At 53.5% G+C, this 68,532-nt stretch overlaps 4 protein-coding genes across 7 annotated transcripts; 1 reads left to right on the top strand and 3 right to left on the bottom strand.

Moving 5' to 3' along the window:
* Positions 1-14,683: 14,683 nt before the first annotated feature.
* Positions 14,684-18,213, bottom strand: SOST (sclerostin). The gene is made up of 2 exons (XM_036451266.2): positions 17,891-18,213; positions 14,684-15,211 (listed from the first exon to the last, which is right to left on the bottom strand). The coding sequence occupies exons 1-2, from the start codon at positions 18,108-18,110 to the stop codon at positions 14,790-14,792; spliced, it is 642 nt and encodes a 213-aa protein (XP_036307159.1). The 5' UTR covers positions 18,111-18,213; the 3' UTR covers positions 14,684-14,789.
* Positions 18,214-22,299: 4,086 nt separating this feature from the next.
* On the bottom strand, positions 22,300-34,423 carry DUSP3 (dual specificity phosphatase 3). Of its 3 annotated transcripts, XM_045586212.1 has the most exons (5): positions 34,081-34,423; positions 30,979-31,205; positions 25,048-26,199; positions 24,970-24,994; positions 22,300-24,807 (listed from the first exon to the last, which is right to left on the bottom strand). In XM_045586212.1, the coding sequence occupies exons 1-3, from the start codon at positions 34,203-34,205 to the stop codon at positions 25,994-25,996; spliced, it is 558 nt and encodes a 185-aa protein (XP_045442168.1). In that variant the 5' UTR covers positions 34,206-34,423; the 3' UTR covers positions 22,300-24,807; positions 24,970-24,994; positions 25,048-25,993. The 3 variants fall into 3 exon arrangements, with proteins under 3 accessions (XP_045442168.1, XP_036307162.1, XP_036307161.1); XM_036451269.2 differs by lacking the exon at positions 24,970-24,994 and having other exon boundaries at positions 25,031-26,199; XM_036451268.2 differs by lacking the exon at positions 24,970-24,994 and having other exon boundaries at positions 25,035-26,199.
* Positions 34,424-35,525: 1,102 nt separating this feature from the next.
* Positions 35,526-40,210, top strand: CFAP97D1 (CFAP97 domain containing 1). The gene is made up of 6 exons (XM_036451271.2): positions 35,526-35,899; positions 36,635-36,705; positions 37,387-37,505; positions 38,694-38,817; positions 39,522-39,578; positions 40,084-40,210. The coding sequence occupies exons 1-5, from the start codon at positions 35,776-35,778 to the stop codon at positions 39,576-39,578; spliced, it is 495 nt and encodes a 164-aa protein (XP_036307164.1). The 5' UTR covers positions 35,526-35,775; the 3' UTR covers positions 40,084-40,210.
* Positions 40,211-46,754: 6,544 nt separating this feature from the next.
* MPP3 (MAGUK p55 scaffold protein 3) lies at positions 46,755-68,040 on the bottom strand. Of its 2 annotated transcripts, none has more exons than XM_045586211.1 (19): positions 67,916-68,040; positions 66,757-66,814; positions 66,413-66,531; positions 66,091-66,168; positions 63,970-64,050; positions 63,602-63,739; positions 61,345-61,426; positions 60,186-60,271; positions 58,321-58,395; positions 55,153-55,451; positions 54,556-54,620; positions 52,897-52,917; positions 52,351-52,392; positions 51,127-51,291; positions 50,944-51,024; positions 50,026-50,119; positions 49,730-49,838; positions 48,223-48,345; positions 46,755-47,192 (listed from the first exon to the last, which is right to left on the bottom strand). In XM_045586211.1, the coding sequence occupies exons 2-19, from the start codon at positions 66,779-66,781 to the stop codon at positions 47,016-47,018; spliced, it is 1,860 nt and encodes a 619-aa protein (XP_045442167.1). In that variant the 5' UTR covers positions 66,782-66,814; positions 67,916-68,040; the 3' UTR covers positions 46,755-47,015. The 2 variants fall into 2 exon arrangements, with proteins under 2 accessions (XP_045442167.1, XP_036307116.1); XM_036451223.2 differs by having other exon boundaries at positions 55,153-55,349; positions 67,916-68,039.
* Positions 68,041-68,532: the final 492 nt, after the last annotated feature.

The raw sequence follows: 68,532 nt of genomic DNA, 5'->3' as shown, positions 1-68,532 counted from the left end.
TTAAGCCAACCAAGTTTATCACAATTTGTTACAGGAACTAATAAAAAGAAGAGAAGGAACTACTTAAAAAATTTTTTTTAATTGGTTTGAGGGAGAGGAAGGAAGGGGAGAAAGAGAAGCATCAATGATGAGAGAAAATCGTTGATTGGCTGCTTCAAACTGGGGATGAGCCTGCGACCCAGGCGTATGCCCTGACCGGGAATCTAACCGTGACCTCCTCCTTCATGGACTGATGCTCAACCACCAAGCCAAACCAGCAAAAGGTCTATATTTACAAAATAAAGAGAAGGAAGCCCAAAGGGAATAGGAAAACAGCAAGGAAGGAGGGGGGAGAACCTCACGTGTTCCATGTGAGATTTGACCTTTGAGCCTAGGAGTTACTGTAGTAACCAGTTTGGGGGAATAGTGACCAACCAGTGGGGATATCAAGGCATCAGGGTCATGGGAACCCCCCAAATTATAGCCCTTTGGTCAGAAGTTCAGGTGACCTGAGGCCCTCTCATAATTGTGGCTGGTGCAATCCATGATTCTCTCTTATCATTGATGTTTCTATTTTTCTCTCCATTTCCCTTCTTCTCTGAAATCAATAAAAAATATATATATATATATATATATATATATATATATATATATATTTTTTTTTTTTTTTTTAATTGTGGCTGGTGTCTGAAGTGAGAACAGTCTTGCCCAGGACAGTGCTCTGACCCTGGCAGGGGTCTTCAAACTACGGCCCGCGGGCCACATGCGGCCCGCAGAGGAGTCTGATCCGGCCCGCCAGGTTTTTTGGGCAGTGAGCGCAGCCGAGGTGTTACAGTAGGAATTAGTAGTTCATATAGTCCGGCCCTCCAGCTCTCTGAGGGACCGTGATCTGGCCCCCACTTTAAAAAGTTTGAGGACGCCTGTGTGTAGAGTCTGCACTAACTCCAGGTCGTGTCAGACTGCACTGGGGTCAAATTGTAGTGCTAAGATCTCTGAGCGCCAGAGTTGCACTTTATTTGATTGGTGGCTGAAGTAACAGGAAGTTTATGAGAAGATGACTGACAGGGTTAGTAACTGGGATTCTGGGGAAATAATCTGGCAGAGACTGATGTTGGCCAGAATTCTCCCAGGCCCCCTTGGTCACACAATCTCCATTTTGATGTGTTAATGCTGGCCACCAGCGATGTTTCCTTTCAAAAAAAAAAAAAAAAAAAAAAAGAAAGGAAGGAAGAGCTGAAATCGGTTTGGCTCAGAGGATAGAGCGTCGGTCTGTGGACTGAAAGGTCCCAGGTTCGATTCCGGTCAAGGGCATATACATTGGTTGCGGGCACATCCCTGGTAGGGGGTGTGCAGGAGGCAGCTGGTCGATGATTCTCTCTCATCGATGTTTCTAGCTATCTATCCCTCTCCCTTCCTCTCTGTGAAAAATCAATAAAATATATTAAAATAAATAAATAAATAAAAAATAAATAAATCTGCTGAAACCGGTTTGGCTCAGTGGTAGAGCATTGGCCTGTGGACTGAAAGGTCCCGGGTTCGATTCCGGTCAAGGGCATGTACCTTGGTTGTGGGCACATCCCCGGTAGAGGGTGTGCAAGAGGCAACTGGTCAATGTTTCTCTCTCATCGACGTTTCTAGCTCTAGCTCTCTCCCTTCCTCTCTGTAAAAAATCAATAATATATATATATATTTTTAAAAATAAAAATAAATAAATAAATAAATCTAAAAAAAAGAGAGAGCAGAGACATTGCATAGATTGACAGTCGAAGGTGTGTGTGAAACACGGAGCTCATGCCTGTATTATTAGGTATTCATTATTGTATTACCTTTTCAAACGACCACCTGTAGGACCACTTTTGCCCCGCCCTGTGTATTGGTGGGGGCGGAGCTCTCCAAGGTAGACCCCCAAGGAGCTGCAGAGGATGCTCACTCCTGGGAGCGGAAGGTCCGTCGTTTCTTCCGGGTCCACCCTCTGCAGACACTGACATTCATGGAAGAGGCCTGGATGCACACCTCGCCCAAGACTGCTCTTTACAGCCCGACAGGTGTGGCAGCAAGATCAGGGCACAGCTGCCCCTTGGGGAGCCCGGGTTCCCTTTTTCAGCCTTCCCGGGCTCTCCAGCTTGCTTCTTCCCAGCAGCAGCTCAGCACTGGCAAGAGGTATTTCCACATGTCTGAAGCTCCCTGTAAGCCAGGCACGATGTTGCGCGCTCCCTCTCCCCGGTCCTCACTCAGCCTTCACCGACACCCTGCCCTGGGTGATGACTTCATCCCTGGGTCCCGCGAGGGGAGCCATGAAGTTCAGATGGATTTTGCAAGACAAAAACCCAAATCTATTCTGTGGCCGCCGACACACATTCTGACTTCACCACATCCGCGGTCACGCCGACCACAAACACAAAAGGTGCTATAAATTTTTGCCCACGCGGTATTGGACTGTTTCTGGCGTCATTTCTTTCTCGATAAGCCCACCGGTCAAAACAGCCCGTTCCAGGCTGGCGCTGCCCCCAGGAGCCGGCGTGCTGTCTCTGAGTTACTAACGTGCCAGGTCTTAATTGTGTGCAGCTGTCCTTTTCTCACAAACTCTTAACTTTGGTGAGAAAAACGTTGAGAGATGCTGGTGAGAAAGTTGAATTGCACTCAAGGACACAGCAGTCTTCTTCCTTGTTTTAGGAGGTGGTCTCCAGGGCCTTAGAGGAATGGGGAGATTTATTTTTTTTTAATAGTTTAATAGGTGTAGAGTTTCAGTTTGCAAGATAAAAGGAGTTTTGGAGATGGATGGCAATTGTGGCTGCACAGCAATGTGGATGTACTTATTGCCATTGAACTACATTTCAAAATTTATGAAGATGGAACGTTTTCTTTGTATTTTACTAAAAGAAAAAAGAGAAAGGAAACCGATTGACCAGACATGTATGGGTTTGTAGAGGCTTTTATTTTTCCTTTCTTTTAATATATCTTATTGATTTTTTTGTAGAGAGGAAGAGAGAGGGATAGAAAGAAACATAGATGAGACATCCATCAGCTGTCTCCGGCACACCCCCTACTGGGAATGTGCCTGCAACCAAGGTACATGCCCCCGACCAGAATCGAACCTGGGACCTTTGAGTCCACAGGCCGATGCTCTATCCACTGAGCCAAACCAGTGAGGGCTGTAGAGGCTTTTTGAAGATGGATTTTCAACACTCTTTGAGATGCACACAGACTTTGCTGCCCTTGGTTCAAAACACGTCACAAGAACCCGCCTCTGAGTGGAGCTGCGGAACGGTCATGGTGCTTGCTAGAGTCTCACTTTCAAGGTCGCATTCTTGTCTGCTTCAAGTGTGGCTGCCAGATGGGCCGCACTCTTCTCACCGGGGAGTTTGTTAAAAAAAATAAAAAATCTTTGGCTTTACCCTTGACCTGCTGAGTCAGACTCTGTGGGGTGGGGGTCCAGGAATCTGTGTTTTAACAGCTCTCCAGGGGACGGTCTAGAAAGGCAAGGTTTGAGAAGCACTGCCCTGGAGCTGGGGCGTTCATCAGATTGATTGCCAATGTTCATCTGTAAAACCATTCTCAGCTCACAGGCTGTTTGTTTGTTTGTTTGTTTAAAGGCAGGGGGCTGGATTTGCCTCAGGCCAAATGCTGGCAACCCCATCCAGGCTCCTGGCGACCTCCCATGTTCTAGCAGCGTGGCCAATAGCAAGCTGTTGCTGTTGCCTCTGCTTGGATCCATTACCTCTCTCTGGTGTCATCCCATCCCGATGGGCTATCAGTCCCCCCCACCCGGGCCATCGGTGGGAGAGAGCAGGGGCTGCAGAAGCCTTCTGATGGCGGGGGGCGGGTTAAACTCCGCGATGTCTACCCCGGCCGTGTGGGATTTTCGAGAATCTCTCCATCTGCCCTGCTCTAAGACCCAAAGACAGCCTTTGCCGTTTCCATCAGTTTGGCAACATCTACTAATGACCCTTCAATCCTGTGCAAATGTATCTGAAGTGGCCCCCGGGGATTAACAATCTGGATGTTTCTCCAGCAGCGCCCCGTGGCCCCACAGACTTCCTGGCCTGCTTGCTATGAAACGTGTGTCCATTGCACATTAATCGGCACCAGAAACAAGACCTTCTCTCAGCCTGTTTGGGCCATTGGATTGTCAAGTGGTACTTACCTTCTGGAAGGCAATCGAGCAATATACAGGAATGGCCCCCTTTGGGGGGGGAAAGAATCCTAAAAAAAAAAATAATAATAATAATCCTAAAAAAATATTCTAACTCTATTTGGGCAAAGAAGTCCAGATGTGGGAGGAGCTGGGGAAATGACATTATACATAATATACCCTTGTTCCCATATACACTGCTTCCCTGGCTAAAACCCTGATCAACATGGTCCTTATCTGAGTCCATTCTGAAGAGCAGGAAAGACCTTCTCCGTGAGCATCTCCCCAACACTCTCTCTCTCTCTCTCTCCCTCTCACTCTCTCTCTCTCTCTCTCTCACACACACACACACACCTCACTAGGGTGTGTAAACCTCTTACTAGCCAGGAGGACTGGAGAAGGGAGAGGCCTGGCACACTCAGATATTGGAGGTGAGGCCAGGGGCCAGAAAACCTCCAAGGCCAGGCCAGGGGACAGCGTGGCTGAAGCTGGGGCCAGCACTGGGGGGCAATGGACTCAGGAGACACTCGGCAGAGTACAGAAGGCAGACACCACGCAGGTGATGTTTGGTAGGCCCGATGCAGGGGATGGGGAGCAGGCCAAAAGAGGCACATAAAGTGAGTGAGGGAAGGAAAGCAGCTTGTACATAAAGAAACAAGGGTCCTAGCCAATTTGGCTCAATGGATAGAGCATCAGCCTGCGGACTGAAGGGTCCCAGGTTCGATTCCAGTCAAGGGCACCTGCCTAGGTTGCAGGCTCAATCCCCAGTGAGGGGGCATGCATGAGGCAGCCAATCAATGATGCTCTCTCATCATTGATGTTTCCATCACTCCTCTCTCTCTCTCTCTCTCCCTCTTTCTTCCTCTCTGAAATTAATAAAAATGTAAAAACAAAACAAAAACACCAAGGAATCAGAGTTCAAAATGTTTTTCCAGGAGGAGGGCTGTGGGGACAGCCAAACCTCTAACGTGTTTGGCCTCTGGTGTCTAAGGGACACCTACCAGGGGTGTAGTCGAGGGAGTGGTCAGGTGCTCTTGCGGGTGCCCTCACTCAGCAAACACTTGCTGGCATCTGCTGTGCGTCACACTCCGCGGTCTCCCCACTGGGCACGTGGTGTGGGGGGCAGGGCGGGCCCTCTCAGTCCCTGACTAATAGAGCTTAGGACACGACCCCAATCCAAAGTGACAGATCCCCACAAGGGTTGGGGAGGAGAATCGCAGGATCCTATTTCAGACGGGGTGGTAGTGGATGGAACAAATGCCTCTGGTGACGTGCCATTTGAGCTGAGATGGGAAGAGCGTCTCAGGCAGAGGGAACAGCACTGCTGTGAGTGTGGAGCCCGTGCTTTCGAGGAACTAAAAGGGAGGCAGCGTGGGTGAAGCGGGGAGCCCGAGCCAGGGAGGGGGCGGGGGTGGGGGATGTGGATGGGAGACCAGGCTGGAGAGGAGGAGAGGGCTGATCACGCAGACACAAAGGTATTTTGGCCACATCCAGACCAGATGATCCCTCAGGATCCCTGCTCCCCCAGGTTTCTATGACGCCGTGAAGAGCCGCGCTGACGGCGTCTGTGCATGAAAGGCTGGTCGGCGTCTGTTCCCATCTCCAGCCCTGTGTGGAGAGGGCCACGGGCCCTCATGGAACAGGTCACCCAGAAGATGCCTCTTGGTCAGAGCCCTGCACACGGTCCAGCCACATGTTTAGAAAACGTGCGCTTTTAGATTCCACTTCTCTTGGGCAAATTATCCAGGGAAAAATAAGTCCCCACAAATAGGGATCATTGGCGAACTAGGAGAGTCATTATCTTAAATTGAGGCTGTTTTCTAAGAAAAAGGAAAAGAGAAAAAAGGAAAAACATGCGCCGGGCCAAAACCTCACCCCCACCTACCTCCAGCGCATACGTGAGGCCCGTGGCCCCGCCACCCTCCCTGAGGACGGGGCTCCGGAGGGCCTCCGAGCAGGGGAAGGAAGCGGGCAGAGAGGAAGGAAGGCACGAGATTAGAGAAGCTGACAGACGGAAATAGCCTCCGAGGAGCCACGCTGTCCCGCGCTCCTCCCCAGGGAGCCCTTTGTACCGGGGAATCTGGTTGCCTGAATGAAAAATGATATCATTTATTTCTTTAGTCAGAGCTGAGCTGTTTTCCTCAGACATAGAAATAACCTCACACCGCAACACCAAATTGGTGGCCAAGTGATAGAGGTGTCTGTAATTTGGGCGCCTGACAAGGTTCTGGGTAAACAACTGTGGACTTGGCTTTGTGGGAGGGGCCCTTTTCCCCCTGCGACACCATTGCGAAGCTACAGAGGGACTAGAATGGAAGAAATGCTTTTGAAAATGTCTCAGCTGGAAATGCCTACTGGCCCAGCTTGAGAGAAGCTGGACTTCTCATTCCTGCAGCTCAAATCACTCCCCACAGGTTGAGCATTGCTGATCGAGTCAATAGTTGTTGAGCACTGGCTCTGGCTAAGGCTGTGCAAAGGCACTGGGGTTACAAATGTGCAAAGGCTGGGGTCTTGCCCTCAGTAGACTCACAGTCCGGAGGGAATGGAGGCAAATTGGCAGCTCCTGTAACAGTATGCACGTGGCACAGTGGTCTGCTACCACGGAAGGGGCAGTGTTTGAGGTGAGACTTAAAGATGAAAAGGACTTTCCAGAGCAGGGAAGTAGGAGGAGAACATCCTAGGCAGATGAAATAGAATGCACAGAAGCACAGAGACTTGGATCTATCTGGACCCTTTGGAAATTAAAAGAAATACAATATTATAAAGAATAAAATGCTAAAGAGGCCACCAGTCGGATGTATGCCTGAACAGGTTGGCAGAAAACAGATTGTCCTATATAATAAAGAGGTAATATGCAAATTGACTGTCACTCCAACACACAAGATGGCCGCCCCCATGTGGTCAAAGATGGCTGCCCCCATGTAGACACAAGATGGCCACAAGATGGCCAGTAGGGGAGGGTAGTTGGGGAGGGAGGGACCCAGGCCTGCAGGGGAGGGCAGTTGGAGGCAACCAGGCTGGCAAGTGAGGGAAGTAAGGGGTCATTGTGCCAGCAGGGGAAGGCAGTTGGGGGTGACCAAGCCTGCAGAGGAGGGCAGTTAGGGGCAATCGGGCTGGCAGGGGAGCAGTTAGCTGTCAATCAGGCTGGCAGGGGAATGGTTAGGGGCAGCAGGCAGGTGGATGCTTGGGAGCCAGCAATCCTCGATTGTGAGAGGGATCCCAGATTGGAGAGGGCGCAGACTGGGCTGAGGGACACCCCTCAACCCCCTGTGCACAAATTTCACGCACTGGGCCTCTAGTATCCTTATAAACAAGAGTTTAGAGTTTATCCTTTAGGTAATAAGGGAGCCATGGAAGAATTTTGAGCAGGGCCGAAACCGGTTTGGCTCAGTGGATAGTGTCGGCCTGCGGACTGAAAGGTCCCGGGTTCGATTCCGGTCAAGGGCATGTACCTTGGTTGCAGGCACATCCCCAGTAGGGCGTGTGCAAGAGGCAGCTGATCGATGATTCTCTCTCATCGATGTTTCTAACTCTCTATCCCTCTCTCTTCCTCTCTGTAAAAAAATCAATAAAAATATATTTTTAAAAAAGAATTTTGAGCAGGAAAGTGACATGATCAGATTTCTGTATTAGAACATTCACTCCTTTCTGTCTTGAAGAGACTACCATATGTCATATTAAGAGGCTAATACAGGCAGCTTCCTTAGAGCGTTGCTTGTGATTGTGAAAACATTGGAAACAAACTAAGTATCTACCAGTAGAAAAATGGATATATAAGCAAGGAGATAAAACCTAATAGGGTTCAATAGTTAAAAATAACCCAACCTTGCTAGCTCTTAGAGGCGTAATTTTGAGTAAGAAAAGGTTAGTATCAGAATGTGTATAGTATGAGAGAGTGTATGTAAATTTAAAATCGCATATGTTTGTATATTGGTTATAAATAACACATATGTAGAAAAGCATAGAAACATGAGTGGCTGCTTCTGAATAGGGAGGGAAAGGCATGGGGAAGGGAAGAAATACAAAGAGGGTTTTATCTATAACGTGTTATATAGAAAAGAAACAATTAAGCCAAAGTGCTAGAACATTCCATTTCCTGCATTAAAAAAAAAATTTTTTTTTTCTTTTAAAGAGAGAAAGGCCCATCTGGTAGTGCTGGAGAGGACAGGAGGGAATGTGCGAGAAGGAACTTGTGCAGCTCCTCCGGGTGGAGCAGAGCAGGACGCAGAGCGTGGGCGGCGTGAAGGGTAAAACAGACGGAAAACGCCCCGCCTGAGGTGCGGTCCTGACCTCTTGTCTCGTGTCCCTGGAGGACTCAGAGCTCAGTCTTGTCCAGTACTGGCCACCGATTGGATCTGGCTTGACTTCTAGATCTCAGCATTGTTCACAGCCCCCGGATGCCAGTACCATTCTTAGACACCTGCTACCCAAGGCATTATATATTCAGAGTAAAGGTGGTGTGTGTGCATACACACGCATGCACACATGTGTGACTGCATGTGCAAAGCCAAAGAACAGAGTGAACGCAAGTCTTCGAGAAGGGAGTTTGCATGTGATGCCATGAGTGGAGCATGCTAATGGAAAGAAACGTTCTTACACACTGTACTCACAGGAGTACAAATGAGTCTTTTCAGAGGGAAGCCATGCCCGCTCTTCTCCTATGGCTCTCAGTCCCCTCTCCTGCAGGATAAACATGTATTCCTCGACGTGTGTTTATGTGACTGGACTGGAGCCACTCCCGGGAAGAACACCAACACCTTCGTGTCTGCATGTTCCTGGCTGAGCTCATGCTTACTTTCACCCCAGCTTGGATTCTGTGGGCCTCCAGCCAAGGAAAGCTGGGACTTTTCTGCAATTCTATACAAACTTCACAATGTGTGTGTGTCCTAGGAGAAACACATCTGTCCAATGCGCATAGCCCTACGCAAGCAAACCTATCGTGCCCTTTAAGAAGAAAGGTGTGGCCCTAACCGGTTTCGCTCAGTGGATAGAGCATCAGCCTGTGCACTGAAGGGTCCCAGGTTAGATTCCCATCAAGGGCATGTACCTTGGTTGCAGGCACATCCCCAGTAGGGGGTGTGCAGGAGGCAGCTGATCGATGATTCTCTCTCATCAATGTTTCTAGCTCTCTATCCCTCTCTCTTCCTCTCTGTAAAAAATCAATAAAAATTTTTTTTTTTTTTAAAGAAAAGAATAAAGGTGTGGCCAGGCCAGTATGGCTCAGCGGTTAAGCATTAACACAGAAACCCAGGTTTCAGGCTCCTGAGCAGGGGGTGTGTAGGAGGTACCCAATGTGATGTTTCTCTCTCTTTCTAAAAATCAATAAAATATATATATTTAAAAAATCAAGGTGTGCATAGCTACTTATTAATAACATGTAAATTATTCTTCTCTGGGAGCCACATGGTCTTTGACATAGAGAGCCAGGAGAAAAAAAGACACTCTCTCTTACACACACACAAACCCCCACACACGCCCCCCACACACCTCCCACTATAATTACAATTACCGAGCTGGCCTCCAGATGAGGGGTTGGCAGCCTTGGCATGCAGACGCCTGGAAGACACCCAAGGCAATTAGTGGTGTCCCTTCCCCGCCCCCACATACTTTCAGGGCCTTTGCACTTGCCGTTCCACCTCCTGGCAAGTGCATCCCCCCAGGCCTGAGTGGCTCTCTCCCTCCCGCCAGGCAGGTCTCCGCTTACACGCCACCTCCTCAGAGGGCCCGGCCTGGCTCTCCGTCTGCTCACCAGCTTTATCCCGCTTTACACAGCTTTGCACTCCTGGGCACGGGGCTCGGCCTTTCTGGATCTGTCCGGCGCCCGTCTCCCTGCTGGCACACACCAGGAGCGGCACGAGGCTCCATAACCACAACCACACTCCTGGAGCCTCGGGCGGAGCCTGGCACGCAGCTGGCACTCAGTCAGGATCAGTGGAATGACGGCTGCTTACCCTCCCCTTCCTCCCCATGTCCATCCTCGCCTTCCTCCTCCTTCCTCTCCTGCCCCCATCTTGCCTGCCTCCGCCGTAAGCAGGAAAATGAGGGTTGTTGCCGGCCCGCTCTCCTCCATCTCCCATTCCTGCTCTCCCACCTGCAGCTGCCCTCTGCACAGCACCCCGGTGCAGGCAGCCCAGATGACGGTGGGGAAATGGGGGATTTCGGGGGAGTGAGGCTGTAAGGAAGGCAGGCTTCCGTCTCCAAAGCAGCCCGTTATTCGAGGCACCTTTCAGCACCCACGACCCAGCTCCCCGTCTTCCCCATGGGAGCTGATGCCACCGTGATGGGACTCAGCCCCTCCCTCCTTTTCACTCTGTGCTTCCTCTCCTCAGCCCTGACGGACAGTATCCAACTCTACCCCCAACCCGCGTCCTCTCCTTCCCGGATTCCGCTGCTTCCTTGTGTGATAAGTTGGATAGAGAGTGCCCACTGTGTGCCAGGCCCCCCATGCTGGTGTGGGATCCCCTTGCTCCTTCTCTTCTCTGCCTCTTCCCTCACCCCCTCGGAGCTCCAGCACTCCCGTGGCAAACGATCAGATAGTCCACACCTGGTGCCCCTCCTTTCCCACGTCTCTCCCAGCGTGAGGGCGGGAGCTGTGTCTTATCCTCAGAGACCCAGGAGAAGCTGATCCAGGCCAGCAGCTTCCTTTCACGGAGGTCAGATCTCCTCCCACCCCCCACCTCCACCTTCATCCATACACCCCATTCCATTCCATCCACCTGGTCCCAGAGAGAAGAGACCCTAGGTGGGCTGAACAACAGCTGTGCAACCACAGTGCCTGGGAGGCGCCTGCCGGAGCCTGGGGATTGGTGGGCAGGGACAGACCCACAGACCCTAGTCCCTGCTTCCAGCGGAGCCCCGTGTCTGAGAGGTGCCAGGCTCGCAGACCCCATGTAGGTAGAGTATAACTTTCCATAAATAACCCCTCGCCTGACCTACAGTTTGGCCTGGGAGGTTTTCCCCCTCGTGGTAACGGGATGGTAGCCGGGCTGATGCCTCCTGGGCCTCCAGGTCCCAGGAAGCAGAGCTGGGTGTCCCTGGTGGGAGGCACTCCTGTCCCCCGCATGGCCGGGCGCGCACGGAGGACTCAGTGCACATTGAGAAATGCTGGATGGAGTCTTGTTCCCCATAAGCAGCCACACGTCTTCAGCCCCCGGGCCTCTGCTTGGGCGGTGTCTTCGCCTAGAACACATGTGTCAAACACACGGCCCGCGGGCCAAATCCGTCCCGCCAGGCCTTGCAATGTGGCCCGCACTGCGCTGTCATCACTGCACTCTGCTGCGTTTCCATCACAATGACAGTTTATGACTGTTGAGTAAACCATTCGGCCCGCGATTTAGGCTGGATTTTAGATTTTGGCCCCTTCTCTGATTGAGTTCGACACCCCTAGCCTAGAATGTTTGTGCTCCCTTCTCCACCTGCTGAGCCTCTAAGCAGCTCCCACCTCCGTGAACCTTTCCCTAAACTTGATCCCTTGTCCCCACCACTCCTGCCTTTGGTGCCATAACACTCTGTACGGAACAGTGCGACCGGATCATGGGCCCACGTGGCCAGCAGGCACTGAGCAGCTTGAATGAATGAATGTCTGGGCAGGGAATTGACCCTTTGATGCCTCCGTTTCCTCAGATTCAAACACAAACATGGCTCCAGAGCCCGTGTTTCGGCCACCGGACCACACTGCCTCTGGGAGCTGGATAACGCGTCCATTTCCTACCTGCTCTCGTGTCCCGGGCTCTGGGGCGCCCGCACAAAGCACGGGTTCCCCGAAGGGTCTCCCTGAGGCCTCCCGGGGCCTGGGGCAGAAACACACGATGCCGCCTGCATGGACTTGTTGATGATGATCCTGGACTCGGGAGAGTTCATGGGGAGTTAAAGCGGTAAGCCACTACTGCTGAGACAGGTTTGGCTCAATGGATCGAGCGTCGGCTTGAGGACTGAAAGGTCCCGGGTTCGATTCCCGTCAAGGGCATGTACCTTGGTTGCGGGCATATCCCCAGTAGGGGGTGTGCAAGAGGCAGCTGGTCGATGACTCTCTCTCTCATTGATGTTTCTAGCTCTCTATCTCTCTCCCTTCATCTCTGTACAAAATCAATAAAAAAATATATTAATAAATAAATAAATAAAGTGGTAAGTCACCAGGGCGGACCTCAGCTTACTTTGGGGGGTAAGGTGGGCTCTTAGGGTGGGGTTCCCCCCAGATGGGCTGGACTTGATTTAAAGCTTTGCAATTGCTTGACCCTCCTTATGGCAACTAAAGAGAACTTCCTGACAGATGAGGCAGGTGGTCCATGAATGAAGGTCAAACGAAAGACATAGAATCAGGGGCTCGGACAAAAGGGGTCTGGACATGAGAGGAGGATCAGTGGGGATGGAAACCTCTCGGGGAGGTTCAGGGAAGAGCTGACAAGGAACACGGACCCCCTAGAAAAAGCAGGAGCTGTTGGGGGTGCGGGCAGGTGGCGCGCTGAGGAGGTAGGGATCATCCACCGGGCCTGGGGCACGTGGGGTCCTGAAGGAAGCTTGGGGGCGTGGGGGATGGGACTCGAGCCGGCAAAGCCTTACAGGCCAGACCGAGACGCCTGCACTGGATCCTGGGAAGGAGCAGCTGATAAGGGATTCTGAGCGAGGCTGTGGCAGGTTGAGAACAGTGTTTTGTGTTTATTTGTTTGTTTGTTTGTTTGTTTTAAGTATATTTTATTTAGTTTTTACAGAGAGGAAGGGAGAGGGATAGAGAATTAGAAACATCGATGAGAGAGAAGCATCCATCCGTTGCCTCTTGCACACCCCCTACTGGGGATGGATGTGCCCCCAACCAAGGTACATGCCCTTGACCGGAATCGAACCTGGGACCCTTCAGTGCTCAGGCCGACACTCTATCCACTGAGCCAAACTGGTTTTGGCGAGAACAGTTTTTGAAACAATGGGAAGGGGCAGACTGCTGGAGGGAGGCGAGGCTGAGGTTATGACAATGGCCGAGTGAAGGAATGAGGTCTAGGTTTGGAAAGGAAGGGCCGAACATGACTTTTCAAAGCAAGGGAATTGCCACACGGCCACGCTGGCGCAGCCAAAGGTGTGTCACCACGCCAGGAGAAGGATGTTAACTTTGACAGCAATGACTGTGTGTGGTTGACAAAACTGAGACCACATCCTCTCGGTAACGACTCATTGTCTTTATTAACAATGCCTCTGGCCTCCGAAAGAACAGACCGGTGGTATTTCATAAAGCAATATTAACATTGTCCTTCTCTACAAGAAAAACGTTTGCATAAATAACTTAAGTGAGAAAATAAATACGTAACTTAACTCTTTTTTTAAAACCACAACTTTCATTCCTGTGGACAAACCCCACATGAAAGATTGCAACAACAAAAAAAAAAACAAAAAAAATGACCAGCCCTGCAGGCTTTCACATGGCATGTGCTTCTGTTTAAAAAAATAATAATAATAAAATAACAATTACAAACTACACAGAAAGGAAGAGGTGTCTGAAGACGATTTTCAAAAAGGCTTTTGGATGGCAGCAATTGGCTTAGTGATTCATCAGCTTATGTACAGCTCTTGTCATCCCCCTCCCCCCAATAATATTATTTTAATGTAAGCTATGCCATCCCACGAAACAGCAGTAAAAAGCAATGTTCTCTAGACAAAAACGTGTCCGTGAGTGGTCGGCAGGAGGAGGTGACTCGGGAGGGATGTGGTGGCCTTTGAAAGGGTGTGGGTCATCCTTTGGGCCTGTGAGCCCAGTGTCCTGGGACCTTGAGCTTCTTTCTTTACAGAAGGCGACTTTAAAGCACGGCCATGGGGGGGGGGGGGTGCTACTCTTTGGGAAACAGGAGGGTGATTTCTGTCCCTCCCCTCACCCTGGGGACCTACTCCTCCACTCCACCAGTTGATGGCGCTTCTGCACCCTTTGCGATGGAGGGGCAGGAGTTTGGCAGCCAGAAACGGACCCTTCTCCCACCCCACCCCCACCACCCCACCCCCCGCTAGGTTTTCATCTTTGGGTGTCAGATCGGAAAATTACAACTGGGAGTTCTGGACACGACCAACCAGACAGTGATTCCATCCAGCCTCTCTCTTCCTGCTCCGTGGAAAGCCACCCAAGTCCCTGGAATCCGGTGGCAGTAGATTCCTTGAGATCCTCATCCCATCCCCACCTGCATTTCACAAATAGGAGGTCAAGGTTCAGAAAAGGAAGAATGTAGCCCGCGGTCACCCAGAAAGTGGGCGGCAGAACCAGGACCAGAAGCCCTCTCTGAGAACCCAAGTCCTGTGCTCTTGGCACAGCTTGGCACTGTAGAATGGCCAGAGTTGGGGGGGGGGGGGGTGTCTTACTGACCTTTCATAACCAGTCCCCAGACTTTTCCCACGCCCCAGCGCTCCCTAAACCCCAGGGCTTCCTCTTCTGCCTGCTCGGAAGTGGGAACTGCCAAGGGAGGTGGCCCTGGCGGGCGGGGCTGCATGGCTCAGTGTCTGTGACTCTCAGCTCCCTCGCCCGCCCGGAGGGACCCCCTCGGCGGGTGGGGAGGGTGGGGCTTTGCAGGCAGCCGGGACCCACAGGGCCTAGAAACAGGTCTGAGCCCCTGCCCGGGGTCGCAGGCATTTACAATGAAATACAGACACTCGGACCGCGCGCAGAGGGCAGGGGCGCCCGCCGGGGAGGCGCGGCCGGCGGCGGGCCCTAATAGGCGTTCTCCAGCTCCGCCTGGTTGGCCTTGGCGCCCCGGGCGCGGGGCCGCAGCTTCCGGCCCTTCTGCGGCCGCGCGGCCTCGGGCCCGAAGTCCTTGAGCTCCGACCGGTTGTGCGAGCGGGAGAGGCGCTTGCACTTGCACGAGGCCACCAGGCGCACCTTGCGCGCGCGCGGCGCGGCGCCCCCGGGGCACAGCAGCTGCACCCGCTGCGCGCGGAGGCGGTCGGGGATGCAGCGGAGGTCCGGCCCGTCTGGGCGCCACCACTTGCCGCGGCCGATGGCGTTGGGCAGCAGGCGCGCCGGGCCGCACTGGCCGGAGCACACGAGCTCGGTGACCGGCTTGGCGCTGCGGCACGGCCCGTCGGTCACGTAGCGGGTGACGTGCAGCTCGCGGCAGCTGTACTCGGACGCGTCTGCGGGGAGAAGCGCGCGTGAGGGCGGAGCCCGGCCCCACCACCACCCCTCCGGGTCCGGCCAGCTCCCTCCCCGCCGCCTCGCCTCCCCCAAACCCGCCTCTCCCCGGGCGCTTTTGCCCCTGGACTTCTGTTACGGAAGGGCCCAGCTGGTGGAAAGATTGCCCCTAAAACTTTGGAGTTCTTCCTTCCTTCCTTCCTTCCTTCCTTCCTTCCTTCCTTCCTTCCTTCCTTCCTTCCTTCCTTCCTTCCTTTTTTTCCTTCTTTCCTTCCTTCCTGCCTTCCTGCCTTCCTTCCTTCCTTTCTACCTTCCTTCCTTCCTTCCTTCCTTCTTTTCTTCCTTCCTTCCTTTCTTTTTTTCCTGCGGTTCAAATCCCGGGTCCATCACTGTGTGACCTTGGGGGAATGACTTAACCTCCCAGTGCTTGCTGTCTGTAAAAGGGATTGTCCTGAGGATTCGGTGAGTGAATCCACTACATACACAGTGTTCAGCGCAGGGGCCACCACCGAGCACACAGTGAGAGCTGGCAGTGCTGGCTGTGACGTTATTATTGCTCTCCGAGCTGGACCTCTTTGCTCTGCTGAAGTCACACCGATGCCACAGGGCCCCTGACCTCCGCAAGGCTGATACTGGCCGCACAATGTGCATGCCTCTGGCGTCCCCCGAATTCCTTTTCTAGACGCCGGGGAGGGGCGGGGAGGTGCTGGAGAGAGGAGTGGGGGGTTAATTGAAGGTGATAAATCAGGGCAGCTGCTGTGGAGGGGAGGGATGGAAGGGAGAGAGGGGAGGGGACCTCATTAGACTTGAAAGGAGCCAAAGGCGGCATGTCCAGCCCCTTCTCTGCACGGAGAGCACTGGAGCCTGGAGAGGGAAGGCACTCTCCCGGAAGGCGGAGCTGGGTCTGACTCCACGTCCCTGGGGCCCAGCGCCGCTGGGCTCCCACGTGGGTGGCAGCTGGGAGGGAGGGGAGGAGGGGGGGAGTGGGGGTGCTTTTTGCTATAGTTACTCCCCTACCGGAGAGGGACCCAGCTCCGGCTGAAAACCTACAGGTTCAGCTGCCACCAGCATGTAAGTGCCTGTTGGGTACCAGGTACTCTGCTGGGCACATCTCTCGTGTGTGCCATTTGGATGGCCACCTGGCAGTGGACCAGGCTTGCTTTCCGGTGGGGGGAGACTGTTCTCTGAGGCCTGGCTCGGTCCCAATAAGTCACCTGGAGGATGCCTCCTGTTGTGGGCTTACATGGGTGGGAGCTTTTTTCAATAGCTGGTCCTCCTGTGAGCACCTGCCCACCCCAAGGGGCTCATGGGACCGTTCCCACGTGACACAGAGGGATGGGAATAGTCCTCAGACCACAACCAGAGACGGAGCTGTGGGTTCGGCCTTCCTCCGGGGGCTGGCCTTCTGGCTTCGGGATTGGCTTGGCTTCCTCTCCTGCTCCCGGCTGCGGCTGCGGGGTGGTGAGTGTGGGTGGCTTATTTGCCCAGGGAAGAGGCTTGGGGCTGTCCAAGAATACCGCCCGAGGCCAGGCACTTCCTCTGCAGGGGGTGACTGTGTTTGGAACCCGTGGCTCCCGTGGGGGCTGGTGGCCTCTCCTGGGAGCCCAGGGCAGTGGACACCTCCTCCTGGGTCCCTGCGGCCCCACGGGCCTGAGGCTGGGAGGGACAGGAGGCGGGAGCCTGGGAAGGGCTCCTCTCCCAGCTGGGCCCTGGCCTGAGGGCAGGGAGGCCCTCCCTCGGAAGGCTCCGCCCGCCCCTGCCCCCAGCCATTCCTGCCAGCTGCAGAGCCAGCTGTGCACTGCGCCCCACCCCCCCAGACTCCTCTGTGCAGACCTGGCCAGGAGCCCAGGTGTGCCCTCCACTGGGGCCGGGGCCATGACTTTTTGCCAGGGTCAGGCTCCCTCCCCAGGAACGGGCAAGGCCGGATCTCAGGTGGGGGCACAGGACGGATGCTGGGCTCAGCAGGCACCTGTGTCTGCTCCCTGCACGGAACAGGCTGCTGCCACCCCCCTCAGCAGCCACCCTCCTCAGAGGCTAACGCGGTGCCTGCACTCCCATCCGAGGGCCAGCTCACGGGGCAGACCCTGCGCAGGGGGAGCTGATGAGGCGTCTCTCTGTCATCCCTCCCCACCACTTTGGGGGCATTTGCTCTGGTTTTTTGATCCCTAAGGTCCCACCCATCACCCCCCACTGGAACTGTCTTGGAATGGGATCAAACTGGGTCCGAATCTCAGTCCTAATCACGACCAGACTGCTTAGCCTCCTGAACCTCTACTTCTTCCCCTTCCAGCCGGGCGTTCACCTCGTGGGGCTCCCACGTGGACCGTCCTGGGGGGTAGCACATGCACAGCCCCACGCAGAGCATCCGGCCTCCACCGAGCGCTTATGGCTGTGAGGTCCCTGGCCTTGTCCTGCCCCCAGGGATGCTGGCAGCTGTGCTGACTCCTGGATCTCAGGAAGGGGTTCCCTGACACCTTCTCCTTTCCCAGCCTGCCCACCTCCATCCTGCCCAGGCTCTCTGCCAGCCGGCTGCCAGCCTCCAGTCCGTGCACTCCATTCCAGGGCTCCATTGGCATGCCATCTTCCCTGCCTCGAGGCAAGACTGTCCTTCCACCCAGTGCCAGCAGCACCTGAGGGTCTACCCCAGCCTTCAGAGTGCTCTCTCCCCCCCACCCCCATACCTTTGGTCTCAAAGGGGTGGTGGGGAGGCCTCCCTCCGTTCTCTGCCCGGTTCATGGTCTTGTTGTTCTCCAGCTCCGGCGGGGGCTCCGGGTACTCGCCCAGCTCCGGGATGATCTCCGTGGCATCGTTCTTGAAGGCCTGCCACCCCTGGGCCTCCACCGCACGGCAGGCCGCGTGCACCAGCAGGCAGACGAGACCCAGGGCGAGAGAGAGCTGCATGGTGCCAGCTGGAGGAGGGCACCTGGCCTTCCAGTAGCACAGGCTCCGGTCCCCAGCCCAGGCACGTTTGCCTTTTTAAAGCCCCCTCTGCCTGGTGCCAGCCAATGACAGGCCGGGGCAGGGCTGGCCCCATGCTTCCCTCAGCCCAGGGGGAGGGAACAGGGTGTGCTCAGAGCAAGCCCTCTCCAAAGACTTCTCCTCGAGTGCAGCAAACTCCCAAATTGCCGCTGGTGCTCCCGGTGACCCCGGGGCGGGGGTGGGGGCGGGGGTGGGAGGGTGGCTCGAGCCTGCTCTCCAGCACCTCCTCTGCGCAGGCGGCTGTGGTTTCCAGATATCAAAATGAGCCCGGCCCTTAATCTCCACTTCCCTGGGCCCCTCGGGCTTCCTCAAAACAAGCTTTACACCAGCTTAACCAAGCAGGACGCTGCCATTCTGAGCCCCCCGCCACGGGGCTGAGCCCCGAGAATCCCAGGTTCATTTGTAACCCCAGCAAATGGCCCTTCGGCGTCCATTTGGCCCCCACAGACCCAGGCGGAGGCAGAAGGGAGCTTTTAAAGAAATCTCGCTGGTGTCCATCCCACGAGGCTCAGCATCGATGCAGCTGGCCAAGAAAGCCCCTCTTGGCGTCTTTGGGAAGGCGGGGGAGGACACCGAGGGCCGCCCTTGTGGCCAGGGGCTGGGATTCTGGCGGCCAGGCAGGCTCGCAGGCGCTGGCAATGGAGCTCAGAGAGGAAGCCCCAGCTCACGCTCCGCAGAGGTCCTGCTCGCAGGGACAGGCGCTTTTTGGCCAGCACACTCGCGGTGGCTTGCAGGCTGGTGTCCCAAAGGCAGTCATTTATTTCCCCAGCCAGGCTGCGGGCAGGCATGGTGAGCACGGAGCCCCTTAGCCAAAGCCAAGGCCGGCGTTTTGAGGGCTGACACTTTTTTTCCTCCCTCGTCTCCCAGCCCATTCCATGTTTCAAAACCAGCTTTGCGTCCTCTCTGGGGAATCTTCCTGGTGCCCGCCGACCATGGGGGGCGCGTTCCAGGAAGCCCTCCCGGGTCCAGCCAGCCCTGGAGAAACCCAGAGGGATCGCTCCCTGCAGCCCCCCGCCCCCCGGGGCAGAATGAGGGGCCTGGGAGGGGCAGAGGCGGGAGGAGTTCACACCTGAGGTGCAGGAAGAGAAAGGAGATGGATTGAGAAGGCAGCCGCTCCCGGCCCCGGAGGAGGCTGGGAAGAGAGCCGTGGCTCAGGCTCCCTCGGTATGTCCACGGGGCCATGAATCAGCACGCCCCACCTGCAGCGCATCTGCACGGCCTCCACCACCTGCCCCGACTTGTGAGCCTGTGGTGTGTCCATCTGTGGCCATCGGTCCCTCCTCCTCTCCATCATCCATCACTCAGCACATGAAGGCAGCTGCCCTGACAGTTTTACAAGCCAGACAGAAGCCCCTGCAGGAAGGGCCCTCTCTGATACCTGCTTCCTCCGTCTTTCCTCCGGGGCAGGCGAAAACAGCTGTGGCCATTGTTGGGGGTGATCTATCTCTCCCAGCAGAGCCTGTGTGTGTTGTGAGAAGCTGGTCCTTCGTGCCCCCTCCCCTGTCTGTGACCCTCCAGCCTCTTTTCCCCTGGCTCTGGAATGTGCACCGTTAACCCTGTGGTGGCCGGACAACGGCCTTCCTTGTCCTGGACTTTGGAGAGGGCTGTCCTGCTGCCCAGAGACCCCGAGCTGCCGGGATTGATGCTGGAGCCCCACCTGCTGTTGGAAGCTGCAGGCCCATCGCGTGAACTGGAGACACAGGGACCATCCTTGGGACACTTCTGCCACCTGCTGGTGGTGGAAGGAGAAGCCAGCTACCGGAGGATGGCGAAGGTCAGGATTTTATTTCATTATTTTTTACTTGATCTTAGCCAAAAGGCAGAGAAGCGATTTTTTATTTCATTTTTTAAAATTTTTATTTATTTATTTTTTTAACATGTAAGTTTTTTTTATTTTTTTGCCAGTTTTAGTTAGATATATTTATACTAGTTATTAAGCCGTTGCTTTTTTTTTTTTTTAAATATATTTTATTGGTTTTCCACAGAGAGGAATGAAAGGGATAGAGAGCTAGAAACGTCGATGAGAGAGAAACATGCCTACCGGGGATGTGCCCGCAACCAAGGTACATGCCCTTGACCGGAATGGAACCTGGGACCTTTCAGTCCGCAGACCAACGCTCTATCCATTTTGAGCCAATCCGGTTTCGGCGCGATTTTATTTCATTATTTTATTTGAAACTAATGTTGAGAGAGAGAGAGAGAGAGAGAGAGAGAGAGAGAGAGATTGAGGAAGCCAGTGGACTTGAATCTCTAAATTATCTCCAAATGTTTGATGAATTCTCTGCCAGTGGAGTGCCATGCTTTCCACAGATTGGTTCCAAGAGAAACCCGGCTATGATGCCATCTGCTGTTTGTTCGTTTTAAATCCTCACCCCAGGATATGCTTCCTTTTTTGGTTTTTGTTTCTATTAGTTCTCTCTGAGGATATTCTTTCCATTTATTTTTATAGAGATTGGAAGGGAGAGAGGGAGGGCCGGGGGAGAGAGAGGAATGTCAGTGTGAGAGAGAACGTCAATTGGATCGAACCTGCAGCTTTTCAGTGGACGGGACAATGTCCAACCAACTGAGCCACACTGGCCAGGGCACCATCGGCTTTTTTTTACTTAGCATCAGTTCAACTTTATATTTACCCGGAAGCTTGTTGTTCAGAGCTAGACAACGCTGCGGGAGGCAGACCCCTAGGGTTTTAGCTGACTTCGGTTGTGGGTAGGTTAGGTTATATCCAACGTTCCCCTATCCTTGTGAACATCCTGCACAAGGGAATTTTTCAAAGTAAACTTCTAATTTTGAGATAATTGTAAATGTACACGCACTTGTGAGGAATAATTTTTCTAGGATATACTTAATAGTGGCTTCCTCTGAGGACTGAAGGTTTGGGGTAGGAGATTCAGTTTTCATTTATAAGCCTTTTGTATTGTTTGAATTTATTACTATGTATAACTTAACATGTTTCAAAAATTATACATTAAAAAAAAAACACACCTTGACCAGTGTTACATCTTAGTGCTCTGCCTCAAGATTTAGTGTCAAAATATAAAGATTGTGCCGAAACCAGTTTGGCTCAGTGGTGGAGCGTCGGTCTGCGGACTGGAAGGTCCCAGGTTCGATTCTGATCAAGGGCATGTACATTGGCTGCGGGCACATCCCCAGTAGGGGGTGTGCAAGAGGCAGCTGGTCGATGTTTCTCTCTCATCGACGTTTCTAGCTCTCTATCTCTCTCCCTTCCTCTCTGTAAAAATAAATAAATAAAATAAAAAAATATATATATAGTGTTGCCACAGCGGTCTGACAAATAGCGCGTTAGCCTACGTGCCTCTCAGTGAAGGCTAAGAGGCTCTTTTGCTGTCCAGACTTTGGGGATAAAGGCACCCAGCTCCGAGTTGTTTAGTCAGAGGGGAAATGGATTTTTTTTTTTTTTTTCCATTTTGGTGCTCATGGTAGGGGGAGCATGCTAATGGTGGGACTTAAAGCATCTGGGGTCGGGGATATGTCTTGGGACTGGCCCTTTGCAGGATAACAAGCCCTAAAATGCACCCAATCATCTTCACCTGAGGCCACCTTGAGACTGTCACCCCAACCCCTGCTTCCTTAGAACCATAAACCTTCCCTCCCTCATTAGGGGCGGGCCCTTGCACTCAAGAATATTCCAGTCTATTATACATCAATAAATCTGAAAAATTTAAATGAAATAAGTAAAAAGACTCGCTCACACAGGACATTTCTGGTCCTGGAAGGATGTTCATCAAAAACCTACTGTCTAGCCGAAACTGGTTTGGCTCAGTGGATAGAGCATCTGCCTGCAGACTGAAGGGTCCCCGGTTCGATTCCGGTCAGGGGCATGTACCTGTAGGGGGCGTGCAAGAAGCAGCTGATCGATGACTCTCTCTCATCAATGTTTCTAACTCTCTCTCTCTCTCTCCCTTCCCCTCTGTAAAAAATCAATAAAATATATGTATTTTTAAAAAACCTACTGTCTAATCATCATCAGTGTGGAACCTATACTGAGCTCAGGAGGGCCGATTTTTAGATGATTCTTTTTGAAAGTTAGAAAAAGCAAACATAAAAGGTAGCTTAAAGCAACTGACTGTGATAGGGACCAAAAACGAGACCATTTCTTGGTAATATAAGACATTTATTTTGGTTACAGTATTAGTATTTTAACACTGATTTGTGATATAACAGACATTAAACTTCTTTTAAAAAACAAACAGTACCTTCCCCTTTCCTGTCCAGAAAATTCACACTTTCACAATCAAATTACCCTGAAAGCTGACAGGAGGGAAGGGAAGCTTCCTGCCAATCTGCTCTCTCCGCCGCCGGAGACAGCCTCTAAGCCAATCGGAATAACATCTTGAGACGGAAGGACCATTGCTGTTGGCTCTTCAGTGATACATGACACTAGTTTTATGACAGGAAATCTCCTGCAAGAAAAGCTTATATCTTTGTTATAAGATCAGTGCTTATTCTGACTAAAACATTAGCATCTATTACATTAACTGGTGACACAAAAGGCACCAACGTTCATTTTCGAACCATCCATCACCCCGGGGTGGGACGCAGCGCCACCTGCCGGTCACCGTCTCATGACACACCCTCTAACTTCCTGGTGGTGGTCAATGCCAAGTGGGGATTCTCTGCAAACCCTAGTGTCAGAGCCAAAGGGACCGCGGAGGCCTTCTAGAGGACTCCCCTTGTTTTGTAGATGCTGAGTGACGCTCTCCAGGTAAGTCAGAGAGGCAGGGAGACAGACCCGCCTGGGGCATGTGCACTGCTTTGGAGAGAGGAGACCCTTGGTGCTCTAACGTGGGGGTCTGCTAGTTGAAGAAAAGGATCGGGTCAGGGGAGGGAGTGAGGGCGCCCTGAGTTCCTATCCCATCGCTTCCCAGGGGTGAAGCTGTCCAGAAACAGCTTCCCCTCAGCGCTGGGCACGTGTTGACTCTTACACGATAGAATCTGATGTGACTTCCTCAAAGAACTAGGAGCTAAATCTTATGACGTAAATATGGGGATTCTGAGACTAAAAACTATCAAGAAATCCAAGTTACCAGCATAAAAGTAGTCCCAACATAAAGGCAGTAATTCTCCCACTGACCGTTTCCCCTCAGGGCCCCGCGGACAGGCCTTCCTGCGTGGCTGTGGCTGTCCTGTGGGGTGACCACGGCCTGGTGTGGGAGGGGAGCCTGGGCCCCACATCCCGAGCCTCTCCCAGGAGTGGAGCAGGAAGCTCAGACTTAGGGATGCTACATGTGTCCTGAAGAAGGCACACTTTCGAACCCAATCGTGTACTTCCTGTTCCTGGAGCCCGGATGGCTTTGTGCCAACCTTGTCTCGCCCTCCTCTAGGTCTCCCTTGGCAACACAGCTCGAATCGTTGTGCTCTGTCCACAAAGCTAACTGGCCCTTGCACACCTGGGCTGAGTCAAGGGCAGGGGCTGCACACCTGAACCCGGCCTGTAGGGGGCGGGGAAGAGAGGACTCATTTATTGAGGAGGAGTGTTGTAGGAGAGAAAGAATTCAGTTTTCAGGAAGCAGCAAACCTGAAATATGGCATCCATTCTTCCTTACACTGGGCAATGTAGGGCATCATGTCCTTAATCACCGTGAACCCCGGCTCCTTTTTCTTGTAAGGGAACAACAACACACAAAGATCCACCACCGAGGGTTATTGTGAGGATCAAGTTAGATTTGAGTGGGAGGGTTATCTGAAAACTGAGGTACAGAGTTTCGATGATGGCCATTTCACTTGGGTGGCTCTATCTGGGCAGCCAGCATCTGAATAAGATCCTGGTTTGTTCGGGGCTGCTGTGGGCACAGAGAAGAGCGCAGTCCAGGCTGCGCGGTGCTGCCCCTGCTGGTCAGGCTGCGCAGTGCTGCCCCTGCCGAGATAGAGACCTTGCAGCCTGCAAGTGAGTTCCAAAGGCACTGCCTGCTTCTCCCTGTCCCGGCAGAGAGCGAGCTCCTGGTCGACTGAGAAAGGCACATTTCACACCTCCCCGCGTTAACACTGCCTGGATTTAAACTTAAAAACAACTTTAAACATTCCACAGAAGTCCCTGATAGTTCACGTCCGGCAAGACCCCTTTGCAAGTCTTTGCACGTGACCCTACCACACATTCAGGATTCTGGGAGCTCGATACACCCACCACAACAATGCCCTACGTATATTTGGTGCTCAAAAAAAATAAAATAAAAAAGTTTAATTGCACAGACTTCTAACAGACACCTCGGTGCTGGGTGTTGGGGGCGTGGCTGCTTGGGGACCTGTGTGCAGCACGGTGTCACTCTCCATGACGGCAATCATGCGAAGTTCTAACGAGGCTGCTGAAGAGAAAACCCTGTGTTCTGACAGGTGGGCGCACACATGTGTGAGCTAGTGCATTCCTAAAAAATAGTTGTTTTTGTTTGCTTGCTTGCTTGCTCTACCACCAATAAGGGCTCCATTTGGCCACTCCGTCACACTGCATTTCTGCCCGGCTGAGTCATTTTTGCTCCAAAGTGCCCAGCATCTTTTCTGGCACCAGAGAGCCAGAACGACCTGACGGTGGACAGGGTGTGAGCCTGGAGCCGTTCATCTCTGTGTTCGTCCATCCTTTGGCTGTGTTTCTGAGACACACACACCCCTACACACACATACACACACACACACACCCATACACACCCATACACACACCCATACACACACCCATACACACACCCCCATACACACACACCCCCATACACACACACACCCATACACACACACACCCATACACACACATACACACCCATACACACACCCATACACACACACACCCCATACACACACCCCTACACACACACACCCATACACACCCATACACACACGCACCCCATACACACACCCATACACACACACACACACACTGTAATTGGCCAACTTCCTCCTCCTGTTCTTGGAATAGCAACCGAGACAAAAAGCAGCTAGCACGAGTGGCTTGGGCTCGCCAACACTATAATTCAGGACAAAACCCTTGTAATTCTCCAAATGGTGGGGTTTTTAAATAGGCTGGACTTCAACACCCTGTTTTCTAAAAAAGAAAAATAAACTGTGCCCAAGGCACGGCTCTCCCAACAAGCCAGGTAACCGAGCGCAGTCCCAGGGCGATGTCCCCGTGGCCTCCCAAGGGTTCACATTTTACAATAGAAACTGCTGATTCAGGAGAGGCCTCCGGGGGAGACCGTTTGCCCGCCTGAGGGCCTCTTTGTCTGTCTAGGCATCTTTAATCTGAAGGGAACGGTTCAAATGTGGTCTCTCCGTGGGAATTTCTCCACTCACAACGGACGGCTCCCCCACGCCAGCCTCACACTTCACGGAGAGCCTCTGCCTACAAGCAGGAGCCAGGGGGAGACACATGGGGGTGAGGGGGCCCGAGTTTGCATAGTTCCTTTACACAAGGCTGGAGGGGCTGCAGTCCCCACTCAGCACAGGGCCCAGGGGTAAGGAGTCGGGGCGGTCAGGAGGGCCCCTGTGAGTGTCTCAGCTCTCACACATCCACAGACCTGCCCTGGCTCACCCAGAAGCATGCATGTCACAGGTCTTCCCCCTCCGCGACCCCACCTCCAGGAGAGGACACCATAAACGGCAGGCATAGGACACACCAGGGAGCAAGACTGTCCCTTAGCAAGCTTCTTTATGGGTTCCCAGGGGGAAAGAGGCCCGGGGCTGTGTTGGAACAGATTTGTGGGCAAGTGCCTGGTGGTGCTGGGAGCAGGGTACATTGTGTTTCCTAAAGGTGGCAGCTAGGGAGGCCTCCACCAGGGCTCCGGAGAAGAGGCCATGGGGGAGCCCTAGAGTTTCAGCTTCCCCTCCTTGACTAGTCTGTCATTGAGCTGGCAGAGCTGGGCCAGGAACCCGTCATTGGGGCCGATCTCACGGTTCTGTCTCACGATGCTCAGGGCAGACTTGACGTCCATCTTCTGGCGCATCATGAGGTACGCGATAACGAGAGTTGGGGAGCGGCTGTACCCCTCGCGGCAGTGGACCAGCACACGGCCTGCAAGAAACGGGGGGACACGGTGAGCTGGGGCCATCCAATCGCACCATGACTCCAGTTAAAATTCTTCCAGCAGCTGCGAATGACAAGTACAAGGCGAGGAGGCCCTTCTGGACCCACCAGAACGGCTCACATGAGAAAGACAGAAAACACAAAGCGTCCGTGTGGATGCAGAGCAGCCAGGATGCTGACGTGCAGCTGGGGCGGGGAGGCAAGTTGGCACATCACTGTGGGAAACTGAGAAGCAGTATCTACTCACGCTGGACCCATGCATCCCCGATGGCCCAGCAATTCCGCCCCAGATCCACACCCAGCAGGAATGTGCACCCACGTTCACCCAGAGACGTGCACCGGAACGCTGAGAGACAGCACCATTCACAGCAGTCCCCGGGCGGGGACTCCCCAAGGCTCATCCATGGCAGGATGGATAAAGAACAAGAATGTGCAATCCTGCCGAAACTGGTTTGGCTCAGTGGATAGAGCGTCAGCCTGTGGACTGAAAGGTCCCAGGTTCGATTCCAGTCAAGGGCATGTAGCTTGGTTGCGGGCACATCCCTAGTAGGGGGTGTGCAAGAGGCAGCTGATCAATGATTCTCTCTCATCGATGTTTCTAACTCTATCCCTCTCTCTTCCTCTCTGTAAAAAATCAATAAAATAAAAATAAAAATAAAAAGATAATGTAGAATCCCCCAAGCACGTCAGTCTCGCAGCCGGCGGGCCACATGTTTGACCTGCTTGATGAAGTTATCAGAAACCACCTGGATGAGATACACCAATAGGAGGTGCATAATACCACAGATTAGGAGAGCAGCCTGGCTGATGTATGCCGTTAGAAGCTGGAGAGTGATAAAAAGTTAGGAGCAGAGGGATTTAAGGCTGGACACGTGGTAGACTTTCTGGGGAGCTGGTTATTATCTCTTGATCTGGGGGTTGGTACATGGGGGGGGTGGGGTGCAGTGCACCGATTTATCTACTTGTGACACGGCCACTTCTCCATCATGAACCTTGTGTTTCAGTCCAAAGCAAAACATGGAAACAACCTGAATGTCCATCAACAGATGAATGGATAAACAAATTGTGGTACAGCTGTATGACCAAATACCACTCAGCATTAAAAAGCATGAACTGCCGAAACCGGTTTGGCTCAGTGGTGGAACGTCTGTCTGAGGACTGAAAGGTCCCAGGTTTGATTCCGGTCAAGGGCATGTACATTGGTTGCGGGCACATCCCTGATGGGGGATGTGCAGGAGGCAGCTGGTTGATGTTTCTCTCTCATCGACGTTTCTAGCTCTCTCTCTCTCCCTTCCTCCTCTCTGTAAAATATCAATAAAATATATTTAAAAAAAAAAAAAAAAAAAAAGCATGAACTATTGCCTTGACCGGGTTAGCTCAGTGGATAGAACATCGGCCTGTGGACTGAAAGGTCCCAGGTTCGATTCCCATCACAGGCATGTACCTCGGTTGCGGGCACATCCCCAGTAGGGGGTGTGCAGGAGGTTGCCTGATCTATGTTTTTCTCTCTTTGATGTTTCTAACTCTCTATCCCTCTCCCTTCTTCTCTGTAAAAAATAAAAAAATCAATAAAACATATTTTTAAGAAAATAAAAGGAAGGACTATTATTCATGCAACAACATGGATGAAACACAAAGTACCTATGCCGAGTGAAGGAGGCCAGACCAGAAAGGCATGCATGCTGTGTAATTCCGTTTATATAAAAATCTACTAGACGCACTGGTGTCCAGTGATGGAAAGCAGACCAGCGGTTGCGCAGGAATGGAGGGGACCGAGGGCGGAAGGGAGCGGTCCCAGGAGACAGAGGAAATGTGGGGGTGACGGATATGCTCCTATCTGGGCTGTGGTGACGGTTTCACAGTGTATACATATGTCAAAACTTGCCAAATGACACCGTGTGCAGTTTATTCGATGTCAGTTATACCTCAACAAAGCCGTTAAAAAATAAAAGGAACCCAACTCTCAAATGCAGAAACAAACCAAGACAAAAAAAAATCCAACACTCCATGTCATGGTGCCCCAAATGGCCCACAATGCCTTGCAGCATCTGGCCCACAATGTCTTACAGCATGGTTATCTCCTCCTCTCCCTCTTCTCTTCCTAGCACCCTGTCCCCCAAAACACAGCTCTATTCTCCCAATGCCTCCCAAAGCAGGAGGGGGAGTCCTCCACTTTCCTGCCCGTCCTCTCTGGCCAGCGCACCTCAAGTCCTCCGAGTGGGGCTGTCCCTGCCTGGCCCTGCTCATGGGACCAGATGCAGAACAGCTGCCTCACACCGGGAACACTCAGCACAGCCAGGGCTCCCAGGGCCAGTGAGGAAGAGGAGGGTTCAAACCCATCCTTCCAGGCCCCACCCAAACGCCACCTACTCAGGGAATCCCCCCTTGATCATCGGGGCCGCAAAGGACTGCTCCCTCCTGAGCACCCCTGGCCGCCTCCCCCGAGCCCTGTGCACTGTGGGAGGACAGCGGGCTTCTGTCGACTCACTTGGCCGAGGCCAATCTCAGAAGCACTGACCCTGGGCATTAGAGCCCACGGAATTCACTTCGGCCCCTTATTCAATTGTCACTTACAGTGTCCCTGCTATGTGCCCAAGGCTACGTCAGGTGCTGCAGAGACAGACACACTTCATGGTGGGCCCAGTGTCCTGGAGGAGAGGACACAGGCCCAGCGCTAAAGCTCACAGTGGGGTTTGGCAGAGGACAGTGTCAGGAGAGGCAGGGAGGACTTTCCAGACTGATGACCTAGGCCTGTGGTCGGCAAACTGCGGCTCACGAGCCACATGCGGCTCTTTGGCCCATTGAGTGTGGCTCTTCCACAAAATATCAAGGCCTGGCTCTGACTGGTTTGGCTCAGTGGATAGAGCGTCGGCCTGCAGACTAAAGGGTCCCAGGTTCAGTTCCAGTCAAGGGCATGTACCTTGGTTGTGGGCACATCCCCAATAGGGGGCAGGGTGGGGGTGCAGGAGGCGGCTGATCAATGTTTCTCTCTCATCGATGTTTCTGACTCTATCCTTCTCCCTTCCTGTCTGTAAAAAATTAATAAAAATATATTGAATATATTTAAAAAAATACCACCACCTGGGCGAGTCTATTTTGAAGAAGTGGCGTTAGAAGAAGTTTAAGTTTAAAAAATTTGGCTCCCAAAAGAAATTTCGAACGTTGTCCTGTAGATATTTGGCTCTGTTGACTAATGAATTTGCTGACCTCTGAGCTAAGGCAGATGACCACAAAGGGCAGGGTATGTTCCTAGCTGTATGAAAAAAGGAAACAAAGTCAGAGAACTCTAAGTTCCCTGAAAGGGTGCCCAACCAATGCACAAGAGCAACATCCCTCCCCTTCACTGGGACCCTCGTTCTCATCCACACAGGAGCTCAGAGCAGCTGGAGTGGAGGGGGTGACACAGGCGGGACCATGACAGGCCTGATGTAAAGTCTGCCGATTCCCTGGGAGCTCCAACTTCCTCCTGGGCCCCGAACGTGACATAACTAGCGTCTAGTGAACTCTGTTCACTGGCAATCATCTCAGCGGGGAAGCCGTTGGCACAAGAAGGATCTGCGTAGCAGGGGCAGGCTAGCATCGGGGGGACAGGGCCAATCACACCTCAGTGGGGGTCACTTCCGCTGGGTAGTTTTGGCGTGGGGAGGAAGGACGAGGCTGGAGGCAGCGTGAAGGTAAAGACAGCTGCTGAAACAGCTGAAAGCAGAAAGGGCAGCGGCCCAGCCCACTCAGCAGATAGCTGCCGTGGCCTTCTAGGGTTTCTCCCGGGCGTGCCCTGCCCAGCTGCCAGCGCCTCAGCAGGTCTGCCTCGGTCTTACCTTACATCTGGGAGCTGCAGGGCGCGTTCAAAATCTGACCTGAAGATCAGTGCTGACCCCCAGCCTAAGCCAATCACAGCTGCCCATTCCCCATGCCAGGCACTCACATCACCCAGCTCTAGCCGTGAGATGTGAGGGAAATCGCACTGGAGGATGTCTGGGGAATGTTTTATTTGTTCTTAAAAAATGAGAAAACCTGGCTAGTGCGGCTCCGTGGCTGAGCATCGACCTATGAACCAGGAGGTCATGGTTCAATTCCCGGTCAGGGCACCTGGCCAGGTGGTGGGCTCAATCCCCAGTGGGGGGCGTGCCGGAGGCAGCCGATCAATAATTCCCTCTCATCATAGATGTTTCCCTCTCCCTCTCCCTTCCTCTCTGAAATCAACTTAAAATATATATTTTTAAATGAGAGGAGCATGAGGAAGAGAGGGCTGCCGCATCTTCGGCTGCGTTTCGTCCTGTTGGGAAGTGGTCACCAGAATGCCGCGGCATCTTGAGACCCTCCAGGGAGTGCCCCACGCTGAGGGTGGCAGAGAGAGGGAAAGCACCTCGTCTGACGCGACCGTGGAGCTTCTGAATCAACCAGCCTAGAGTGCCGGCTGAAGCTCTTTGAACTGGGGGGAGAGGGGAGCAGTGCTGGCAATGAACCCTCTGTCTAAGTCAAAGCAAACACAAGGGCCCCGAGGCTGCCACGGTGTGAAAGGTTTGTGCATCTTGTGTCACGTGGGCCCACTTGACAGACATAACGCTCTCAGTCATTCATCGCAGGATACAGCAAGCAATGGATTTGAAAGAGTCCAGTCAATGCCGCCTCCCTTTGGAGGGAAAATAAGGGGCATCTGTAATACTTTCAAGCAATAAAGATAAATTTAAATTTTTTTTAAAAAGCTGCCTCCCATTGTTTCCAGGGGTGGGGGGGGGTGGGGGGGGATGGAAGCAGGTTCCTTACCGTTGTTCTGAGCCAAGGCTTGGTCGATGAAGTCCGCCGCCCTCTCGAAGTAGACGCTCAGGTTGAACTCCTGCGTGTCGTTGGCCTTGATGCCCAGGTAGGTGATGCCAGAGTCCTTGTAGAAGCTGGCGTTGGTGTTGACGTGCATGAAGGACCTGCCCTCCGCTGCATTCAGGACGTGGGTGATGCCCAGTTTCTGCAGCTTCGGGATGTCCTGAGCCACAGACCTAGACAGGGGACAGCAACAGGGGATACTTACCGGACCGACAGGCAGTCCCAGGGGGAGGAGGATGGAGACGATGCTAACTAAGCCTCTTGGTAAGCAAGAAACCCTCCGTGCTCTGGACCTGCCAAGCTCCTCCTCACCTGGGGCCCCTCGTCCCTCACCCCAGCTGTATCTCATTACCGGCAGCTCCCCAATTAGACTGGTTCCTGCCGGAGCTGTTCTGCCGAGAATGCCCTCTCCATGGACGTGCACCCTCTCCTTTTTCACCGCGCTCAGCAGTACCACCCTATACGGTCGGTGGTGGTGGTGATAGAGCCACATGGCTAAGAATGGGCTCTGGAGCCAGACTGCCTGAGTCTGAATCCAGCCCTGAAACTTACCAGCCAGGCGACACTGAGCAAATCACTGAACCTTTCTGTGACTCGGTTTCCCTGTCTGTAAAATGGGGATGATAAACGGCACCGGACCCCTGGGATTTGTGAATTCTATTCTATAGACAGAGCCAGACACTGAATCGGTGCTCCTATTCTAACACTTGACTGTGCTCATTTGTTTAATGCCCAGGCAGGGAGCTCTGTGACGGAGGAACCGTATCTGCTTCAGGTCTGTATGCCCAGCTCCTGCGAGGGCACCTGGCACCGAGCAGCTGCTGAATGAAGAAGAAGAATGAAGAAGAAGGAACTCAGCATATCCCGGGCTGCCTCCTCCCTTGGATGGCAGCCTCCTCCCACCCCCCACAGGGGTCCTTCCTGCCACAGTCCACTAGCCACGTTGTGAATCTTTCCTGGGTGAGTAAACACTGAGAGCCATGGCCCCAGCAGGACTTACGGGGGTGATAACCCACGTGATCTGAATAGTCAAAGGGCTCCTTTATTCCATCTCACAACATCCCCATTCGAACGCCGTGCCCTACAGGATCTGGGCTGCCTGTCACAGCCTGTGAGAAGGAAGGACAGAGCGTACACTCCGGCCTGGCAGGACAGCAGAAGGATGAGCACGTGCTCACGTGGGCTGCTGAGCAGCGGGGCCGGGAAGAGACCTCCTTTCCCCTGACACCAGCTGCCTCTCACGCCCACATCACTGCTAATACCGACGCCCGGAAAACGTGGCTCACCCAGGCCCTCTCGGCCCTCGGAGCGCTGATCAGGAGCCTGGTTTGGTTAAGGGGCTCCCAACCGGTGTGGGAACGCTAGGTACTCGGTCAATCCTCTCTGCCATGCGCCCGGCACGCCCCTGGCTAAGTCAAGGTCAGATCTGCTCAGAGGGCAAGGAATGTGTTTTCTACAGCAGCCGTCAGCACTAGTCACTCTGGCTACTGCTAGATGGTCACAATCTCAGTTTCCAATTGGGAAGTGGTGACAACTGAACGTGCCAGACTGACTGCCCAAGAGATCCAGGTCTCCGAGGGTGCCAAGGCCGCTTGCTGCTTGGATGGCTGAGAGACGGTCATGCTCAGAGCTTTGCAATCACTAAAGCCTTCGGCTGTGACCCTAGGTCTAGGGCTCTGTTTGATCTATCCCTACTCAGGGCACTTCATTGCCATGGCAAAGCAGTGGCTCATTACATACAAATAAAATAACGTTGAAGAGTCACTATCATTCATCTCCTTTCCCTAATGCTAATTCAACAGTCAATAAATTGGCCATGATCATTACTGTCACTACTATGAACAAACATTGTACACTTAGGTACTCAATATAGTGAGTGAGCGATGCAATGAATGAGGCTGGGACCTGCCTTAGGGACCCCTTCAAGCTCCAAGATGACCCCCATTTCTGTGGCAGGTCTTGGCATCAAGTCCTAGGCCAGGACCCAGAGGATACTGACATGAGAAAGACACTGTCCCTGTCCACACACTCCCTCCACCACTTGCTCGGTTGACACTCCGTGTGTGTGTGTGTGTGTGTGTGTGTGTGTGTGTGTGTGTGTAAAACAGAGGAGGGTAGTTCTGGGTTTTTAAATGCAGTCCCCGGGCCCATGGTTCCTGAGGGCATTGGTAACTGGGTCCTCAGGGTCTTTGGAAAGTCAGCCTGAGCCTCCCAACACTCTGCAGGCTTGGCAGTCTGGTCTTCACCAGCCCCTCTCAGAACGGTTAACACTGGTCTCTCCTGCTGCTGAGGATTTCTTACTAGGAATATGGCTAGCAGAACATGACAAAATCAATGTAAGAACTTGCAAGTGATAAATAATGCATTTCCTGGTCGTGAGAAGGTGGTAAGCCTTTTCTAAGGGATAGCTCAAGTCCTTATAGGGTTTATCCTTGGATCATTCTAGAATCCATGTACATCAAACCCTATCTGGAAGGTGGGAGAAGGAGAGCGAGGAAAAACCCTGTCCCAGCTCTCTGGATGGCCCCCTCATGTAGAGTATTTCCATTCCCAGATCTGGTCTGGCTCAGCCGGGAAATGGTCCACGCCCGGATTGTGATGTCAGCCCGTTGCCATGGCAGCGAAGGCAGACATTCCGCGGTGACCTCACTGCAGAACCAGGCAGCTGTCACATGACGCGCCGGCCTGGGTCCGGCCGGCCGGGCGCCCGCGGCCACCTGTTAGCGAACGCGGGAGCCCGACCCCACCCAAGGCCGAGTGCCCGGCGGTCGGCCCCCGCCCAGGCTCCGCGCGCCCCCGGAAGGGCAGGACCACGCGGGGCCGGGGCGGGGACCAGCCCCTCCGCCCCCGGCGTGGGGGTGGGCGGCGACTCCAGCCCACGCCCAGCCCATGCCCAGCCCCGGCCCAGCCCCGGCGGCTGCTTGGAAGGGGCAACCCCGCCCCGTTCCCCCCAAGCCCGCAGCCGCCGCCGCCCCCTCCCCAGCCCCCGGGCGGGCGATGCGCTCCGGGGAGGGCCCCGCGGGCCTGGGGCTCGGAGCGGCGACTCACGCGTTGCCGACGTAGACCCGCGGGGTGACCTCGTTGCAGGGCTGGCTCGGGAGGCTGTAGCAGCCGCTGCCGTCCGACAGCAGGTCGTTGAGATCTTGCACCGAGAGCTCGAACGGGCCCGACATGGCGGCGTCCGGGCCCTGCACGCCGGGGCGGCAACCGGCGAGGGGAGAGCGGCCTGGTCAGCGGGGCGGGAGCTCCCGAGCCCGGGCCCGCCCCTGCCCGCCCCGGAGGCGGGTCCGCCGGGCCCTGGAAGCCGCGGATCCCCGGCGGCCACCCGCGATCGCCGCCGGGAAGGACGCGCCGCCCAGCACCCGGCGAACCTCAGGATGCGCTCTGGGCGCGTCCCCCGGGGCGGAGGCGCCTGCACTCCTGCTTGGGGCGGGGCGGGGCGGGGGGCGGTCCCACCCACCCGGTGTCTTCCTAAACTGGGAAGTGCAGTGACTCCATCAGATCCAATGCGAGCCTCAATAAAATGTTCATACGACCCGGCTACACCGAGTGTCGCTTCCCCCCCCCCTCCCCCCTCATATTATCGGGGTTCCGCTGTGCGCTCTGCGCAGCACGGGTCCCCCGGAGCCTGTCAGACTGTCTGCCCCTCCTCGCCCCCCCCCCCCCAGGCCCTCGGAGTGACAATGTGCATTTTACAGGCCTTACAGTTTGAGAAGCCCGATTCTGGGCACATTTCTCTCTACATTCATGGAGGGTCCGCCTGGTGCATAAATAAATAAAGGCGTGGGCTCTGCGCAGCCAGCCTCGGCCTTCCCGCTCAGGGGAGTCATTTCCTCTCTCTCAGCCTGTTTGCTGAGAAATAGAAAAACGGGGATGATAATACTAGTTCCTAGCTCCGAGGGCCGATGGGAAGATGAAAGGCGTTTGAGGAAAGAGCTGAGCACCGAATGGGGGCTGGTTCTCCCTTCTCCATCAGCAAGTGTGCGGAGCACCCCCGGGGCCACGCCCGGTGCTGGTGTGGAGATGGAGCCTCAGTGGTGAATCCACAGCCGAGCAGCCGCCGGCTTGCTGGAGCCACAGAACGTCACACAGTCCTTTCCTGAGACCTCAGTCTCTGCCCTCCCCAACTGCCTGGAAAATGGTAGGTTCGCCTCCCCATCCACCAACCACCCCCTCCCACAAAGCAGACGTGGCCCGGGGATTCAGGAAACCCAGGTCTGAGCCCAGCTCTGCCTCTAACGTGGCTGCTGCTCTGGATTTCAGAGCAAAGGGAAGAAATTGGATCCGATTATCAGTCAGAGAATCATCCATCTCCCCTGAAAGCTTACGGTCTCACACTTTTAGGGGAACCACTGCTGTGGAGGCTACTTAGCTTATAGCCTAAGGAATGTAACCAAGGCTGGCTTTCTCCACCTCCACTCCCACCCCACCCTGCCCCGGGACCCCCACCCGCCCGCCCCCCAGAGCCCCCCTCCACCCATGGCGTACCTGGTAGCATCTGCACTCGAGGCAGGTGAAAATGCTTCTGAGGTCCTCACTCCTCATCTTGGCTTGGGCCTGGGTTAGCTTTCAAAAGAGAAGCCAGGGACAACTAAGCATGCTCTGCCGCTGCTCCTCCTTCCCTGGGACCTGCCCCTGATGTCACAACTGGGTAACTATGACAACCCATCATAGGGACAGCAAAGTACCTCACAGAGAAGCCTCGCTGCCTCACTGCTGAAGAAGTGAGACTAGGAAGAGAAGATGAATTCTTCCCTGGAGTATCTAGCCTACCCTGTAATCGTCTCTAATCATAGGCAGAGCACAGACTTCAGGAAGAAACTGGACTTTGGCCATTACATATCTCACAAGAATAGGATACAAATAGGTATGTGGGCAGTACGGGTTGGACGCTGCCATGAGGGGTTCAGGAAGGAGTCCGCCTTAGAGATGCTGACAGCAAACCAGACCAGCACCTGGCTTTGAGAGGATGTGGCCTTACCTACTGAGTTGGGTCAAAAGGACATTAGCATCAGTGACAAATGTCATCTCCCACAAGGGTGACAGAAATGCTTATTCACATTCTTTTTTAATATACCTTTATTGATTTTTTTAGAGAGAGAGGCAGGGAGAGAGAGAGAGAGAGAGAGAGAGAGAGAGAGAGAGAGAGAGAGAGATCATTGATTGGCTTGCACAACCCCCACTGGGAATCATGCTCACAAGCTGGGCATGTGCACTAACCAGGTGACCTCTTGGGGCATGGGACAACACCCAATCCACTGAGCCACACTAGCCAGGCTCATTTAAATACTTTAAGGCCAAAGTAAGATAGAAAGAGGACAAGGCTTCAGCACTCGATAGACAAGCTGGTCCTACTGGGGAAGGGTGGGAGAGAAGCTCTTCCTTGGAATTCAAAGGACAGATGTCTCTATACATTTTACTTATTTTAGCCCTTACCATCCTGACCTGCTCAGAACTCCAAAGATGTCAGTTTGGGAGATTAACCTAAAACTCCTGAACTGGATTAAGGTCAGAATTCAGAATGGTAATGTTTATGAACCGGGCTCATGGTCCAGAATGCGAGGTCTCCTGTGATATAAAACTGCTCTCTTTTATCCTCCAGTGAAACCTACTGTTGATACCAAACCTCCAGTGGCACAAACACATCAAATTTTAAAACTGGGCAAACTACAGGTATGTGTCCTTGCCACCTGCACCTGTGCCTGACTGAGTTCTACCTGGGTCCTAAAGAGGTCCCGTTTCCCAGAATCTCCTAATACCCACCTAACGGCCGGAAACGGACCACTGTCTCTCTAACAGAAAAGATGTAAAAGGCGGGTCAATCTTGAAGCTCTGAAAGGCCAGAGCCAACCACTCCCTATCTAATTGAGACAATGGTAACTGAGGCAACTTCCCCATCTTGTAATCATGTAAATCCTTACTGGTATGATAATCCGCTTATTACCTGCCTACTTAAGGGTAATGGGTGTATCCCATAGTCTCAATAAAAGGGATGGCAAGGCCAGAGCCTAGAGGCAGTCCTCCCACTAGAGGTGGGCTCCCGCCTGGCCCCCCATATCGTCAGATTAAGTTTTTTCTAGTCTCTCTTTCATTTGTGTGCGGCCCTTCTCCGGAACCAGAGCCCGAACTCCGAACTACGTGGGGCGTGAAAGGGGTTCCCATCCCTAACCAAAAGACTCGCGAATGCCCCTCCCCAAACACATCACCCCTAGGCTCTCCAGCTCTGCTCCCAGGCTCCACTGTGGTCCGCGGTTTGCCCTTTCCCACAATCCCAGGGGGGAGGGATGCCAGGCCAGTGTGCTGCAGCACGATGTGGCGGCGATGTCATCACAGAGGGGTGGGCTTTCTCACCAGGGTGAACAAAAGAGAATCAACAAAATCGAGTATGAAAACAAGAAACTGTGTCAGAAGATCGCGAACGCCCATCGCGGCCCTGCCAAGGTGGATTGCTGGAACGAGTACTTGTCCAAGAGGTAGTTTCTTCTCCTCGCGTCCCTGTCCAGTGTTCGAGCAAGTTCCTCCCGCGCGGGAGAAGTACTGTGGGGAAGTTATCTTGAGGAATAACCAAGGAGAACAAAAACTACCAAACCATTTCCCAGCAGTTAGGTGCGTTTGTGTCAGCTAAGAGACTAACTTCTTCAGAGTCTCAGCAGGAAAGCACTACAGACTTCTACAAAGTGGTGACCCTCACTGGGACTAGGACACAGCCTTCTTAAGTATCAGTTCCACAAATATTTCCCGAGCTACTACGTGCTCAGCACTGGGGTACAGAGATAAGATATATATATTTCCTGATCTCAAAGACCTCAGGTCTAATGGGGGATAGTCATGTAAATAATAATGCAATGTGGTCGGGGCTACAAAAGTGTATGTAAGAGAGGAGAAGGAGAGAGAGAGAGAGAGAGAGAGAGAGAGAGAGAGAGAGAGAGAGAGAGAGAGAGTGTCAGCCTGTGCCTTTTCTGGGTCCTTGTATATCTGAAATTGACTTGAAAGCTAAGGGAAGTGAGATAAAACAAAACTTGTCACCGGCCATTTGAGATTTGTCTCTAGGCAAGACCTTCCCTCATCACAGAAATCAGACATTCTCAGTCCTTGCTTCACATGATTCCTTAAGGGCGTTTACAAAATGCCACTTTTTACAAGCTGTACCCCAGACCAATCGACTGGAATCTTCTAGGGAGCAGTGGGGCTGAGAACCACTGATTTAAACCGGCCAGTGCTCTGCCATTTCCCAGGATGCAGTCTGGTTCAGGAGGCACGCGGGGCCTCGGGGCTCAGCTGGGACAGCTTGCTCCCTGTGCCCAGGCAGTTATGACATCGTGACTTCATTGCCCCCATTCCTATCTAGGAGAATTTTATTTCTTTATTTATTTTTAATATAGTTTATTGATTTTACACAGAGAGGAATTGAGAGGGATAGAGAGTTAGAAACGTCAATAAGAGAGAAACATCGACCAGCTGCCTCTTGCACAACCCCCACTGGAGATGTAACGACAACCAAGGTACATGCCCTTGACCGGAATCGAACCCGGGACCTTTCAGTCCGCAGGCTGACACTCTATCCACTGAGCCAAACCGGTTTCGGCCAGGAGAATTTTATTTTTCACCAAGGTTCTGTGTGTAAGTGTTTTGTTGTTGTTGCTGTTTTGTTTGTTTTTCAGCTTAAACAGAGAAACAAGGAACCGGGACCTAGTGAGAATCACCGTGGAAAACCAGGGCATTCTGAAGAGGCTCGATGATCGCAAACCAAACTATGACCGCAAGGTGTCAGAGATGGCCTGGCAGGCACGTGGGGACTCGGGGATGATCCTGCGGGTGCTCAGAGCAGAGTCCGTCTCAGGAGGGCCCATCAACCACTGAGGGCAAGATCCTGAGAAAGGGTCGGTAAAAAGGAATAATCTGTAAAAGAAAAGCCACCCAAAGCGAACCCTCCGGGAGCCAAGGATAACTCCTTGGTAGCAGAGCCAGCAGGCATGTTTCAGAGAGATACCTGGTGGCGTCTTCCTTCATCCCTCCATTCATTCAGAAAGGCTGGATGTGGAGGGTATACAATCCAACACGTGGTTGACATGCTTTCATTAGGACTAACCCTTCAAGGAGTGGCGGGAGGGAGGGGCGGGGGGGGGGGGGGGATTGGCAATATTTTTCAAACCTCCACTCCCTGACTTGAATCTGTAAGCTTTTCTAGCAGTCCTTGGGATTTAGAGTAGGGGTGTCGAACTCAATCAGAGAAGGGGCCAAAATCTAAAATCCACCCTAAGTCGCGGGCCGAATGGTTTACTGAACAGTCATAAACTGTCATTGTGATGGAAACGCAGCGGAGTGCAGTGATGACAGCGCGGTGCGGGCCACATTGCAAGGCCTGGCGGGACGGATTTGGCCCGCGGGCCTTGTGTTTGACACATGTGATTTAGAGATTCACCTTTCGCACCAGCGCCCTGGCTTTGACATAAACCGTTCTGATTTGTTTTGTTTTTTTTTCCCTTCAGAATTCAAGACGTTATATGAGAAATACAACCAAGTATCTTCTCTGCCAAGATGAATAGGTATGTCTTACCCCGGCTGCTCTTTACTATCGAACGTGGTGGTCACACTGGATACCAAAGCCCCGAGAACTATGGAGTGAGGGGCCCGGTTCAAGGGTGAACGTACTCTCCTACAGTATCTACTGGTTACCCATCCCGAGACCTTAGAGCTGTCTCTGCTTTCTCTCCATTGAAGTGGGAAACGACTGTCTTTTGTCATCAGCTCTGAGGCTTTACAAGCCCGAGGGGAAGTGATTTGTTCCAGGAAGATATAAACAGGAGGTCTCATAGCTTTCATGTTGTGCCAAAGTCACATTAAGGTCTTCGTTGCTATTCAAAAGTATCGTTGTGTTGGCATTTTGTATGATTGAACATTGTCAGGAACGCCTAAGTTTGCCCCCACCCCCCGCCCTCCGCCCCCTCCGCCAGGGAGGGGGAGAAATGGACAGTCAGGTTTTCCAAGGAATAATTCTGTATAACTGATGCTTCTCTACTTCTCTCCCTCGCTTCTCTCCCTGAATACAAGGTTACTCACCACCGAGCAGAGACAAGAGAAGGCCCTAGGATTTCTGAGCTGCTAAGACTCTCCAGACACGCCTACGTGGCTGAATGCTCAATCTTAGGGATGCTACAATAAAGCTTGAAACACAAAATGAGTAAGTTACATTTAAGGTACCCAGTGGCTCTAAGTCCCATCCCAACATGGAGACAGAATGGGGCAGGCAGAAGAAAAGAGGCAACAAGCATTTTTTATTTGGGGCTATGAAAAGACCTTTTAATGAGAGAGGAGAGAGGACTTTTTAAGACACAAACCATCATCCCCATTCTGGGGGAAGAAACGGTGGGGTGGGATGATCCAGCCATAAGTTCAGCTCTATCAAAACAGAAAACAGAAGCGCAGGAGGGAATTAGGGCTCAGACAGCACAGAGAACGTATGCCATTAGTTCCTCTGTGAATACGCAGAATTGGGAAAGAATGCTTCATTGACTTTCCATGTACCCGTGTTCATTTATAAAAAGCAGCAACGGTGAAGATACCAAAAATATATTAAACCATATAGCAAGACAACATTGAGTGGCTCCTATGACTGGTCATGTGGGTTCTGAGCCTGGCTTATTTTGAAAGACAGTAAATCTTCAATATTCTTACCACAAATTTATTTTTTATTTTAAAATGATTAGATTCACAGGAAGTTGCCGATAAATGTACAGGGTAGGAGTGGAGGTGGATGGGGGGACTCCTCCTGCACCCCTCACTCATTTTCCTCCGATGTTAGCATCTTGTGTAACTATAGTTAGTACAACCCCAAACCAGCAAATTGGCATTGATACAATCCATAGAGCATGCACACATTTCGCCAGTTACACATGCACTCATTTGATGTGTGTATAGCTCTATGCAATTTTATCATGTGTGTGCCTTTGTGTAGGCACAACCACTCAAGGTAGTTAACTGTACCATTATCAAAAGAGCCGCCCTCTTCCTCCCATTCTTAATGCCTGGCAATCACTAATCTGTTTTCCATCTCTATCATTATGTTATTTCATGACTGTTACATCAGTGGGATCATGCAGTGTGTATCCATTCTTTTGAGATTGACTTTTTCCACTCCAAATACACTGAGTGGCCAGATTATTATGATCTCTGAATGCATAATAATCTGGGCACTCAGAGAGAGAGTGTGTGTGTGTGTGTGTGTGTGTGTGTGTGTATGTGTGTGTGCATATTAGAGGCCTGGTGCATGAATTTGTGCATGGGTGGAGGCCGGCCAGCCTAGCCAAGGGGAGGGGACATGGGCAGTTGGCCGGCCTGCCTGCTGGTCAAACTCTTTGTGGAGGGGACAATTTGCATATTAGCCTTTAATAATAATAATAATAATCATCTGAGTGGCCAGATTATTATGCTTTCAGAGATCATAATAATCTGGCCACTCAGTGTAATTTCCTTGAGGTTCATCCAAGCTGTGTATACCATTAGTTCATTCCTTTTTATTGTTGACTACTATTCCATGATATGAATGTACCTTAACCATTTACTCACTAAAGGATATTGGTTTTTGTTTTTGTTTTTTGTTTTTTTACTATTATGAATAAAACTACTATGAACATTTGTACACAATGTTTCTGCATGAAAGTAAGTTTGATATCTCTGGGATAAATATCTGAGAGTGTGATTGCTGGGTTGCATGTTAAATCCATTTAAAAAGGAACTACAGCTGTGCCGGTGTTGCTAAGTGGGTAGAATGTTGAAGAGTTGCAGGTGCGATTTCCAGTCAAGGACATGTACCTGGGTTACAGGTTCACACTCCACCACCTGGTCAGGGCACGGGCATGCAGGAGGCAACCAGTTGATGTGTCTCTCTCACATTAAAGTTCCTCTCTCTCTCTTTCTCTCTCTCTCCCTTCCACTCTCTCTGAAAAAAGCAATGGGAAAAAATATTCTCGGGCGAGGGTTAAAAAATAACATAAGTACGTAAATAAAAAGGGACCACAAAACAATTTCCAGAGTAGTATACCATTTTATATTTCCAACAGCAATGGATGAGTGATCCAGTTTTTCCACATCCTCACCAGCATTTGATATTATCGCCATTTTTATTTTAGTCATTCTAATATGTGTGCAGTGACATCTCATGTGGTTTTAACTTGCATAACTCTAACTAATGAAGTTACACATCTTTCATGTGCTTATTCGCCATCTGTCTATCCTCTTTGGTGAAATGTCTGTGCATATCTTTTGCCAATTTTCTAATTGGATTGTTCTTTTTTGAAATATTGAATTTTGAAAGTTTTCTATATTCTAGCTACAGGCTCTTATTTGGATATGTGATTTGCAAAGTATTTTCTCCCCGTTTGTAATTTGTCTGTCATCTTCATGGAATCTTTCACAAAGCCAAGTATTTTAGTTTTTATGATGTCCAATTTATCAAGGGTGAAAGTATTCTGTATCACTGTCAATATCCTGTTGGCGCTATAGTTTTTGCATGTTGGGGAAACTAGGTAAATGGGTACCTGGGATCTATCTGTATTGCTTATCACATGCATGTAAGTCTACAGTTACCTCCACAGGAAAAGTTTATGGTCATCCTTCACTTCACTCTCTCTTTCATCCCTTCCCCTCCCTACATATATTTCCAAGCTTCCAGTCCTACTTCTGGGTCTCTGTGTGTGTTACTGCTCACATTCAGGAGCTTGTGATTTACAACTGTATCAGTGATGCAAAAATATGTCCCTAGCACTTTCTAATTTGACACCTTCTGTCACTTGCCATTCCTTCCAGAATGAGCCATACTTTTAAACATGGCATGCAAAGTATGTCAATATGCCCCTCCAGCCGTGATCCTGTCCCTTCTGTCTCTTAAAGCCTCCATCAATTAAAATGCTTAGTTTCAAGCCACAGAAACTGACTTTGTCTGATTTAAGTAGTGAAATAATTTATTAAAAAACTATGAATTAACATAAAAAAAACTGCAGAGCCACGCTTCAGGCTGCACATCGAGGAACAACGCCCAACATCTTGCTGTAGAGCCGGTCTGTGGGTGCTCCAGGCCTGCTCCGCCACAACTAGATCTTGCTGACCTGCAACCACTGAGTTTGAAGTCTCCATGGTCTCTGCCATTCTGTGTCACTAGCTCCCAATTCCAAGTCGGTAAAGGTTTATCTGATCTGTGGTAACTCAGATCCTATGTCCATTCCTTAGCTGCAAGGGAAGCTGGGAAAAGGAGTAACTGACCTTTCCCATAACTGGATTCTGCTTCTCACCAGAATTCAAAAGATAGCCGAAACCGGTTTTGGCTCAGTGGTAGAGCGTCGGTCTGCAGATTGAAAGGTCCCAGGTTCAATTCCGATCAAGGGCATGTATCTACATTGGTTGCGGGCACATCCCCGGTAGGGGGTGTGCAAAAGACAACTGGTCGATGTTTCTCTCTCATCGACGTTTCTAGCTCTCTATCCCTCTCTCCTCCTCTCTGTAAAAAATCAATAAAATATATTTTTTTTTAAAAATTCAAAAGATAGGTAATTTCCCCAAATTAGAATGAGGCTCAAAGGGCAGGACAAAGTAGAGTAAGAAATGGATCCGTATAAACTCTACCAGATAGGAAAAGGCCTATTGGTTCCAAACTGTATGATTCAAGAATGGGCTTTGTACACATGCTGGGCTTTAGTAAATAAGTAAATTGACAAGTGCTGTCATTTTTTGGATTCATGATCCTGTGTTTGGTGGCATAAATGATGTGATAAAATGGGTGCAAAAGTTTGATGGGCCACACATCTTAAAACATGTATAATTATTTGAAACGACAATGGTACATACAAACGTGATCAACCAATGTTTAACACAGCAGAGCACCGCCTGTGACGGAAAAATGGTTGTACTGTCTAAACCCACCTCCGCAGGGAGTGGAATGGGCAGAGGAGGTTACAAATCACTAGATCATGATGGCAAACAGGGTCGACTCATTGGCTAATTCTGCTCAATTGATGCTGGATGTTGTGTCCTGGGAGGAAAGCAGTGCCTAGATTCAGCAGGCGAGTGCTGTGATCAATTAGTAATGTCTGCCACGAGTGCAAGAATGGGCGATTGCAGCACTTATGCCCCACCCACTTAACATCCCTGACCTAGAAGAATCCTCTAGAGCTCACAAGTTCTCTGGCTGAAGACACAGAATTTATCTGAGTTTGAAAGCCTGAGGTGGGGGTGGAAAGGGTACATCTTGAGGAGTATGTAATAAGGAGATTTATTGGTGTGGAGGCCCAGGCTGATGGACTTTGGTGAAGTGTTTGCCCAGGAGCTCAGAATGTATCAATTAATGGCGGGAATGGGAGTTGGAATTGCATTCATACACATTCCACCAATATGTATTTGTAAACAGATGCGTTGTTTTTTTTCAACAACACTCTTCTGCTTTTCACAAACAGGAGAAACACTTTATAAATGGACCTCTGCCTCCAGGGCCCTATTCATTCTGTTCCCACAGAACAGCAGACAGCTGTAGGCCCAGCTTGTCTTAGGGGTGGGGGGAAAGCTACTTTGATAGGGAAATAAAGCAGGCATCATGTTTCAGTGCTTTGCTTCATCATGTACATAAAGAGAATTATTACCATTTCCACTAATAAATATATAAAAATATCAAGAAGAAAATGTCTACGGAATAGTATGAAATTAAAAAAAAAATTTAAAAAGTCACCTGCTGCTCACCCACTGCTCACCCACATCCAGGTGGCGCTTGCAAAGAGATGGTGAGGATCCCCACCAAGGAGCCTCCGTGGGGGATTTTTCCAGAGTAATTTTGACCCGGTTTCTGCCTGAGAGCTGACTTTAGATCACGGCTCTCCTGTGAGATACAACTTTGCGTGTGCCATTCTCACAACGGGGCAGCTGCCCTCCTCCCTGGTTCTATGTGAGACAGCTCCAGACTAACTGCACCTGATAACCACCCAATATTCTGTAAGTGCAAAGCGGTCCTCATCCCTTTGCTAGAAAGCTCTAAAGAAAGGGATCCTGCCCGGCTGGCGTGGCTCAGTGGTTGGGTGCTGACCTACGAACCAGGGGGTCTTTCCCAGTCAGGGCACATGCAGGCTCGATCCCCAGTGTGGGGCCTGCAAGAGGCAGCCGATCAATGATTCACTCATCATTGATGTTTCTATCCCTCCCTCCCTCTCCTTTCCTCTCTGAAACCAATAAAAATATATTTTTTTAAATAAAATAAAGAATGTAATCCTGTTAGGTGAACCTACCAGGTTAGTGAGCTAATAGATACCATAGAAAGTTGCAAATGGGCCCTTGTGTAACGAGGCAAAATAGAAATTTCTAAACTTTCTCAATGGCGCTTAACCCAGCCGTCTTTTCTTCTCATGAGGAAAAGAGCTTGAAAATGTACAAGTGTGCCGAAGCCGGTTTGGCTCAGTGGATAGAGCATCGGCCTGTGGACTGAAAGGTCCTGGGTTCGATTCCGGTCAAGGGCATGTACGTTGGTTGCGGGCACATCCCCGGTAGAGATGTTTCTCTCTCATCGACGTTTCTAGCTCTCTATCTCTCTCCCTTCCTCTCTGTAAAAAATCAATAAAATATATTTAAAAATAAAATAAAAAGAAAATGTACAAGTGTAAGAGCCTCTTGCTCGTATTAGAAGCTACAGCCCCACCGCATGTTACTGTAAGTTCTAGCTATGAAAACATTCCTCACTTATAAGTCAATTATATAACAGGTAGCCTCAATTATGGAACCACAAAAAGAAGGGAAGTATAGCAGAGTGATTAATGGCCATCTCCGGCACTAGGGAGGCGTGGGCTCCGACACTACAGCTCTGCCATTTACTTAATGCTGCGTGAGCTCGCACACGTTATTTAAACTTCCTAAGCCTTGTCATTCTTACTTTATAACGGAGATGATAGAATCCTACGTTCTTGGCTTGGAGTATTTGTCAAAGTAATGTCCCTAAACGCCTCTGCAGAGCTCCCGGCACAGAATAAAGACACACGTTGGCTATTAGTAAGAAATAAAGTTCTCCGAGCAGCTAAGATGTGTCACACGTCCTGTATGACAGTTTTGCTCAGAGACAGACCATTAGCCACTCACTCGGAGTCTATATAATTTGATGTTCACAGTCAGGACTGATCTATCCCGACTCGCACACACAGTTTCAACAACAGGGATCGTCTGGTTTTCCGTGATCCCGCACGACAGGAACCCCTATTGTCTGAAGGAAGGGACAGGCACGAACCAGCAACAGCTGTCGGTAATGAGAGGGGCACGTGGTGGATCAGAACTCATCAAACAAAGCCAGGCCTCTGTAGTAGGAGTCTCAGCATATTTAGAAAGGGGACAAGCAGCCGTACCTTCCTCCATAGTCCCTGAAAACACCCCTCTGTCAGCACAGGACAGTAACTCACTGGCAGCGAAGGGTGCCTCAGACTTGCATGGACGTTCATGCCTGCCCACTAGTTAAGAAGGCAGAGAAGCAAGTTTTCCAGTGCCAGGCAAGCACGTGCCTTAGACAAAGTGAACATCAGCATCGTGATGCTTGAAGACATGGAAATATCCTCTTGGGTAAAGCAACTCAACCAACAGAACTGGATATGTGAGGTGTCACCTTATGTCTAAAGCTGACATCCCTGCGGGTCGGCACTGAATAAACCCGCCACCCCCATCCCCAAACGCAGCGGCTACTTCGCTCCGGTACAAAGAATCAGGGCCAACTTGCCGGTGACACTTTAATGAAGGAAATGTGTCCTTTTGTGATATGCCCCCTTTCCGCTCATGTTTTCTGCTCCAGAGGGGTACAGTGGAAAACAACAGATAAACACCAATACATGGGACTTCCCACAGATGCTCTTCTGGATGACAGAGTTCATGGAAAAACCTGCCCCTTGCCACACCTGGGATTCCTGGGTGGTCACGTGGCTGGACGAGGTGGTCCTCCAGGCCCCCTCCAAGGTGGACGTCCCAGGACACAGTTACCTGACCCAGCGAACGGGAACCCAGTGAGCGTCCTTGCCCAGGCTCTCCAGGAGCGCTCTGAGCTGGCTGCACGCGCTCTGCAGATCCTCCCTCACCAGCACGGCGTCCACCAGGTGCCCGTAGTGCTGGTCTATGAAGGCGGCGGAGGCGGACATCTCTCCCTGCTCCTCATCCTGCGAGGAAAGGGGGGGCAGTTATGGAGCAGCAGGGTGGTTCCCCGCCCCCTCAAACAGGAAACCTGCACCCTGTGTCATGCCCCAAGCTCTCGTTTTGAAGTGATGATTGATGACTATGGTCCACGAGAAACCGACCGTGTACACAAAGAACAGAGTGGAGGGGGAATATCCCATCAGACTTCCAAGGAAGTGAATGGGCAGTAGACAAAAATCACTCGTCGTCCAGTCAGCCATTCACAAAATGTCTACTCAGGACCCGTTAATCGCAAGCCATGAGATGAAGTCAATTAAAAACGACTTGGGGTTGGCTTAGTTCAGCAGATGTGTGACATTCAGGTACCCATTCTCAGGAAGAGAGGGTGGAAACCCAGACAAAACCACCCCTATCTCAATCGACTGCCCTACCTCAGGCCTTCTGGTCACTTGACCAAGGAACTCTGACCAACAGGCAAAATGGAGCGATGGCCTTTTGCAGGAGGCGCAAGCACCCTTGTACAATGGCAGCAGGCCCAGTTAGGCCTTTAGAAAAGAAATGATTTAAACCTTCGCTGGCTTGGCTCAGTGGCTAGAGCGCTGGCCTGCGGACTGAAGGGTCCATGGTTTGCTTCCAGTCAAGGGCACATGCATGAGTTGTGGGCTCAATCCCCAGTAGGGGGTGTGCAAGAGGTAGCCAATCGATGATTCTTTCATTGTTGTTGATTTATCTCTATCTCCCTCTTCCTCTCTGAAATCAATTTTTTTAAAATATATTTTATTGATTTTGTACAGAGAGGAAGTGAGAGAGATAGAGAGTTAGAAACATCGATGAGAGAGAGTCATCGATCAGCTGCCTCTTGCACACCCCCTACTGGGGATATGCTTGCAACTAAGGTACATGCCCCTGACCGGAATCGAACCCCGGTCCCTTCAGTCCCCAAGCCGACGCTCTATCCATTGAGCCAAACCAGTCTCTGAAATCAATTTTTTAAAAAAAAATTTTAATTAAAAAAAAAGAAAGAAAGAAAGAAATGGCCAATTTTAAACTTACAAATGGGGCTGCTATGTCCTCACAAGCCGGGGACATGGGTGGCATCTTCCTTTTTTCCTGGATTGCAGGCTTTACGAAGACAACATAGGGCTTGAACTCTGAGGTCCTCAGCTGTCTCAGTGCCTGAGAAGACATGTTCAGAAACATTATCTACTTTGAAAATATTTTGTTGTGAAACATAGTTTTCAAATGCTCAAGAATGGTGTGTGTCACATGATCTCAAGGGTAAAGGTTCTGACTGTACGGTCACATGACAATGAGCTCCCACGGGGCAGATCACCTGCTCCTTTCCTCCCTCTCCACGCTGACGTTCACAGTGGACTCAACAGGAGACCTGGAGGCCGACTTGCTGAGAAGGGGGGTTCCACAGCCTCTGCTCCCAGAGTTGTCATCTCTCCTGGCTCTGACCCCTCAAGCTCTGATGAACCTCCTTACCCTTCTCTACCTGCCCAGCCCTGAGGGGTGAGCCAGCAGAACTCAATGTGTATCTATTTAGGCATCAACTTGGGCTACATTAATTCAGAATGTGTGCTATCGCCCAAACCTCCTACTGATATTAAAAAAATAAAATAAAATAAAAGGTTTGTTCATCAAATGAAGACACTAAGAACTTGAAACAAATTGTGAAGACTGCAGAAGATTTTCAATAGGCAAAGGTCCTATTCATGCATGGCCTCTATTTGGAAACACTGGTATTAAACTATATGTGTTCAATTTGCAGCCAAAACAATAAAAACCACTTTCCAGATAAAATCCTGAAATTAAGACTTTTCATGTTGACTGCCAACTCCCAGTAACTCCAAGTTAGGGAGGGTTTTCCTTATACATATAATGTGCTTTTTGGAACTTGTTTCAAGCAAACTTCTATACAATAAAGCCTATAGCTTATATCAAAACCAGAGTGCTGTTTCCATAGAGGAATAAAAAAATCTCCAGGTTGAGGTCAAAGCTTAGAAGTGTTTCTCAAAGACAAGGTGAATGAGAGGAGCACACACTGCCGGCAGGTGTGCAAGACGGAAAGTGTTTCTGCAACACTTCACAGGGACAGGTCTCCCCTTTCCCCCTTCAAACTGTTCTCCGGACCGCCTCCCTCAGTGCTTCCTACACCACGACTTCCCTCGTCCTGTTCAAGGAGGAGGTGTGCCAATGCGAAAATGCGAAGAGTGGAGTCCCAGCCTCAGCGAGGCACTAACATCTACGTCCTGTCCCATCGCCACAAGCCACCCTCGCCTGCATGACTTACTCCAGGCAGAGATTCCGATCCTGGGTCTCTGGCTGCCAAGGGGGTCCATGACTCCCTACAGTTTTAATGCAGTTTTTGTGTACAGTGGTGCATATGTTGGGGTGCGAAGCTTTCATTTGCTTCTCAAAAGGAGACCCCAATTTTAACATCCAGGGCTCTAGACTAAAACTCCCTTAAACTGAGGTCAAATATGCTGTACAAGGTACAATCCTCCAGTTTATAAATTCCATCAATAAAACATGGCCAACGGCCCCAGGAACTCACGTCTGGCTCTGCATCCACCAAACAAACTTTGTTTTTGGCCATCACCGCGTGAATGGCATCCAGGCTGGTCCCGTAGAGGTTTTCCTTATATTCCCCGTGCTCCAGGAACCTAAAACACAAAGGGGGAAAGCCCTGTAGTTCCCGAGCTTGCCTAAAGTAGCACAGAAACATGGATGGACTTCCACCAGGATCCTCTCCCCCTCCTCCTCCCGCTTTCCCGAAGCCGCCCTCCTGGAGGTCAAGCGGGAACACTGGCCAGAGGCTAAAGGGCCAGCCGGCCCGTCCAGCCAGCGCACCTGTTGTGATGTACGCCGGCCTCGAAGGCTTGCTTAGAGACAAAGTGGTACTCCACCCCCTCCTTCTCGTGGCTCTTCCGGGGTCTGGTGGTATCTTTTAAAGAAAGAACAAGGAAAGCTGGGCGAAGAGGTGTCACATGACAGCGGGTGAGACCAGCAGGGAGCCTGTGCCCTCATTCGGCATTCACTGAGGCTTCCTACAGAAACCAAGGGCTTCCATCCATCCCGTGCCTCTGTGCCAGGCCCGGGGCCCTTTCCAGGCGCGTCGCTGACTCACACAGCTCTTGGATGTGGGCAAAAGGAGGGAGGCCTCCGAGGAAAGGACACCGAGACGTGCAGCGAGGTGAGGCGCCGTATCAATGACCCAGAGCCGGCAGGGAACAGAGCCAAGGTCCGAACGCTCTGCCTCATGTCCCGTGTGTGCCCTGAGCACTCTGCCAAACTGCCTCCATGATGCTGCGGCTTCTAAAGAATCACTGAGAAGATCCCCCAGGCCTACACATTCCTGAGCCCCTCGAGGCACACACATAGGTAACCTTACTGAATGCTTTTAGTTCTTGGTTCAACTGTTTCTCATTTTGAGAGACAGGAGACATCTGTGGATGAGATGTAGCTTCTCACACAATTTCATAGCACATAGAGTTTGCTGGTGGATAACATGCATCCAATTCTACTGCCCTCGAGCTGCTGCCTCAGAGGGTCCTAGTGGACCACTCAGGGTGGGTCATTCTCATCACGCCTGGGTCCCACGATCTGCATAGAGCAGGCAGCGCCTGGCAGTCCCTCAAACCCCAAATGAGGATGAGGATGGATACAGGGAGTCAAGGCCCCATGAAATATTCACGTTATTCCCCCTGCCCCAACACACACACACACACACACACACACACACACAGGCACACACACGAGCCCTCTTACGTGGAACAGCAACACCAAAGTGCTGTGGGTCCTCCGCCACCACCTTCTGCTTCAGCTCGTGCAGCCGGGCTCCCAGGGACCCTGGGGAGGGAAGAGAAGGCTGACAAGAGACCCTGCCGGCCTCCCTGCCCGCTCCTCCAGGCAGGAAGCCAGCCCACTCCCCGGAGACGCAGCGTCACCTACCGATCAGCACCACCAGGCGGGGCCGCCTACTGGGCTGGTGCTGGTACCTGGTCACCTCCTCATAGGTCAGCAGCTCCGGAAGCTCCGTGGCTGCAGACACCTTTCCTTCCTGCGGACTTCCCGGTCTCCCCCTGCGGCCCAGCCGGAAGCTCCTCCGAAGGCCAGCTTTGGGGGAAGGGCAGGGGACACCATGACCTCTGTCCCAGGACCTCCCACTGAAGACTCTTCCCACCTGGCCTAACCTGGAGGTGGGTCTGAGTCCCACTGGCCTCTCCCAACCTCCTCCGGATACAGAAAGGGGCTGATCAAGACACACAGTAATAGGATGGAAGGGTGACCACCCGGCATCCGAAAGTAGGGACCCAGGTCCCTGTTTTACTTGGCACGGGACTGACCATGAATAGGTCATCCCCTCTCTGAACCTCAATTTCCTCGTGTGTGAAATGGAAATACAGATCCACAGATGCAATGTGTGCATTGGGTCCTGGGTCAGTGGAAGATGCTCTAAGATGCTGTTGGGATAAGTGTCAACATAAATGGTATTATACGTATCGATATATAAGCATGCATATAATAGAATTACGCGCATGTTAAATTCCCCGAGTGTGGTCGCTGCCCTGGGTTATATAAGAGAATGTCATTGTCCTTAGGGACCATGTGGATTCTGGTCAAGGGCATGTACCTTGGTTGCGGGCACGTCCCCAGTGGGGGGGGGGGGGGGTTTGCAGGAGGCAGCTGATTGATGTTTCTCTCTCATCGATGTTTCTAGCTCTCTATTCCTCTCTCTGTGTAAAAAAAAAATCAATAAAATATATTTTAAAAAGAAAGTTGCCTGTCTCTCAGATCTCTGAAAAGATGGACCAAAATGAAAGAAGCGAAGGTACTTGGGAAACTAGTCTAAGGCTCCGTTGCGGTACAGTGGTGCTGTCACCACTGAATAAACTACAGGGAGATCACAGGAGCGAGACAGTCAGTATTAACCGAGGGGTCCGCGTCAGGCTCTGCTCTCAGCAGCTGCTGAGCGCTGAGGTTGCTGAAGGCCGGGGCAGGTCAGTCCCTCCTCTGCAGGCAGACGGAGGGGAATGTGGGTCCCACAGGCCCTACCTGGGCGCTCAGATCACTCTGTCTGTCTCTCCCTGCCCCAGGAGCCCGCGGGGCCTGTGCATGGCGTGGAAGAGGGTGTTGGGGGGAAGACATTTGTCCCAGGATCTCTCTGCTACTTACCCACATAGTGCCCCTTGAGGTACCCCTCGCAGTCACAGGTCTCTGAGAACCAAACGGAGAGGGAGTCCAGTGAGCCATCTGGGCACAGACCCAAGCCCAGAGGCGCCCGGCCCCTGGATGGCCAGGAAGAGCCTCTGGGATTGTGTCTCAGGAGAAATCCCATGTCCTGGCTCCCCCAAAAGCCAAGTTCTTCTCTTTAGCTCAGTTCTCCATGCTTATTCCCCAGCCCCGTCCCTCTGAGTCAGGATCCCTGTGAATAAGGAGGGAACATCACCAGCCCTGCCCGCCTCCTGTCCCGCGCCTCCTACCCAGCCAGTTACAATCAGCCCAGCCAGAGTCCTGGGGAGGCTGAGCCCTGTGCCCACCAGCTCCGCAACCTCAGGAGCAGGCTGGCCCAGCTGGCAGAGTAGGGAGAGGCGGGCAAAGAGCAGGGGGGCACAGCCACCCCGGAGTTAGGGGGTGGGGAGGAACCAGTCCCTCTGGCCCCAGACATTCCACAGAAACGGGGCCTCGTCCATGCACAAGGGGGACAAACACCAGGCCTACCTTTGTCACAAGGCTGATCATCTGCGGTTTGCACAAAAGACAGATGGAACAGCGTTAGCGGAGGCGACAGGAGGCCCTGCGGCCGGGAGACAGCCACCGCCAAGCGAGCCTGAGGAGCCCTCCATCTGTTCCCTCTCTCTCCTCCGGCAAACCTGTGATCCGAGCTGGGCTGCATCGTTAAACCGGGACCTGCTCTCCCGAGTCTTCCTGTGTGTGTCTCATTAGCAGCTCAGAGAAAGCCAGCTCATCCCTGGCGTCGGCAGCCTCAAGGCCAGTTTACCCAGCAGCCCTTGGACTGACAGCGGGCGTGGGCAGCAGCCACCACGCCAGGGGAGCAGCTTAGTCTAGGACCGTGGTTGGCAAACTGCGGCTCTCGAGCTACATGCGGCTCTTTGGCCCCTGGAATGTGGCTCTTCCACAAGAAACCACGGCCTGGGCGAGTCTATTTTGAAGAAGTGGCGTTAGAAGAAGTTTAAGTTTAAAAAATGTGGCTCTCCAAAGAAATGTCCATCGTCGTCCTGTTGATATTTGGCTCTGCGGACTGATGAGTTTGCCTACCACTGGGCTAGGATGCCTGCAGTGGGCAAGCTCCCTCTCCAGGCCCCACCGGGGCGCCCTGATCACAGGCTCCCCGACAACACGGCCTCAGCCCTGGGCCCACTCCCTTGGCCTCATGAGTAAGGTGACCAGACGTCCTGATTTTTAACAGTTTTCCCCGTGTCCCCCGGCGTGGCGCGGGACAGATTGTTAAAAATCGGGACTGTCCTGACAAAAGCGGGACGTCTGGTCACCTTTACTCATGAGCCTGTTCCCCCAGCTTGGAAAAGGAGGTGCTCTGACCCCACTGCTTCACAGGCTGTGGTGACGATTACAAGGGAGAAGGCAGGTGGGTGTGTTTTCTAAAAGGGAATGTGCTACACGCAGTGGAGCTGGCAGAAAAAATACAGAACCCTGGGCTAAATCTGATTTCAGAAAACCAAGGAGTCAGCATTTAGGATAAGGACAGCCCGTGCGATATTTGGAACAAATGTAGTTACACAAAGAAGTTACTTGTTGTTTATGTGAAATTCAAACTTAATGGAACATCTTGATTTTTATTTTTTGCCAAATCTGATCCCTCACACGGCAGCACAGGATCTCCAGAGCTGTCCCCCCAAATCCGAGGCCCCTAAACTGACAGGACCAGAGTGCCCCTTGGGGCTGTAATGAAAGCTGGGGACCTTTCCCACACACGGACAAACAGCCAGACACACGCGCAAACACGCAAACACACACACGCACACAGGCACACACGCACATGCACGCACACGCACGCACACACACGCACGCGCGCACACGCACACGCACGCACACACGCGCGCACATGCACACGTACACACACGCACACACGCACACACGCACACACGCTTGCACACAGTTTTGGGAGAGGCGTTACTTCGCCCTCAATGTCATCCTTGAGCTCCTCTCAGAGCATAGATCCCCTAACATAACCCCCATTTCCCTCCTCCCCCCTGCCGCCCCTCCTTCCTCTGGAGGCGGGGAGATCAGAGAGGGCCCTCGGTGCTTCCTCTTGCCCAGCACCGGCTTCTTCCTGGCACAAAGCCCCCAGGTCCTAACCCCGGCCCCTCCCCTACGTGCCATCCCTGCCAATCTACTCACAGGGGGGCTTCCTGAGGCTCTGAGGGCTCGGCAGGGTGCCCGTGGCTCTCCGGTAGCTCAGGCGCCTGTGGGCAAGGAGATGGGCAGGCCCGTGAGCTGGGCCACGGAACCAATCAGGGGGGTCTTACAGAAAACGTGGAGAAACTGGTGCTGGATCCTACAGGGGGCACAGCCTGGCAGTCTGAGGGCCTTCTGAGTTCCAGGGAAGAGGGACACTCACTGGTTCACGGGGGAAAGAAACGGAGTCTCCTGCTCTGGGAGACACTTGCCCAGCACAAAGGGTCACACACGGGGATCCAGCCCAAAGGGTCCCACACTGGGATCCAGCCCAAAGGGTCACACACCGGGATCCAGCCCAAAGGGTCACACACGGGGATCCAGCCCAAAGGGTCACACATGGGGATCCAGCCCAAAGGGTCACACACGGGGATCCAGCCCCAAGGGTCACACACCGGGATCCAGCCCAAAGAGTCCCACATGGGGATCCAGCCCAAAGGGTCACACACCGGGATCCAGCCCAAAGGGATCCGTGGGTTTGCCCTGCACCCATTCCTCTGCCACCCCAGAACCACCCCCTTGCAGCACCCCCAGACCCACCTTTCCTGGAACTGCTTGGAGGGGATCAGGCCGGCTCGAAGGTTGGTGTCCCCCACGCGCTTGGCCTGCCACCACGTGGGGTCGTCCTGGCTCACCACCTCCAGGACCTGCCTGCGCTGGAAGGGCAGGCCGGCCTCCTGGCAGGGGATGGCCCGGTCCTCCCGCGGGTCGTAGTGGAAGAGGGCGCGCATGAACACCTGCAGGGGACGGGCTCCATGAGGCGGCCCTTCACCGCGGAGACACAGACATCCGCGCCACACGGACAGCCAAATGACAACGACCGTTCGCAACGGGGAAGCCTTGAGAATAGACAGCTAATCAGACACATACCGCACATGTTTTCTTACTGTTCTTCGACGTGTTGGGTATTAGAGTCAGGAAATCCCTCAAGAACCAGAACATTAACAGATGGGCCCCTTGTCTCCAATATCTTTTTCCAACCTAAACACTTCCTTAATTACCTGATCTGCTTGTGCTTAGCATACACAATGCCACAAGGAGGCCTGGGGACAAAAAGTGAAGGCGAGCACAATCCGTAATTCAAATGCGATTTCTGATAAGCTAACTGGCCCTGAAGAAGGCAGCAGCCATCTGTTAAGTAAGTAATCGAGATGTTTTGGTCAGAACACAAATACCAATAAAACTGCTGTTACTGACATCATTTTTCAGTGGGTACTTGACACCCACATTTTTTACAGCTCAATCCTGACTCATCTGTCACACGTTCGTTTGTTCGCTTGTTCCGCTAATCCGTCTCTCCCCTTTACCCTGAAGTCACCCCCTCTAGAAAAGATGGCGAGAAGACACAGCGTGTTGTCACACTTCCTGGTTCTCTTCTATAATCCAGTGGCCTGGGTTTATTTATTTCTATTTGGGCCCAATTACTGAACAGCAAATAAACAAAAAAATAAAAAATAAAAAAATCCAGAGGGCTTCCTTAGGGCACTGATTTTCAACCTTTTTCATCTCATGACACACATATAAACTAAGTACTAAAATTCTGTGACACAAACACACACAAAATATATTTTTTTTTTTGCCAATCTCAAAAACAAAATAGGTATAATTTTGATTCATTCACACCAGATGGCTATTGTTGTATTGGCTGTTGTCATATTTTTATTTGACAATCTAAAGGAAAGAGGTCAGTGCCCCTGACTAAATAGTCAGGTATTGCATGTTTAAAAAAAATTCTGTCAGCAAAAAATAAAATAAATAAAAATGTCTGACAGCACACTGGTTGAAAATCACTGCCTTGAGCAGACTCAAATCTATTCTTTTATCCCCTCCAGAAAAGATTCAGCCAGACGACAGTAAAGACAGGTATAGCAAGGACAGATACCCTCATCAAGCATGTCACCAAGGTCTCAAACACTCAGAAGAGAGTAAAATCCTCGATGGCCAGCCCAGATCAAGCTTCTGGCTCAAGGAAAAATACGCAGGAAAGATGAGGTAAGGGGACTGGAAAGCCACGTTCTCGCCCTGTCTCCAGTGAAAACGCTCAACAGCTGCAGCGTGGGGACCACATTAACTCGTCCCCGGAAGAATCACCTTCCTTCCAGCGAGAGTCCATGTTATGGACCCCTGGGATGCAACGGGAGAGTGCAAACACCTCATTGCTTCATTTGTTTTAAAAAAAACTGACATCGAACACAATGTCCCTCGCTAATCCCCATTCGTTAAGGTATTTATTGACATCGCTCTGTGCCAGGTGCTGGAATGACCCTTTCTTGCACTTAGTACTGAGGAGGGCTGGGGCTGGGAATCAGCTTTCTTGAAACATTGGCATGCTCCCTGCCTTCCACCCATGAAAAGCATGCAACTGCCCTCGCTGGTTTGGCTCAGTGGGTAGAGCATCGGCCTGCGGACGGAAGGGTCCCTCCCGGGTTCGATTCCGGTCAAGGGCACACGCCTGAGTTGCGGGCTCCATCCCCAGTGGGGGGCGTGCAGGAGGCAGCCGATCAATGATTCTCTCATCATTGATGTTTCTATCTCTCTTTCCCTCTCCCGTTCCCTCTGAAATAAAAAATATATTTAAAAAAAAAAGGAAAGAAAAGCTGGCAATTCATTATATTCTCCTTTCTGCCTTGGCTGCGAGGGCAGTTCAGATCCAAATGTTTTGAAACCAAATAATATCCTCACCTGTCATCTCTGCCCCCACCCTAAGCTCACGTCTCAGCCAGGCTTTGACTACAGCCTCTAGCCAGGTCTCCCTGCCTCCATCTCCACCTGCTCCGCCCTCCTCCACGTGCCTAACACACAAACATGGCTGCATCACTCCCCTTAAAAAAAACACCAAACAAACAAAAAAAAAAACCACAGCCCAGCCGGTATGGTTTAGACTGTTGAGTGCCAACCTATGAACCAGGAGGTCACGGCTCGATTCCCAGTCAGGGCCAATGCCTGGGTTGCGGGCTCCATCCCCAGTGTAGGAGATAGCCATCAATGATTCTCTCTCAACATTGATGTTTCTATCTCTCTCCCTCTCCCTTCCTCTCTGAAATCAATAAAAAAAATATTTTTTAAAAACCACAAAACAAAAACACAGGCCTTAAGGTAATTCAGAAGACAGCCCTAACCCACCTCCCCCACGCCCAGGCCCCACCCCAATATACACTCCTCTCCGCTGCTGGGAGCTTCTGTAAATGCAGGCCTCTCTGCCTGAACTTCCTCCACCTCCTCACCAGGGACCCGCTCCCCTCACCCTCCTCCAGCCTCACCCCTCTGCCTCCCGGCGACACTGCCGTGGCATCTGTGACCCCGCAGAGATCATCCCATGGCACTGGTCAGGGGCAGGGAAAGACCTGCTCCCCAGCTGCCCCTGAACGAGGAAGCCTCAAAGCTCCTCATCAACCCGTCGCCAGCATCTGGCAGGGCACCTGGTCCAGAGGAGCGGCCCCGCAAAGGGAGACTACACAACGGAATCAATGGCAGCCACTTAACTGTCCCAGCGCCAGCACAGCCGGCACCTTCTCCTCCGCCGCAGGGCCCCATTTTCTATCTCAATCACAATGTCTTAGTCAGCTGGGTACAAATGGATGCATCCCTTTGTGACAGGATCCCCATCTACAGAGCACAGGTTCTGAGGACCAGATGCACCACGCCTTCCCAGAGGGCCATTCCGAAGGCAGGGCTGGAGCCCTCCCCGCCCCTCCAGCTCCCACGTACCTTGCTCTCCTTTAGCCGGTCCTCCTCCTGGGTGGCCGGGATGATTTTCAGGGTGATGGATCCCTGGGACTGAGCCTGAAAGGAGAGAGCGCGCAGGCTCATCACCCCCGGGTCCAGCCCTCCAGGCGTTCACAGCTCCCCTCCCAGGTCTGAAAACTCACTGCCTCCCCGGGGGCCCCCCTTCTGTGGTGGCACCGGCTGAATTAACAAAGCAAAACCCAAACGCCAATACCTGCATTTCTGACCAAAGGACACAAGATTTTTTTTTTATTGATTTTTTATAGGAAGGAAGGGAGAGGGATACGGGGTTAGAAACATTGATGAGAGAGAAACATGATGAGAGAAAAACATCGACCAGCTGCCTCTTGCACATCCCCCTACCGGGGATGTGCCCACAACCAAGGTACATGCATGCCCTTGACGGGAATCGAACCTGGGACCCTTCAGTCCGCAGGCCGACGCTCTATCCACTGAGCCAAACCGGGTAGGGCCCGAGAGACATAAGATGTTAAATAAGGCCCCGAGGACACTGCATATACCGAATCCAGCTTTGCATTCCCCCCTGACCTCTCGTGCCCCACAGGGCTGCCCTCTCTCCTTCCTCCTGGGTTATTTTTAATAACCTGGCCCAGCTTCCTTTTCCTCCTTCCTGCCCGATTGGGGGCTGCTTCCCAATCAGTACTTTCCTCTTTGCTTCCATCCTCCCCAGTGGGGTCTCCAACCCCAGGCCACTCCTGTCTCCCCAGGGGTTCCTCTTCCCTCTGCCTGACAGAGACCTCCCACCCCACATGGGGGACCCGTGAGGAAGAAGCTGACAGCCCATGAGAGCACCTCCCACTGGTCTCCCTGGCCCTGCATCGCCCTGGAACACAAGGTCGGTGCCCAGAATCAGGGAAAGGGCAGGGAGACAGGAAGGCTTGAAGGGGCTGCCTGCAGCCAGGCAGCCTTAAAGAGCCAGCCTTCTCTCTTCACATCTCATCCTGCTTCTGCCCCCACCTGGCGTGGCTCAGTGGTTGAGCGCCAACCTATGAACCAGGAAGTCAGGGTTCAATTCCAGGTCAAGGGCACGTGCCCGGGTTGCAGGCTCAATGTCCAGTGTGGGGTGTGCAGGAGGCAGCCGATCAATGATTCTCTCTCATCATCGATGTTTCTATATCTCTCTCCCTCTCCCTGCCTCTCTGAAATCAATAAAAAAATATATATTTTTTTTAATAAATTATTTTTTTTTAAGTTAGCAAGGAGTGTCCTGTGGGGGAGGATGCTGCGGACACAGAGGACAGGACTGTGACTGGGGCTCTTCACCATCTCGGTTTTGACCTGAACTCCCACAATGGACTCTGGAGGCTGTTACAGCCCAGCACAGACGTGAAGTGCTGTAGCCTTTTCCGGGCGTTTACATCCTAATGGTCACCACACATGGGACGAGAAATCACCCCCGTCCTTGCTTTCCGGACAGGAAATCAAACTCTGAACGATTGGATGACTTGCCCAAGGCTGCACCACTAGAAAGCGGCGGAGGCAGGATTCAAACCCAGGCCTCTCTGAGCCCAAATCCCTTGCTTGGGGCCTCCCTGGGCTTCAACCTCTTAGTCCATATTCCTCGGTCCTTTAGAAGAGGGGACCCTTTTGAAGGGAGCCTCCCAGAAGAAAGGGTGCTGGAGGTGGGGGGAGGGACTGAAGAGAGGGTCTGCGAGAGGCAGGCGGGCTCCTCCTGCCCCCCACCCCGCACCCCGGGCCCGTAAGGCCACTCTGCCTGCGGCTCCCGTGGAAACAGGGAGGCCGAGCCAGATGCCACCCTGGCTCTGGAAGCACCGGCCTGGGTCCCCGGAACACCACCAAGCCCCCAGCACCCGCGCGGCACAGACCAGGATCTGGCTGATCTCGTCGGGCCGCTTGTGCAGGACTGTGATCCCGTTCACCTCCCGGAGCTCGTCCCCGACGTGGACCAGGCCTAGGAGACAGCGGAGCGACCGTTAGCACAGGGAAGGCGCGCGAAGCGCGGGCGCCGCTGGGCGGGGGTGAGCGGAGCCCCTCCAGCGTGCTGGGAGCCTCACTCAGCCTCACAGCCTCACCCCCACCCGGTGGAACCGCCGGGTGCACGCCGGCAGCCGAGATCCAGGAAAAGCACGCAGCCTGCCCAAGGCCACGCTGCCGAGCCACGGAGCCCGGGTTCGAACACAGGCACGGTGATGTAGAAAGACTGTTCTTCCTGCTGCAGCCTCTGCTTCTTTAAAAACTGCGTTAACTCCTCACCTGCCTGGGGTTTCAGACACACTCCAAGGACGTCCCTCTCCGATCTTAACAGGAAAGCATACAAGCGCCGGGGCGCTGGCACCCAAGTGTGAAACACACCTGCCTGCGGCCTCCGCGGTCGTGCCAAGCTCTCTGGGCCCTGGGCCCTACGTGCTACTGAACGCGGACACTGGCCCAGCTGTGTCAGCACCGCCCAGGAGGCGGCTAGGGGTACAGAATCCGGGGCCCACCTATGACCTGCTGAATCAGAATCGCCTTTTAACACGATGCTGGGGCCAGTGGGAGTGGGGGTGGTTGCTCGTGTTTGAGCAGCTCTGGTCCACGAGTCTCCACACAATGACCCCAGGCTTGGGGACGACGCTCCCCGCACAGGAGGTTTGCCTCTGACTCAGGAGTTCTTCCCCACACAGCGACGTGCAACTTTTCTTCCCAAACAGATCCGGGATGTGAAACACCCCCCGCCCCCCCCGCCTTCTGTAACAGCGCAACTAGGTGATGGGGAACGGTGTCCCTGCCCCCACCCAGTTAGGAACTACCCACCAAGCCCAGGCTGCACGCATGAGTCCTGACCCCCCCCCCCCCCAATCTCTCTGTGTCTGAGAGATCTTCAAACAATTCCATTTTCTACCAGGCTGGTGAAAGAGAACCACAGCCCCACTCCCCATTCCCAGAACATCCCAAACAGGTGGCCCCGGAGGAGGGGGGAAGAGACCCGTGGCCAAAGGGGGCAGGCCGGGGGATAAAGGCCAGGCGGGCATGGAGGCCACTCACCACTCCGGTCCGCAGCGCCCCCTCGCATGATCCTGGCCACCACCACGGCCCCCGAGTGCTCGTCCCGGCGGATGGTGGCGCCCTGCATCAGAGACCGGGCAGGCAGGCTCCTCAGAAGCGCCCACAAACCTCAAGTTTCAACACCCTGGACCCCACAGCCTCCCCATCCCTCCCTCTGTCGTCAGAGAGCAGGCCAGAGGGGACCTTTCTGATGCTGAGGATGCAGCAACACTGGCATCGCTCATCAGTCCGGCACTGCACGTCACCGTGTGAGCAACGCACAGGGACACAATGCCGGCCTCATGTTGGACACGAGGGCTCAGAGAAGGGAAGCATCCTCAAGGTCACCCCGCTGAGTAGGAGGAAAGCTTGTGATGCCAAATCCAGAGCTTTCTCTCTCATACCACAGCCACTGCCTCTTGCAAAGGCATTTAATAATGAGGCGAGCCTGTGCCAGCAAATCCTTATCCTGCCTCCAGCCAATCGCAGGGCCTTCTGTTGCCGAAGGGAATCAACGATGCCCCAACCGGGGATTCAGGACCAAAACGTGGTCCGTGAAGCACAGAAGAGAGGTTATCTGGGATGAGAAGGATCTAATCGGCCCTCAGTTTCGTGGACACTGAGTGGCAGGGCAGGGTGGCAGTCGGTCAAGAGCTAAGCTTCGGAGCTGGACGGCCCTGGGTTTGAATCCACGCTGGTGTTTACTAAAAGCATGCGGCCGTGGGGTAACACTGACCTCACGGGGTTGTGCAAGGATGACATTAGGTAGACTATAAAGGCACTCAGCACACAGTAAGTGCTCAATACGTGCTCGCCATTTACCTTCGGCTGTAACGGCAAACACTTTGGTGCACTTACCGCTAACTTCCTTTGTGTCGTCTATTGGAGCACGTAAGATAAATGCTGCTGGGAAGAGAGGCCCCGTGGCTTCTTGCCCCCTAGACCTCCCTGCTTCCCAGCGTGTGTCCACCCTTCCCTCCTTCTCCCATCTTAGCGGAGGGGCGCCTCCCGTCGAGGCCGGTCCCTCTGCCCTCCCTCCTTCACCCTCATCCCCAGTGGGGGGACTGCAGGAGGCAGCCGATGGATGATTCTGTCTCATCATTGATGTTTTTATCTCTCTCTCTCTCCCCTCTCTCTAAAAGTCAATAAAAACATTTAAAACAAAAACAAAAAAAAACACCTTGGCATTCTATGCCCACACCGGGCAGCTTCGATTGCCTGAATATTCTGTGCCATTTACCTTCCCATGGCTTTGCTCGTGCAGCCTACTTTGTGGAACTGCCCTTCTCCCTTTTCCTTCTAGGAAAATCCCTGTTCCTATTTTTTGGGATTCAGCACAGGCATCACCCCTTCCAGGAAACCCCCAGTCACCACCTCCTGCGAACTCCCAGAGAGAGGGCAGGAGCGAGGTCTTCGTCGCCTCTGCACTGCCTGCAGCCCACCGGGCGCCTGGCACACAGAGGGTGCACGGTGCGTCTGCCCAGGCGACGGGAGGAGGGAAACAGAGGCAGGCGAGAGCCTGCTCTGTCCGCAGAAGGGGATGCTCTGACCAGATGAGGTCATCTGGTGAAAGCTGAGGACAGGGAGTGCCAGCAGCGTGCTCTCGGGGCAAGCACTCAGTTCTCCGGACGTCCCCGACTTCCCTCCGTCTCATAAACAAGCCTGTCCCTCCGCCCGGTGAATCAGTGCTGAGCCAGGACCCACACGATAACCATCTGCCATTATCTGCCAGCCGGGGAGAGGAACAGCCGCTGCCCTGGGCTTCCCCGGGATCCAGAGCAGGGCCTGGCAAACGTTTGGTAAAGACCCAAGGGCTCTGCTCTGGATCCCTGGGGGCCGAGCAGCCTCCCGTGAAACTACTTAGCTCTGCCGCTGCAATGTAAAGGCGGCTGCAGACAACATGGAAAGGAACGGGATGGCTGTGTGCCAATAAAACTTTATTGACAAAACCTGGCGACGGGCTGGCTTTGGCCCTTGGGCTGTGGTTTGCCAGTTCAGAGCACGATGATGGGAGCTGCCCCGTACAGTCATGCAGGCTATTCACTGCACAAAGGAGCGTGGCCCCGGTGAAGAGAGGCTGTATCGGCCCAGGGGAAGGGGTACCCTGCGCACAAAAGCGGAACAGGGACCAGTCACAGCCCTGACGAAGCTGCCCTCCGTCACTCCCGCCAAGGACTCCAGGAGGGTCCCTTCCCCGGGTTTCCGGACGGTTTCCGGACGGGGCGGGGAAAAGGGGTGGGGGTGGGGTGCCGCCTACCAGGGGTTCCTTGTTCTTCACCAGGCGGACAATCTTCACCGATTCCTCCTCGAAGTCCTCGTCAATGTTGTCAGGCAGAGGTGGGAGAACGGGGTCGAAATTCTTCTGAGCAACCGTGTCATGCACCATGAGCATGGCCTGTCAGGAAAGCAGGAGACATGGAAGGCTGGCCCGGGCTCACAGGGCTCAGGCGGGGGCCTTGGCTGGGCAGTGGTCTGGGGGGGGAAGGGGATCTCGATTTCATGCCAGACAACCACCCCAGACTCTGATACTTCGGGTCCCTCCCTGAGGGGCCCCCTTTCCTCCGTTTCCCTACTGAGTGCTCAGGAGACACGGGCTGTGGGTGGGCGGGGCCGTGCCAGGACTACCCTGAGGTGGGGGGTGGACAGCAGCTGGAGCAGCTCCCTCTCGTCGCTGTGCACGGAGGCGGCCTGCAGCTCCTCCATCACCTGCAGGGCAACGAGACGGCGGCTGTGGGTGCTTGGCGCCTGCTGGGAGTCCCCGGGGAAAACCCCGCTCCCCAGACCCAGGCCCGGGCGCCCTCCCAGCCACTGCCCCAGCACCCAGGGGCACATGGACCCTCAGCCACCCAGGGGAACTCACACCGGGATCAGAAGAGCGTGAGCAGCTCCACAGGGCACACCTAACGGGCACACCTGTCCTCTGCACCCCACAGGGCACACCTAACGGGCACACCTGTCCTCTGCACCCCACAGGGCACACCTAACGGGCACACCTGTCCTCTGCACCCCACAGGGCACACCTAACGGGCACACCTGTCCTCTGCACCCCACAGGGCACACCTAACGGGCACACCTGTCCTCTGCACCCCACAGGGCACACCTAACGGGCACACCTGTCCTCTGCACCCCACAGGGCACACCTAACGGGCACACCTGTCCTCTGCACCCCACAGGGCACACCTAACGGGCACCCTACGCCACCTGTCCCCTCTGCACCCCACAGGGCCACACCTAACGGGCACACCTGTCCCTCTGCACCCCACAGGGCACAACCTAACGGGCACACCTGTCCTCTGCACCACCACAGGCAACCTAACGGGCACACTGTCCTCTGCCACCCACAAGGACAACCTAACGGGCACACCTGTCCTCTGCACCCCCACAGGGCACACCAAGGGCACACACCTGTCCTCTGCACCCCACAGGGCACACCTAAACGGGCACACCTGTCCTCTGCAGCCCCACAGGGGCACACCTAACGGGCACACCTGTCCTCTGCACCCCACAGGGCACACCTAACGGGCACACCTGTCCTCTGCACCCCACAGGGCACACCTAACGGGCACTAACTGTCCTCTGCACCCCACAGGGCACACCTAACGGGCACTAACTGTCCTCTGCATTGCGGGACTTGGGGAAAGCTGTCCCTGGTGCCATTTGCTCTAGGTGGACCTTCTCACTTAGGGCACTATCCTTTTGCCATTTTACAGACGAGAATTAAAGGAAAGATTAGATATCTTGCCTGAGGTCAGAGAGCTCGGAAGTGGCACAGCCAGGACTTGAACCTGGGCTTACGTGGCTCCATTACCTGTGCCCTCCTCACTACCTTCTCTTATCAATGGGGAAACTGGGGCTGAGAGAGGCTGAGTGACTTGTGTAAGGTGGCAGAGCTGGCAGTGAAGGCAGCGCTGTGCCTGGGAGCCTGGCGGCCTAACATCTCCATCACGGCACCCCGGGGAGCAGGAAGGAGGGGGTGTGCGCCCACAGGCTGCGCCCGCCCCTCGGCAGGCCGCCTCCTGGGGCGGCGTGAGCTCATCCAGGAGCTGGACTTAGTCATCAGCAGGGACAGCGATCCCCACACCGTGCAGCGCAGAGGACAGGCCCCCAGTAATCAGGACGCGCTCCGTTAAACAGCGAGAAGCCTGAGCCGGTAGCGGGGGTGGCTGCAGGTCCCCTGACCCCAGGACTTCACACTGGGCCTCTCCTGACACATTAGGGGTCTGGTTTGACCCGTTCCCACTGCCAGTCCTCAGCAGCTTGGGAACTGCAGGTCCGATCCAAATGCTCTCATTTCACAGCTGGGGAGGCAGCCTTTCTCGGGAACACAGCAAGTGGGCATCGGCGTGTCACCATGCTTCCAAGCCGAATCCAAGGCTCGCGAGCTCATCCCGGCCTGTTAGGAGGCCCAGGGAGGAGTGGAGGAGGAGGAGGAGGAGGAGGAGGAGGAGGAGGAGGAGGAGGATAAAGAGGAGGAGAAAAGGGAGGAGGAGGAGGAGTAGAAGAGGAGGAAGAGGAGGAAGGGGAGGAGGAAAAAGAGAAGGGTGAGGAGGAGAAGGAGGAGGAGGAGGAGGAGTAGAAGAGGAGGAAGAGGAGGAAGGGGAGGAGGAAAAAGAGAAGGGTGAGGAGGAGAAGGAGGAGGAGGAGGGGAAGAGATAATCTTCGCCCGGCTAAGCAAGGTGACGAGGCCAGATGACAGAGCACACGGGTGGGGAGAAGGCTGGCCCCAGAGGACAGCGTGGGGCTTACGTCCTCGGCGAGGGCCACGGCGCCGTGCAGGACCGGGGCTGGCCTTTGCCTCTCGTAACAGCGAAGCTTCTCGTGAATCTGCAAAGACAGCGATTTCCGGCTGGGACCTCCCGAGCCAGCTGCCCAGGTTTACCCTGGGCGCCACTCAGCCCGCCACGGCTGCAAACTGGGTCACCCCATGGCAGTGTCAGAGAAAGCCCTGCGCCGTGGGCTCCTGAAGGCTTCCAGGGCCGGGGGAGGCCCTAGGGTGACCTCCGGGGGCCTCAGCCAGCTCAGAAGACCTCCAGAAACCCTCACGAGGCAGGCTGAAAAGGAGCCGTACCTTCATTAAGTAACTGAGGCTCTTTTCACTGAACACGTCCTTCAGGAAGCCCATCTCCTCCTTGTGGTTGGAGTCAGGTCTGAGCTGAGAGGTCAGCAGCGCCAGGGTCTCATGCAAGCCTGCCGAGAGGGGAGGAGAACACAGTACAGACAACACAGGGTACCTCCATGGAGACGCCCGGGGGAAACCCCCAGTGAACCCCCAAACAGCACATCAGCGCTGTGCTGTGAACATCCCCTCACGTTCCCGAGAGCCAGCGCGGGCAGCAGCTGCTCTCTCTCCAGCCCGGAGGCCGGGCAGCTTCTCCCCGGGGCTCGGAGACCAGGCCCCGGGACCGCACTCACCAGAGTCCTCCGACAGCACCGGCATGTCTGCCCGTCAGACCCCCAGCGCCGCCCGATCCTGCCGGAAAGAGGGGAGCGGGGAGCTCCATCAAGCACATTCATTCAACAAACAGCGATGACACATCTCCTGTGTCTGTCCGCGGCCGACATGGGGACGGAGGGGACGGGAACCAATAACCCTGCTCAGTGTGTGCAGAATGGGGAGGGCGCCGGGCCTGGCTGGTGCCTGCACCGTGCCAAGCTCTGTGCTGGGGGGTTTCGTAGGACATTTTGCTCCGAGGAACAAATACTAATATTATTATTTTACTGATGGAAAAACAGAGGCTTAGAGGAATTCAGTGGCTCGCGGGTCAGCATCCATGCGTGGCCCCTGGCAGACAGCGGGTGCTCCCCTCCACCGCACCCCCCTTCCCCTGTGACCTTCTGTGGGGCTAGCCAAGCCCCTGGCCTGTCACACCTTCAACAAGTATCCGGCTGGGCCTACAAGCTCCCCTCCTTCCCCTCCATCCCCCAAACCCCCACCGGAAGGAAGCCTGCCCCGAGAACAGAGCGCACAGAGGGGGGGAAAGGAGAGCGCAGGGGGTCCTGCCTCGGGAGGCCCCCCAACTGCTCTGCAGCACGTGGACCTCAGAAAGTCCTCTTTCGGAAGGGGACTGGGAGAGCAATGCTTCATTCATTCCGGACACACGGGGCCAGCCCCTCTGGGCTGCACGGAGGTCACTGAGATGCATAAGAATGGGGGGACCCGGCCCTCCAGCCACAGCGCCCCCCGCCCCCTCCCCCCCAGTCCCCGTCCCCCACGCCAGACTCGCCCTCTGGCTCCTTCCAGCCCAGCACCCACCTCTCCCCGGGCGCACAGGCTCAGACACCCCCTCGCCTGCAGAGGGGCAAACAAGGAGCGGGGCTGAGCGGAGGAGAGGGAACCCTGGGGGCCCTGGCGGCCGGGAGGGAGCGGGGCGCCAGGGGATGGGGGTGCGGGAGGGGGGCCGGGAGCCGCGGGGCGGGGACTGCGCTCCCCCTGCCCCCAGCGGGGGCTCTGTGGGCCCTGGGGCTGCGGGGAGGCTCCGAGGCGGGTCTCTGCCCATCGGCCCACCCTCCGCGCCCCGCCCGGCCCTCCCGCCGCGGCCCCGGCCCGGTCCGCTCCCCGCGCGGTGCTTACCTGGCGCCGGTCCGCGCTCCGGCCCGGGAGCCACGCGGGGCCGGGAGCCTGGGCCGCCGGCTCCGCCTGCCCGGCCCCTCCCTGCCCGGCCCGCGAGGCGGCGGCGGAGCGGAGAAGGCGGGGCGAGGGGAGGGGGGGGAGGAGGAGGGGGAGCAGGAGGAGGGGGAGGGGGAAGGAGGAGGGGGAGCAGGAGGAGGGGGAAGGAGGAGGAGGGGAAGGGGGAGCAGGAGGAGGAAGAGGGGAAGGGGGAGCAGGAGGAGGAGGAGGGGAAAGGGGAGCAGGAGGAGGAGGAGGGGGAGCAGGAGGAGGAGGAGGGGGAGCAGGGGGAGCAGGAGGAGGAGAAGGAGGGGGAGCAGGAGGGGGAGCAGGAGGAGGAGGAGGGGAAAGGAGGAGGAGGAGGGGAAAGGGGAGCAGGAGGAGGAGGAGGGGAGCAGGAGGAGGAGGAGGGGAGCAGGGGGAGCAGGAGGAGGAGAAGGAGGGGGAGCAGGAGGGGGAGCAGGAGGAGGAGGAGGGGAAAGGAGGAGGAGGAGGGGGAGGGGAGCCGGGGGAGCAGGAGGAGCGGGAGGAGGGGGAGGAGAGGGAGGAGCGAGGCTGCGCCGTGTCCGCAGCCACCAGCC

This window comes from Pipistrellus kuhlii, unplaced genomic scaffold (genome assembly GCF_014108245.1).
Source record: "Pipistrellus kuhlii isolate mPipKuh1 unplaced genomic scaffold, mPipKuh1.p scaffold_m20_p_22, whole genome shotgun sequence".
Classification (NCBI taxonomy): domain Eukaryota; kingdom Metazoa; phylum Chordata; class Mammalia; order Chiroptera; family Vespertilionidae; genus Pipistrellus; species Pipistrellus kuhlii.
Note: the sequence above shows the minus strand (reverse complement) of the source record. Positions and strands in the feature narration are given on the sequence as shown.

Bases quoted from the DNA above. Each gene is read 5' to 3' on its own strand.
- SOST (XM_036451266.2), bottom strand. From the start codon at position 18,110: ATGCAGCTCTCTCTCGCCCTGGGTCTCGTCTGCCTGCTGGTGCACGCG. The intron at 15,212-17,890 runs GTATGGGGGTGG...TTCTCCCCGCAG, and splicing joins CCACCCCTTTGAGACCAAAG to ACGCGTCCGAGTACAGCTGC.
- DUSP3 (XM_036451269.2), bottom strand. From the start codon at position 34,205: ATGTCGGGCCCGTTCGAGCTCTCGGTGCAAGATCTCAACGACCTGCTG. The intron at 31,206-34,080 runs GTGAGTCGCCGC...TCCCCTGTCTAG, and splicing joins CGGGTCTACGTCGGCAACGC to GTCTGTGGCTCAGGACATCC. The intron at 26,200-30,978 runs GTAAGGAACCTG...CGTTTCTTGCAG, and splicing joins AGCCTTGGCTCAGAACAACG to GCCGTGTGCTGGTCCACTGC.
- CFAP97D1 (XM_036451271.2), top strand. From the start codon at position 35,776: ATGAATTCTTCCCTGGAGTATCTAGCCTACCCTGTAATCGTCTCTAAT. The intron at 35,900-36,634 runs GTATGTGGGCAG...TTTATCCTCCAG, and splicing joins CAAGAATAGGATACAAATAG to TGAAACCTACTGTTGATACC. The intron at 37,506-38,693 runs GTAGTTTCTTCT...TTTGTTTTTCAG, and splicing joins AACGAGTACTTGTCCAAGAG to CTTAAACAGAGAAACAAGGA.
- MPP3 (XM_045586211.1), bottom strand. From the start codon at position 66,781: ATGCCGGTGCTGTCGGAGGACTCTG. The intron at 60,272-61,344 runs GTGAGTGGCCTC...GCTGTCTCCTAG, and splicing joins GGGCGCTGCGGACCGGAGTG to GCCTGGTCCACGTCGGGGAC. The intron at 49,839-50,025 runs GTGCGCTGGCTG...TTTGTGTTTTAG, and splicing joins GCCGGCGTACATCACAACAG to GTTCCTGGAGCACGGGGAAT.